The sequence below is a fragment of the Schistocerca americana genome, chromosome 2 (genome assembly GCF_021461395.2).
Source record: "Schistocerca americana isolate TAMUIC-IGC-003095 chromosome 2, iqSchAmer2.1, whole genome shotgun sequence".
NCBI classification, from domain to species: Eukaryota; Metazoa; Arthropoda; class Insecta; order Orthoptera; family Acrididae; genus Schistocerca; species Schistocerca americana.
In genome coordinates this window covers 1128322294-1128394382 of record NC_060120.1, presented here as the reverse complement: position 1 = coordinate 1128394382, position 72089 = coordinate 1128322294, and positions in this window count along the sequence as shown.

The following is a 72089-nucleotide window of genomic DNA, read 5'->3' as shown; positions in this document are numbered from 1 at the left end:
TTCCTGTGACACTATTTATAGATTCCGATGCTTCACTTCAGGTTTACTATATCCCTTGGACCTTCTTATTGACGATGAAACACAGAATTTGCATCGGAATTAAATAAAAAAGGCACCATGCCGACTTAAGTACATGAAGACCGACACTTCTTACTGACTATGTTTTGAACCATTCCTGTGACACGAGTTATAGACTCCGATGCTTCACTTCAGGTTCACTGTATCCCTTGGACCTTCTTATTGACGATGAAACACTGAAATTGCATCGAAAATTAAACACAAAGGGCACAATGCCGACTTAAGGACAAGAAGACTGACTCTTCTTACTGACCATTCCTGTGACACTAGTTATAGATTCCGATGCTTCGCTTCAGGTTTACTGTATCCCTTGGACCATCTTATTGACGATGAAACACAGAAATTGCATCGTAATTAAATACAAAATTCACAATGCCGACTTAAGTACATGAAGACCGACACTTCTAACTGACTATGTTTTGAACCATTCCTGTAACACTAGTTATAGATTCCGATGCTTCACTTCAGGTTTACTGTATCCCTTGGACCTTCTTATTAACGATGAAACACAGAAATGGCATCGGAATTAAATACAAAAGGCACAATGCCGACTTAAGGACAAGAAGACTGACTCTTCATACTGACCATTCCTGTGACACTAGTTATAGATTCCGATGCTTCACGTCAGGTTTACTGTATCCCTTGGACCTTCTTATTGACGATGAAACACAGAAATTGCATCGGAATTAAATACAAAAGGCACAATGCAGACCTAAGTACATGAAGACCGACACTTCTTATTGACTATGTTTTGAACCATTCCTGTGACTCTAGTTATAGATTCCGATGCTTCACTCCAGGTTCACTGTATCCCTTGGACCTTCTTATTGACGATGAAACACAGAAATTGCATCGGAAATAAATACAAAAGGCACAATGCTGACTTAAGTACATGAAGACCGACACTTCTCACTGACTATGTTTTGAACCATTCCTGTGACACTGGTTATAGATTCCGATGCTTCACTTCAGGTTTACTGTATAACTTGGACCTTCTTATTGACGATGAAACACTGAAATTGCTTCGGAATTAAATACAAAAGGCACAATGCCGATTTAAGGACAAGAAGTCTGACTCTTCCCACTGACCATTCCTATGACACCAGTTACTGACTATGTTTTGAACCACTCCTGTGACACTAGTTATAGATTCCGATGCTTCACTTCAGGTTCACTGTATCCCTTGGACCTTCTTATTGCCGATGAAACACGGAAATTGCATAGGAAGTAAATACAAAAGGCACAATGCCGACTTAAGTACATGAAGACCGAAACTTCTTACTATGTTTTGAAACATTCCTGTAACACTAGTTATAGATTCCGATGCTTCACATCAGGTTTACTGTATCCCTTGGACCTTCTTATTGACGATGAAACACAGAAGTTGCATGGGAATTAAATACAAAAGGCACAATGCCGACTTAAGGACAAGAAGACTGACTCTTCCTACTGACCATTCCTGTGACACTATTTTTGGATTCCGATGCTTCACTTCAGGTTTACTATATCCCTTGGACCTTCTTATTGACGATGAAACACAGAAATTGCATCGGAATTAAATACAAAAGGCACCATGCCGACTTAAGTACATGGAGACCGACACTTCTTACTGACTATGTTTTGAACCATTCCTGTGACACTAGTTATAGATCCCGATGATTCACTTCAGGTTTACTGTATCCCTTGGACCTTCTTATTGACGATGAAACACAGAAATTGCATCGGAATTAAATACAAAAATCACAATGCCGACTTAAGTACATGAAGACCAACACTTCAAACTGACTATGTTTTGAACCATTCCTGCAACACTAGTTATAGATTCCGATGCTTCACTTCAGGTTTACTGTAACCCTTGGACCTTCTTATTGACGATGAAACACAGAAAATGCATCGGAATTAAATACAAAAGGCACAATGCCGACTTAAGGACAAGAAGACTGACTCTACATACTGACCATTCCTGTGACACTAGTTATAGATTCCGATGCTTCACTTCAGGTTTACTGTATCCCTTGGACCTTCTTATTGACGATGAAACACAGAAATTGCATCGGAATTAAATACAAAAGGCACAATGCCGACTAAAGGACAAGAACACTGACTCTTCCTACTAAACATTCCTATGACACTAGTTATAGATTCCGATGCTTCACTCCTGGTTTACTGTACCCCTTGGACCTTCTTATTGACGATGAAGCACAGAAATTGCATCGGAATTAAATACAAAAGGCACAATGCCGACTTAAGTACATGAAGACCGACACTTCTTATTGACTATGTTTTGAACCATTCCTGTGACTCTAGTTATAGATTCCGATGCTTCACTCCAGGTTCACTGTATCCCTTGGACCTTCTTATTGACGATGAAACACAGAAATTGCATCGGAATTAAATACAAAAGGCACAATGCTGACTTAAGTACATGAAGACCGACACTTCTTACTGACTATGTTTTGAACCATTCCTGTGACACTAGTTATAGATTCCGATGCTTCACGTAAGGTTTACTGTATAACTTGGACCTTCTTATTGACGATGAAACACTGAAATTGCTTCGGAATTAAATACAAAAGGCACAATGCCGACTTAAGTACATGAAGACCGACACTTCCTACTGACTATGTTTTGAACCATTCCTGTGACACTAGTTACAGATTCCGATGTTTCACTTCAGTTTTACTGTATCCCTTGGACCTTCTTGTTGACGATGAAACACAGAAATTGCATCGGAATTACATACCAATGGCACAATGCCGACTTAAGTACATGAAGACCGACACTTCTTACTGACTAAGTTTTGAACCATTCCTGCAACACTAGTTATAGATTCCGATGCTTCACTTCAGGTTTACTGTATCCCTTGGACTTTCTTATTGACGATGAAACACAGAAATTGCATCGGAATTAAATACGAAAGGCACAATGCCGACTTAAGGACAAGAAGACTGACTCTTCGTACTGACCATTCCTGTGACACTAGTTATAGATTCCGATGCTTCACTTCAGGTTAACTGTATCCCTTGGACCTTCTTATTGACGATGAAACACAGAAATTGCATCGGAATTAAATACAAAAGGCACAATACTGATTAAAGTACAAGAACACTGACTCTTCCTACTGACCATTCGTGTGACACTAGTTATAGATTCCGAAGCTTCACTCCAGGTTTACTGTACCCCTTGGACCTTCTTATTGACGATGAAACACAGAAATTGCATCGGAATTAAATACAAAAGGCACAATGCCCACTTAAGTACATGAAGACCGACACTTCTTACTGACTATGTTTAGAACCATTCCTGAGACACTAGTTATAGATTCCGATGCTTCACTTCAGGTTTACTGTATCCATTGGACGTTCTTATTGACGATGAAACACAGAAATTGCATCGGAATTAAATACAAAAGGCACAATGCCGACTTAAGGACAAGAAGACTGACTCTTTCTACTGACCATTCCTGTGCCACTAGTTATAGATTCCTACGCTTCACTTCAGGTTTGCTGTATCCCTCGGACCTTCCTATTGACGATGAAACACAGAAATTGCATCGGAATTAAATACAAAACGCGCAATGCCGAGTTAAGTACAAGAACACTGACTCTTCCTACTATCTAAGTTTTGAACCATTCCTGTGACACTAGTTATGGATTCCCATGCTTCACTCCATGTTTACTGTATCCCTTGGACCATCATTTTGACGATGAAACACAGAAATTGCATCGGAATTAAATACGAAACGCACAATACCGACTTAAGGACAAGAAGACTGACTCTTCCTACTGTCTCAGTTTTGAACCATTCCTCTGACACTAGTTATAGATTCCGATGATTCACTTCAGGTTTACTGTAACCCTTGGACCTTCTTATTGACGATGAAACACAGAAATTGAATCGGAATTGAATACAAAAGGCTCAATGACGACTTAAGTACATGAACACTGACACTTCTTACTGACTATGTTTGACCCACTCCTGTGACACTAGTTATAGATTTCCATGCTTCACTCCAGGTTTACTGTATCCCTTGGACCTTCTTATTGACGATGAAGCACAGAAACTGTATCGGAATGAAATACAAAAGGCACAATGCCGACCTAAGGGCAAGAAGACTGACTCTTCCTACTGATCATTCCTGTGACACTAGTTATAGATTCCGATGCTTCACTTCGGGTTTACTGTATCCCTTGGACCTTCTTATTGACGATGAAACACAGAAATTGCATCGGAATTAAATACAAAAGGAGCAATGTCGACGTAAGTACATGAAGAACGACACTTCTTACTGACTATGTTTTGATACATTCCTGTGTCACTAGTTATAGATTCCGATGTTTCACTCCAGGTTTACTGTGTCCCTTGGACCTTCTTATTGCCGATGAAACACGGAAATTGCATCGGAATTAAATACAAAAGGCACAATGCCGACCTAAGTACATGAAGACCGACACTTCTTACTGACTATGTTTTGAATGATTCCTGTAACACTAGTTGTAGATTCCGATGCTTCACTTCAGGTTTACTGTATCCCTTGGACCTTCTTATTGACGATGAAACACAGAAGTTGCATGGGAATTAAATACAAAAGGCACAATGCCGACTTAAGGACAAGAAGACTGACTCTTCCTACTGACCATTCCTGTGACACTATTTATAGATTCCGATGCTACACTTCAGGTTTACTATATCCCTTGGACCTTCTTATTGACGATGAAACACAGAATTTGCATCGGAATTAAATAAAAAAGGCACCATGCCGACTTAAGTACATGAAGACCGACACTTCTTACTGACTATGTTTTGAACCATTCCTGTGACACGAGTTATAGATTCCGATGCTTCACTTCAGGTTCAACGTATCCCTTGGACCTTCTTATTGACGATGAAACACTGAAATTGCATCGTAAATTAAACACAAAGGGCACAATGCCGACTTAAGGACAAGAAGACTGACTCTTCCTACTGACCATTCCTGTGACACTAGTTATAGATTCCGATGCTTCACTTCAGGTTTACTGTATCCCTTGGACCATCTTATTGACGATGAAACACAGAAATTGCATCGTAATTAAATACAAAATGCACAATGCCGACTTAAGTACATGAAGACCGACACTTCTAACTGGCTATGTTTCGAACCATTCCTGTAACACTAGTTATAGATTCCGACGCTTCACTGCAGGTTTACTGTATCCCTTGGACCTTCTTATTGACGATGAAAAACAGAAATGGCATCGGAATTAAATACAAAAGGCACAATGCCGACTTAAGGACAAGAAGACTGACTCTTCATACTGACCATTCCTGTGACACTAGTTATAGATTCCGATGCTTCACTTCAGGTTTACTGTATCCCTTGGACCTTCTTATTGACGATGAAACACAGAAAATGCATCGGAATTAAATACAAAAGACACAATGCAGACCTAAGTACATGAAGACCGACACTTCTTACTGACTATGTTTTGAACCATTCCTGTAACTCTAGTTATAGATTCCGATGCTTCACTCCAGGTTCACTGTATCCCTTGGACCTTCTTATTGACGATGAAACACAGAAATTGCATCGGAATTAAATACAAAAGGCACAATGCTGACTTAAGTACATGAAGACCGACACTTCTCACTGACTATGTTTTGAACCATTCCTGTGACACTGGTTATAGATTCCGATGCTTCACTTCAGGTTTACTGTATAACTTGCACCTTCTTATTGACGATGAAAAACTGAAATTGCTTCGGAATTAAATACAAAAGGCACAATGCCGATTTAAGGACAAGAAGTCTGACTCTTCCCACTGACCATTCCTATGACACCAGTTACTGACTATGTTTTGAACCACTCCTGTGACACTAGTTATAGATTCCGATGCTTCACTTCAGGTTCACTGTATCCCTTGGACCTTCTTATTGACGATGAAACACAGAAATTGCATCGGAATTAAATACAAAAGGCACAATTCCGACATAAGGACAAGAAGACTGACTCTTCCTACTGACCATTCGTGTGACACTAGTTATAGATTCCGATGCTTCACTTCAGGTTTACTGTATCCCTTGGACCTTCTTATTGTCGATGAAACACAGAAAATGCATCGGAATTAAATACAAAAGGCACAATGCCGACTTACGGACAAGAAGACTGTCTCTTCCTACTGACCATTCCTGTGACACTAGTTATAGATTCCGATGCTTCACTTCAGGTTTACTGTATCCCTTGGACCATCTTATTGACGATGAAACACAGAAATTGCATCGTAATTAAATACAAAATGCACAATGCCGACTTAAGTACATGAAGACCGACACTTCTTACTGACTATGTTTTGAACCATTCCTGTGACACTAGTTATAGATTCCGATGCTTCACTTCAGGTTTACTATATCCCTTGGACCTTCTTATTGACGACGAAACACAGAAATTGCATCGGAATTAAATACAAAAGGCACCATGCCGACTTAAGTACATGAAGACCGACACTTCTTACTGACTATGTTTTGAACCATTCCTGTGACACTAGTTATAGATTCCGATGCTTCACTTCAGGTTAACTATATCCCTTGGACCTTCTTATTGACGATGAAAAACAGAAATTGCATCGGAATTAAATACAAAAGGCACCATGCCGACTTAAGTACATGAAGACCGACACTTCTTACTGACTATGTTTTGAACCATTCCTGTGACACTAGTTATAGATTCCGATGCTTCACTTCAGGTTCACTGTATCCCTTGGACCTTCTTATAGACGATGAAACACAGAAATTGCATTGGAATTAAATACAAAACTCACAATGCCGACTTAAGGACAAGAAGACTGACTCCTCCTACTGACCATTCCTGTGACACTAGTTATAGATTCCGATGCTTCACTCCAGGTTTGCAGTATCCCTTGGACCTTCTTATTGACGATGAAACACAGAAATTGCATCGTAATTAAATACAAAAGGCACAATGCCGACTTAAGTACATGAAGACCGACACTTCTAACTGACTATGTTCTGAACCATTCCTGCAACACTAGTTATAGATTCCGATGCTTCACTTCAGGTTTACTGTATCCCTTGGACCCTCTTATTGACGATGAAACACAGAAATTGCATCGGAATTAAATACAAAAGGCACAATGCCGTTTTAAGTACATGAAGACTGACTCTTCCTACTGACCATTCCAGTGACACTAGTTATAGATTCCGATGCTTCACTTCAGGTTTACTGTATCCTTTGGAACTTCTTATTGACGATGTGACACAGAAATTGCGTCGGCATTAAATGCAAAAGGCACAATGTCGATTTAAGTACATGAAGACCGACACTTCTTACTGACTATGTTTTGAACCACTCCTGTGACACTAGTTATAGATTCCGATGCTTCACTTCAGCTTCACTGTATCCCTTGGACCTTCTTATTGACGATGTAACACATAAATTGCATCGGAAATAAATACAAAACGCACAATGCCGACTTAAGGACAAGAAGACTGACTCTTGCTACTGACCATTCCTGTGACACTAGTTATAGATTCCGATACTTCACTTCAGGTTTACTGTATCCCTTGGACCTTCTTATTGACGATGAAACACAGAAATTGCATCGTAATTAAATACAAAAGGCACAATGCCGACTTAAGTACATGAAGTTAGACACTTCTTACTGACTATGTTTTGAACCATTCCTGTGACACTAGTTATAGATTCCGATGCTTCACTTCAGGGTTACTGTATAACTTGGACCTACTTATTGACGATGAAGCACATAAATTGCATCGGAATTAAATACAAAAGGCATAATGCCGACTTAAGGACAAGAAGACTGACTCTTCCTACTGACCATTCCTGTGACACTAGTTATAGTTTCCGATGCTTCACTTCAGGTTTACTGTATCCCTTGGACCTTCTTATTGACGATGAAACACAGAAATTGCATCGGAATTAAATACAAAAGGCACAATGCCGACTTAAGGACAAGAAGACTGACTCTTCCTACTGACCATTCCTGTGACACTAGTTATAGATTCCGATGCTTCACTTCAGGTTTACTGTATCCCTTGGACCATCTTATTGACGATGAAACACAGAAATTGCATCGTAATTAAATACAAAATGCACAATGCCGACTTAAGTACATGAAGACCGACACTTCTTACTGACTATGTTTTGAACCATTCCTGTGACACTAGTTATAGATTCCGATGCTTCACTTCAGGTTTACTATATCCCTTGGACCTTCTTATTGACGTTGAAACACAGAAATTGCATCGGAATTAAAAACAAAAGGCACCATGCCGACTTAAGTACATGAAGACCGACACTTCTTACTGACTATGTTTTGAACCATTCCTGTGACACTAGTTATAGATTCCGATGCTTCACTTCAGGATCACTGTATCCCTTGGACCTTCTTATTGACGATGAAACACAGAAATTGCATTGGAATTAAATACAAAACTCACAATGCCGACTCAGGGACAAGAAGACTGACTGTTCCTACTGACCATTCCTGTTACACTAGTTATAGATTCCGATGCTTCACTTCAGGTTTACTGTATCCCTTGGACCATCTTATTGACGATGAAACACAGAAATTGCTTCGGAATTAAATACAAAATTCACAATGCCGACCTAAGTACAAGAAGACCGACACTTCTTACTGACTATGTTTTGAACCATTCCTGTGACACTAGTTATAGATTCCGATGCTTCACTCCAGGTTTACTGTATACCTTGGACCTACTTATTGACGATGAAACACAGAAATTGCATCGGAATTAAATACAAAAGGCACAATGCCGATTTAAGGACAAGAAGTCTGACTCTTCCCACTGACCATTCCTATGACACCAGTTATAGATTCCGATGCTTCTTTTCAGGTTTACTGTATCCCTTGGACCTTCTTATTGACGATGAAACACAGAAATTGCATCCTAATTAAATACAAAAGGCATAATGCCGACTTAAGGACAAGAAGACTGACTCTTCCTACTGACCATTCCTGTGACACTAGTTATAGATTCCGATGTTTCACTCCAGGTTTACTGTATGCATGGACCTTCTTATTGACGATGAAACACAGAAATTGCATCGGAATTAAATACAAAAGGCACAATGCCGACTGAAGTACATGAAGACCGACACTTCTAACTGACTATGTTCTGAACCATTCCTGCAACACTAGTTATAGATTCCGATGCTTCACTTCAGGTTTACTGTATCTCTTGGACCTTGTTATTGACGATGAAACACAGAAATTGCATCGGAATTAAATACAAAAGGCACAATGCCGTTTTAAGGACAAGAAGACTGACTCTTCCAACTGACCTTTCCTGTGACACTAGTTATAGATTCCGATGCTTCACTTCAGGTTTACTGTATCCCTTGGACCTTCTTATTGACGATGAAACACAGAAATTGCATCGTAATTAAATACAAAAGGCACAATGCGGACTTAAGTACATGAAGTTAGACACTTCTTATTGACTATGTTTTGAACCATTCCTGTGACACTAGTCATAGATTCCGATGCTTCACTTCAGGGTTACTGTATAACTTGGACCTACTTATTGACGATGAAGCACAGAAAATGAATCGGAATTAAATGCAAAAGGCACAATGCCGACTTAAGGACAAGAAGACTGACTCCTCCTACTGACCATTCCTGTGACACTAGTTATAGATTCCGATGCTTCACTTCAGGTTTACTGTATCCCTTGGAACTTCTTATTGACGATGAAATACATAAATTGCATCGGAATTAAAAACAAAAGTCACAATGCCGACTTATGTACATGAAGAGCGACACTTCTTACTGACTATGTTTTGAACCATTCCTGTGACACTAGTTATAGATTCCGATGCTTCACTCCAGGTTTACTGTATCCCTTAAACCTTCTTATTGACGATGAAACACAGAAATTACATCGGAATTAAATACTAAAGGCACAATCCCGTCTTAAGTACATGAAGACCGACACTTCTCAGTGACTATGTTTTGAACCATTCCTGCAACACTAGTTATAGATTCCGATGCTTCACTTCAGGTTTACAGTATCCCTTGGACCTTCTTATTGACGATGAAACACAGAAATTGCATCGGAATTAAAAACAAAAGGCACAATGCCGTTTTAAGGACAATAATACTGACTCTTCCTACTGACCATTCCTGTGACACTAGTTATAGATTCCGATGCTTCACTTCAGGTTTACCGTATCCCTTGGACCTTCTTATTGACGATGAAACACAGAAATTGCATCGGAATTGAATACAAAAGGCACAATGCCGACTTAAGTACATGAAGACAGACACTTCTTACTGACTATGTTTTGAACCATTCCTGTGCCACTAGTTATAGATTCCGAAGCTTCACTTCACGTTTACTGTATCCCTTGGACCTTCTTATTGACAATGAAACACAGAAATTGCATCGGAATTAAATACAAAAGGCACAATGCCGACTTAAGGACAAGAAGACTGACTCTTCCTACTGACCATTCCTGTGACAGTAGTTATATATTCCGATGCTTCACTTCAGGTTTACTGTATCCCTCGGACCTTCTTATTGACGATGAAACACAGAAATTGCATCGCTATTAAATACAAAGAGCGCAATGCCGACTTAAGTACAAGAGAACTGACTATTCTTACTGTCTATGTTTTGAACCATTCCTGTGACAGTAGTTATAGATTACGATGCTTCACTTCTGGTCTACTGTATCCCTCTGACTTTCTCATTGACGATGAAACACAGAAATTGCATCGGTATTAAATATGAAAGGCACAATGCCGACGTAAGTACAAGAAAACTGGCTCTCCTTACTGTCTATGATTTGAACCATTCCTGTGACACTAGTTATAGATTCCGATGCTTCTTTTCAGGTTTACTGTATCCCTCTGACTTTCTTATTGACGATGAAACACAGAAATTGCATCGGAATTAAATACAAAAAGCACAATGCCGACTTAATTATAAGAAAACTGACACTTCTTACTGTTTATGCTTTGAACCGTTTCTGTGACATTAGTTATAGATTCCGATGCTTCACTTCAGGTTTACTGTATCCCTCTGACCTTCTTATTGACGATGAAACACAGGAATTGCATCGGAATTAAATACAAAAATCACAATGACGACTCAAGTACAAGGAGACTGGCTCTTGTTACTGTCTATGCTTTGAACCTTTCCTGTGGCACTAGTTATAGGTTCCGATAATTCACTTCAGGTTTACTGTATCCCTTGGACAATCTTATTGACGATGAGTCACAGAAATTGCATCGGAATTAAATACAAAAGGTACAATGCCGACTTAAGTACAAGAAGACTGACTCTTCTACTGTCTAAGTTTGAACCATTCCTGTGACACTAGTTGTAGATTCCGATGCTTCACCTCATGTTTACTGTATCCCTTGGACCTTCTTATTGACGATGAAACACAGAAATTGCACGGAATTAAATACAAAAGGCACAATGCCGACTTAAGTACAAGAAGACCGACTCTTCCTACTATCTTAGTTAAGAAAAATTCCTGTGACACTAGTTATAGGTTGCGATGCTTTACTTCAGGTTTTCTGTATCCCTTGGACCTTCTTATTGACGATGAAACACAGAAATTGCATCGGAATTATAAATAAAAAGCACAATGCAGACTTAAGGACAAGATGACTGACTCATCCTACTGACCATTCCTGCGACACTAGTTATAGATTCCGATTCTTCACACCAGGTTTACTGCATCTCTTGGACCTTCTTATTGACGATGAAACACAGAAATTGCACGGAATTAAATACAAAAGGCACAATGCCGACTTAAGTACAAGAAGACCGACTCTTCCTACTATCTTAGTTTTGAAAAATTCGTGTGACACTAGTTATAGGTTGCGATGCTTTACTTCAGGTTTTCTGTATCCCTTGGACCTTCTTATTGACGATGAAACACAGAAATTGCATCGGAATTAAATACAAAAGGCACAATGCCGACTTGAGTACGTGAAGACCGACACTTCTTACTGACCATGTTTTGACCCATTCCTGTGACACTAGTTATAGATTTCCATGCTTCACTCCAGGTTTACTGTGTCCCTTGGACCTTCTTATTGACGATGAAACACACAAATTGCATCGGAATTAAATACAAAAGGCACAATGCAGACTTAAGGACAAGAAGACTGACTCTTCCTACTGACCATTCCTGCGATACTAGTTATAGATTCCGATTCTTCAAACGAGGTTTACTGCATCTCTTGGACCTTCTTATTGACGATGAAACACAGAAATTGCATCGGAATTAAATACAAATGGCACAATGCCAACTTAAGTACAAGAAGACTGACTCTTCCTACTGACCATTCCTGTGACACTAGTTATAGATTCTGCTGCTTCACTTCAGGTTTACTGTATCCCTTGGACCTTCTTATTGACGATGAAACACAGAAATTGCATCGGAATTAAATACTAAAATCACAATGCCGACTTAAGTACATGAAGAAGGACACTTCTTACTGACTATGTCTTGAACCATTCCTGTAACACTAGTTATGGATTCCGATGCTTCTCTTCAGGTTTACTGTATCCCTTGGACCTTCTTATTGACGATGAAACACAGAAATTGCATCCTAATTAAATACAAAAGGCATAATGCCGACTTAAGGACAAGAAGACTGACTCTTCCTACTGACCATTCCTGTGACACTAGTTATAGATTCCGATGCTTTACTTCAGGTTCACTGTATCCCTTGGACCTTCATATTGACGATGAAACACAGAAATTGCATCGGAATTAAATACAAAAGGCACAATGTCGACTTAAGTACATGAAGACCGACACTTCTTACTGACTATGTTTTGAACCATTCCTGTGACACTAGTTATAGATTCCGATGCTTCACTCCAGGTTTACTGTATCCCTTGGACCTTCTTATTGACGATGAAACACAGAAATTGCATCGGAATTAAATACAAAAGGCACAATGCCGTTTCAAGGACAAGAAGACTGACTCTTCCTACTGACCATTCCTGTGACACTAGTTATAGATTCCAATGCTTCACTTCAGGTTTACTGTATCCCTTGGACCTTCTTATTGACGATGAAACACAGAAATTGCATCGTAATTAAATACAAAAGGCACAATGCCGACTTAAGTACATGAAGTTAGACACTTCTTACTGACTATGTCTAGAACCATTCCTGTGACACTAGTTATAGATTCCGATGCTTCACTTCAGGGTTACTGTATAACTTGGACCTACTTATTGACGATGAAGCACAGAAAATGCATCGGAATTAAATAGAAAAGGCACAATGCCGACTTAAGGACAAGAAGACTGACTCCTCCTACTGACCATTCCTGTGACACTAGTTATAGATTCCGATGCTTCACTTCAGGTTTACTGTATCCCTTGGAACTTCTTATTGACGATGAATCACATAAATTGCATCGGAATTAAAAACAAAAGTCACAATGCCGACTTATGTACATGAAGACCGACACTTCTTACTGACTATGTTTAGAACCATTCCTGTGACACTAGTTATAGATTCCGATGCTTCACTCTAGGTTTACTGTATCCCTTGGACCTTCTTATTGACGATGAAACACAGAAATTACATCGGAATTAAATACAAAAGGCACAATGCCGACTTAAGTACATGAAGACCGACACTTCTCGCTGACTATGTTTGAACCATTCCTGCAACACTTGTTATAGATTCCGATGCTTCACTTCAGGTTTACTGTATCCCTTGGACCTTCGTATTGACGATGAAACACAGAAATTGCATCGGAATTAAAAACAAAAGGCACAATGCCGTTTTAAGGACAAGAAGACTGACTCTTCCTACTGACCATTCCTGTGACACTAGTTATAGATTCCGATGCTTCACTTCAGGTATACCGTATCCCTTGGACCTTATTATTGACGATGAAACACAGAAATTGCATCGGAATTGAATACAAAAGGCACAATGCCGACTTAAGTACATGAAGACTGACACTTCTTACTGACTATGTTTTGAACCATTCCTGTGACACTAGTTATAGATGCCGAAGCTTCACTTCACGTTTACTGTATCCCTTGGACCTTCTTATTGACAATGAAACATAGAAATTGCATCGGAATTAAATACAAAAGGCACAATGCCGAATTAAGGACAAGAAGACTGACTCTTCCTACTGACCATTCCTGTGACAGTAGTTATAGATTCCGATGCTTCACTCCAGGTTTACTGTATCCCTTGGACCTTCTTATTGGCGATGAAACACAGAAATTGCTTCGGAATTAAATATAAAAGGCACAATGCCGACTTAAGTACATGAAGACCGACACTTCTTACTGACTATGTTTTGAACCATTCCTGTGACACTAGTTATAGATTCCGAAGCTTCACTTCACGTTAACTGTATCCCTTGGACCTTCTTATTGACAATGATACACAGAAATTGCGTCGGAATTAAATACAAAAGGCACAATGCCGACTTAAGGACAAGAAGACTGACTCTTCCTACTGACCATTCCTGTGACAGTAGTTATAGATTCCGATGCTTCACTTCAGGTTTACTGTATCACTCGGACCTTTATATTGACGATGAAACACAGAAATTGCATCGGTATTAAATACAAAGAGCACAATGCCAACTTAAGTACAAGAGGACTGACTCTTCTTACTGTCTATGTTTTGAACCATTCCTGTGACAGTAGTTATAGATTACGATGCTTCACTTCTGGTCTACTGTATCCCTCTGACTTTCTCATTGACGATGAAACACAGAAATTGCATCGGTATTAAATATGAAAGGCACAATGCCGACGTAAGTACAAGAAAACTGGCTCTCCTTACTGTCTATGATTTGAACCATTCCTGTGACACTAGTTATAGATTCCGATGCTTCTTTTCAGGTTTACTGTATCCCTCTGACTTTCTTATTGACGATGAAACACAGAAATTGCATCGGAATTAAATACAAAAGGCACAATGCCGACTTAATTATAAGAAAACTGACACTTCTTACTGTATATGCATTGAACCATTCCTGTGACATTAGTTATAGAAACCGATGCTTCACTTCAGGTTTACTGTATCCCTCTGACCTTCTTATTGACGATGAAACACTGGAATTGCATCGGAATTAAATACAAAAGGCACAATGACGACTCAAGTACAAGGAGACTGGCTCTTCTTACTGTCTATGTTTTGCACCTTTCCTGTGGCACTAGTTATAGATTCCGATACTTCACTCCAGGTTTACTTTGTCCCTTGGACCTTCTTATTGACGATGAAACACAGAAATTGCATCGGAATTAAATACAAAAGGCACAATGCAGACTTAAGGACAAGAAGACTGACTCTTCCTACTGACCATTCCTGCGACACTAGTTATAGATTCCGATTCTTCAAACCAGGTTTACTGCATCTCTTGGACCTTCTTATTGACGATGAAACACAGAAATTGCATCGGAATTAAATACAAATGGCACAATGCCAACTTAAGTACAAGAAGACTGACTCTTCCTACTGACCATTCCTGTGACACTAGTTATAGATTCCGCTGCTTCACTTCAGGTTTACTGTATCCATTGGACCTTCTTATTGACGATGAAACACAGAAATTGCATCGGAATTAAATACAAAAGGCACAATGCCAACTTAAGTACATGAAGAAGGACACTTCTTACTGACTATGTCTTGAACCATTCCTGTAACACTAGTTATAGATTCCGATGCTTCACTTCAGGTTTACTGTATCCCTTGGACCGTCTTATTGACGATGAAACACAGAAATTGCATCCTAATTAAATACAAAAGGCATAATGCCGACTTAAGGACAAGAAGACTGAAACTTCCTACTGACCATTCCTGTGACACTAGTTATAGATTCCGATGCTTCACTCCAGGTTTACTGTATCCCTCGGACCTTCTTATTGACGATGAAACACAGAAATTGCATCGGAATTAAATACAAAAGGCACAATGCCGACTGAAGTACATGAAGACCGACACTTCTATCTGACTATGTTCTGAACCATTCCTGCAACACTAGTTATAGATTCCGATGCTTCACTTCAGGTTTACTGTATCCCTTAGACCTTCTTATTGACGATGAAACACAGAAATTGCATCGGAATAAAATACAAAAGGCACAATGCCGTTTTAAGGACAAGAAGACTGACTCTTCCTACTGACCATTCCTGTGACACTAGTTATAGATTCCGATGCTTCACTTCAGGTTTACTGTATCCCTTGGACCTTCTTATTGACGATGAAACGCAGAAATTGCATCGTAATTAAATACAAAAGGCTCAATGCCGACTTAAGTACATGAAGTTAGACACTTCTTACTGACTATGTTTTGAACCATTCCTGTGACACTAGTTATGGATTCCGATGCTTCACTTCAGGGTTACTGTATAACTTGGACCTACTTATTGACGATGAAGCACAGAAAATGCATCGGAATTAAATACAAAAGGCACAATGCCGACTTAAGGACAAGAAGTCTGACCCTTCCTACTGACCATTCCTGTGACACTAGTTATAGATTCCGATGCTTCACTTCAGGTTTACTGTATCCCTTGGAACTTCTTATTGACGATGAAAACCTAAATTGCATCGGAATTAAAAACAAAAGTCACAATGCCGACTTATGTACATGAAGACCGACACTTCTTACTGACTATGTTTTGAACCATTCCTGTGACACTAGTTATAGATTCCGATGCTTCACTCCAGGTTTACTGTATCCCTTGGACCTTATTATTGACGATGAAACATAGAAATTACATCGGAATTAAATACAAAAGGCACATTGCCGACTTAAGTACATGAAGACCGACACATCTCACTGACTATGTTTTGAACCATTCCTGCAACACTAGTTATAGATTCCGATGGTTCACTTCAGGTTTACTGTATCCCTTGGAGCTTCTTATTGACGATGAAACACAGAAATTGCATCGGAATTAAAAACAAAAGGCACAATGCCGATTTAAGGACAAGAAGACTGACTCTTCCTACTGACCATTCCTGTGACACTAGTTATAGATTCCGATGCTTCACTTCAGGTTTACCGTATCCCTTGGACCTTCTTATTGTCGATGAAACACAGAAATTGCATCGGAATTGAATACAAAAGGCACAATGCCGACTTCAGTACATGAAGACTGACACTTCTTACTGACTATGTTTTGAACCATTCCTGTGACACTAGTTATAGATTCCGAAGCTTCACTTCACGTTTACTGTATCCCTTGGACCTTCGTATTGACAATGAAACACAGAAATTGCATCGGAATTAAATACAAAAGGCTCAATGCCGAATTAAGGACAAGAAGACTGACTCTTCCTACTGACCATTCCTGTGACAGTAGTTATAGATTCCGATGCTTCACTCCAGGTTTACTGTATCCCTTGGACCTTCTTATTGACGATGAAACACAGAAATTGCATCGGAATTAAATATAAAAGGCACAATGCCGACTTAAGTACATGAAGACCGACACTTCTTACTGACTATGTTTTGAACCATTCCTGTGACACTAGTTATAGATTCCGAAGCTTCACTTCACGATTACTTTATCCCTTGGAGCTTCTTATTGACAATGAAACACAGAAATTGCATCGGAATTAAATACAAAAGGCACAATGCCGACTTAAGGACAAGAAGACTGACTCTTCCTACTGACCATTCCTGTGACAGTAGTTATAGATTCCGATGCTTCACTTCAGGTTTACTGTATCCCTCTGACTTTCTTATTGACGATGAAACACAGAAATTGCATCGGAATTAAATACAAAAGGCACAATGCCGACTTAGTTATAAGAAAACTGACACTTCTTACTGTTTATGCTTTGAACCATTCCTGTGACATTAGTTATAGAAACCGATGCTTCACTTCAGGTTTACTGTATCCCTCGGACCTTCTTATTGACGATGAAACACAGAATTTGCATCGGTATTAAATACAAAGAGCACAATGCCGACTTAAGTACAAGAGAACTGAATCTTCTTACTGCCTATGTTTTGAACCATTGCTGTGACAGTAGTTATAGATTACGATGCTTCACTTCTGGTCTACTGTATCCCTCTGACTTTCTCATTGACGATGAGACACAGAAATTGCATCGGTATTAAATATGAAAGGCACAATGCCGACGTAAGTACAAGAAAACTGGCTTTCCTTACTGTCTATGATTTGAACCTTTCCTGTGGCACTAGTTATAGATTCCGATACTTCACTTCAGGTTTACTGTATCCCTTGGACAATCTTATTCAAGATGAAATACAGAAATTGCATAGGAATTAAATACAAAAGGTACAATGCCGACTTAAGTACAAGAAGACTGACTCTTCTACTGTCTAAGTTTGAACCATTCCTGTGACACTAGTTATAGATTCCGATGCTTCACCTCATGTTTACTGTATCCCTTGGACCTTCTTATTGACGATGAAACACAGAAATTGCATCGGAATTAAATACAAAAGGCACAATGCCGACTTAAGTACAAGAAGACCGACTCTTCCTACTATCTTAGTTTTGAAAAATTCCTGTGACACTAGTTATAGATTCCGATGCTTCACTTCAGGTTTACTGTATCCCTTGGACCTTCTTATTGACGATCAAACTCAGAAATTGCATCGGAATTAAATACAAAAAGCTCAATGCCGACTTAAGTACATGAAGAACGACAGTTCTTACTGACTATGTTTTGAAACATTCCTGTGACACTACTTATAGATTCCTATGCTTCACTTCAAGTTTTCTGTATCCTTGGACCTTCTTCTTAACGATGAAACACAGAAATTGCATTGGAATGAAATACAAAAGGCACAATGCCGACTTAAGTACATGAAGACCGACACTTCTTACTGACTATGTTTTGAACCATTCCTGCAACACTAGTTATAGATTCTGATGCTTCACTTCAGGTTTACTGTATCCCTTGGACCTTCTTATTGACGATGAAACACAGAAATTGCATCGGAATTAAAAAAAAAAAAGCACAATGCAGACTTAAGGACAAGAAGACTGAATCATCCTACTGACCATTCCTGCGACACTAGTTATGGATTCCGATTCTTCACACCAGGTTTACTGCATCACTTGGACCTTCTTATTGACGATGAAACACAGAAATTGCATCGGAATTAAATACAAAAGGCACAATGCCGACTTAAGTACAAGATGACTGACTCTTCCTACTGTCTAAGATTTGAACCATTCCTCTGACACTAGTTATAGATTCCGATGATTCACTTCAGGTTTACTGTATCCCTTGGACCTTCTTATTGACGATGAAACACAGAAATTGCATCGGAATTAAATACAAAAGCCACAATGCCGACTTAAGTACGTGAAGACCGACACTTCTTACTGACAATGTTTTGACCCATTCCTGTGACACTAGTTATAGATTTCCATGCTTCACTCCAGGTTTACTGTGTCCCTTGGACCTTCTTATTGACGATGAAACACAGAAATTGCATCAGAATTAAATACAAAAGGCACAATGCTGATTTAAGGACAAGAAGACTGACTCTTCCTACTGACCATTCCTGTGACACTAGTTATAGATTCCGCTGCTTCACTTCAGGTTTACTGTATCCCTTGGACCTTCTTATTGACGATGAAACACAGAAATTGCATCGGAATTAAACACAAAAGGCACAATGCCGACTTAAGTACATGAAGAAGGACACTTCTTACTGACTATGTCTTGAACCATTCCTGTAACACTAGTTATAGATTCCGATGCTTCACTTCAGGTTTACTGTATCCCTTGGACCTTCTTATTGACGATGAAACACAGAAACTGCATCGGAATTAAATTCAAAGGCACAATGCCGACTTAAGTACATGAAGACCGACACTTCTTGCTAACTATGTTTTGATCCATTCCTGTGACACTAGTTATTGATTTCCATGTTTCACTCCAGATTTACTGTATCCCTTGGACCTACTTATTGACGATGAAACACAGAAATGGCATCGGAATTAAATACAGAAGGCACAATGCCGACTTAAGTACATGAAGACCGACACTTCTTACTGACTATGTTTTGAACCATTCCTGTAGCACTAGTTATAGATTCCGATGCTTCACTTCAGGTTTACTGTATCCCTTGGACCTTCATATTGACGATGAAACACAGAAATTGCATCTAAATTAAATACAAAAGGCACAATGCCGACATAAGGACAAGAAGACTGACTCTTCCTACTGATCATTCCTGTGACACTAGTTATAGATTCCGATGCTTCACTTCAGGTTTACTGTATCCCTTGGACCTTCTTATTGACGATGAAACACAGAAATTGCATCGGAATTAAATACATAATGCACAATGCCGACTTAAGTACATGAAGAGCGACACTTCTTACTGACTATGTTTTGAACCATTCCTGTGACACTAGTTATGTATTCCGATGCATCACTTCAGGTTTACTGTCTCCCTTGGACCTTCTTATGGACGATGAAACTCAGAAATTGCATCGGAAATAAATACAAAAGGCACAATGCCGACTTAAGGACAAGAAGACTGACTGTTCTTACTGTCTATGTTTTGAACCACTCCTGTGGCACTAGATATAGATTCCGATGCTTCACTTCAGGCTTACTGTATCCCTCTGACATTCTTATTGACGATGAAACACAGAAATTGCATAGGAATTAAATAGAAAAGGCACAATGCCGACTTATGTACTAGGAAACTGACTCTTCTTACTGTCTATGTTTTGAACCATTTCTGTGACACTAGTTATAGATTCCGATTCTTCACTTCAGGTTTACTGTATCCCTCGGACCTTCTTATTGACGATGAAACACAAAAATTGCATCGGTATTAAATACAATGAGCACAATGCCGACTTCAGTACAAGAGAACTGACTCTTCTTACTGTCTATGTTTTGAACCATTCCTGTGACAGTAGTTATAGATTACGATGCTTCACTTCTGGTCTACTGTATCCCTCTGACTTTCTCATTGACGATGAAACACAGAAATTGCATCGGAATTAGATACGAAAAGCACAATGCCGACGTAAGTACAAGAAAACTGGCTCTCCTTACTGTCTATGATTTGAACCATTCCTGTGACACTAGTTATAGATTCCGAAGCTTCTTTTCAGGTTTACTGTATCCCTCTGACTTTCTAATTGACGATGAAAGACAGAAAGTGCATCGGAATTAAATACAAAAGGCACAATGCCGACTTAATTATAAGAAAACTAACACTTCTTACTGTTTATGCTTTGAACCATTCCTGTGACATTAGTTATAGATTCCGATGCTTCACTTCAGGTTTACTGTATCCCTCTGACCTTCTTATTGACGATGAAACACAGGAATTGCATCGGAATTAAATACAAAAGGCACAATGACGACTCAAGTACAAGGAGACTGGCTCTTCTTACAGTCTATTTTTTGAACCTTTCCTGTGACACTAGTTATAGATTCCGATACTTCACTTCAGGTTTACTGTATCCCTTGGACAAGCTTATTGACGATGAAACACAGAAATTGCATCGGAATTAAATACAAAAGGTACAATGCCGACTTAAGTACAAGAAGACTGACTCTTCCTACTGTCTAAGTTTGAACCATTCCTGTGACACTAGTTATAGATTCCGATGCTTCACCTCAGGTTTACTGTACCCCTTGGACCTTCCTATTGACGATGAAACACAGAAATTGCATCGGAATGAAATACAAAAGGCACAATGCCGACTTAAGTACAAGAAGACTGACTCTTCCTACTGTCTAAGTTTTGAACCATTCCTCTGACACTAGTTATAGATTCCGATGCTTCACTTCAGGTTTACTGTATCCCTGGGACCTTCTTATTGACGATGAAACACAGAAATTGCATCGGAATTAAAAACAAAAGGCACAATGCCGTTTTAAGGACAAGAAGACTGACTCTTCCTACTGACCATTCCTGTGACACTAGTTATAGATTCCGATGCTTCACTTCAGGTTTACCGTATCCCTTGGACCTTCTTATTGTCGATGAAACACAGAAATTGCATCGGAATTGAATACAAAAGGCACAATGCCGACTTAAGTACATGAAGACTGACACTTCTTACTGACCATGTTTTGAACCATTCCTGTGACACTAGTTATAGATTCCGAAGCTTCACTTCACGTTTACTGTATCCCTTGGACCTTCTTATTGACAATGAAACACAGAAATTGCATCGGAATTAAATACAAAAGGCACAATGCCGAATTAAGGACAAGAAGACTGACTCTTCCTACTGACCATTCCTGTGACAGTAGTTATAGATTCCGATGCTTCACTCCAGGTTTACTGTATCCCTTGGACCTTCTTATTGACGATGAAACACAGAAATTGCATCGGAATTAAATATAAAAGGCACAATGCCGACTTAAGTACATGAAGACCGACACTTCTTACTGACTATGTTTTGAACCCTTCCTGTGACACTAGTTATAGATTCCGAAGCTTCACTTCACGATTACTTTATCCCTTGGAGCTTCTTATTGACAATGAAACACAGAAATTGCATTGGAATTAAATACAAAAGGCACAATGCCGACTTAAGGACAAGAAGACTGAATCATCCTACTGACCATTCCTGCGACACTAGTTATGGATTCCGACTCTTCACACCAGGTCTACTGCATCTCTTGGACCTTCTTATTGACGATGAAACACAGAAATTGCATCGGAATTAAATACAAAAGGCACAATGCCGACTTAAGTACAAGATGACTGACTCTTCCTACTGTCTAAGATTTGAACCATTCCTCTGACACTAGTTATAGATTCCGATGATTCACTTCAGGTTTACTGTATCCCTTGCACCTTCTTATTGACGATGAAACACAGAAATTGCATCGGAATTAAATACAAAAGCCACAATGCCGACTTAAGTACGTGAAGACTGACACTTCTTACTGACAATGTTTTGACCCATTCCTGTGACACTAGTTATAGATTTCCATGCTTCACTCCAGGTTTACTGTGTCCCTTGGACCTTCTTATTGACGATGAAACACAGAAATTGCATCAGAATTAAATACAAAAGGCACAATGCAGATTTAAGGACAAGAAGATTGACTCTTCCTACTGACCATTCCTGTGACACTAGTTATAGATTCCGCTGCTTCACTTCAGGTTTACTGTATCCCTTGGACCTTCTTATTGACGATGAAACACAGAAATTGCATCGGAATTAAACACAAAAGGCACAATGCCGACTTAAGTACATGAAGAAGGACACTTCTTACTGACTATGTCTTGAACCATTCCTGTAACACTAGTTATAGATTCCGATGCTTCACTTCAGGGTTACTGTATCCCTTGGACCTTCTTATTGACGATGAAACACAGAAACTGCATCGGAATTAATTTCAAAAGGTACAATGCCGACTTAAGTACATGAAGACCGACACTTCTTGCTAACTATGCTTTGATCCATTCCTGTGACACTAGTTATTGATTTCCATGTTTCACTCTAGATTTACTGTATCCCTTGGACCTACTTATTGACGATGAAACACAGAAATGGCATCGGAATTAAATACAAAAGGCACAATGCCGACTTAAGTACATGAAGACCGACACTTCTTACTGACTATGTTTTGAACCATTCCTGTAGCACTAGTTATAGATTCCGATGCTTCACTTCAGGTTTACTGTATCCCTTGGACCTTCTTATTGACGATGAAATACAGAAATTGCATCTAAATTAAATACAAAAGGCACAATGCCGACTTAAGGGCAAGAAGACTGACTCTTCCTACTGATCATTCCTGTGACACTAGTTATAGATTCCGATGCTTCACTTCAGGTTTACTGTATCCCTTGGACCTTCTTATGGACGATGAAACTCAGAAATTGCATCGGAAATAAATACAAAAGGCACAATGCCGACTTAAGGACAAGAAGACTGACTGTTCTTACTGTCTATGTTTTGAACCACTCCTGTGACACTAGATATAGATTCCGATGCTTCACTTCAGGTTTACTGTATCCCTCTGACATTCTTATTGACGATGAAACACAGAAATTGCATCGGAATTAAATAGAAAAGGCACAATGCCGACTTATGTACAAGGAAACTGACTCTTCTTACTGTCTATGTTTTGAACCATTTCTGTGACACTAGTTACAGATTCCAATTCTTCACTTCAGGTTTACTGTATCCCTCGGACCTTCTTATTGACGATGAAACACAAAAATTGCATCGGTATTAAATACAAAGAGCACAATGCCGACTTCAGTACAAGAGAACTGACTCTTCTTACTGTCTATGTTTTGAACCATTCCTGTGACAGTAGTTATAGATTACGATGGTTCACTTCTGGTCTACTGTATCCTCTGACTTTCTCATTGACGATGAAACACAGAAATTGCATCGGAATTAAATACGAAAAGCACAATGCCGACGTAAGTACAAGAAAACTGGCTCTCCTTACTGTCTATGATTTGAACCATTCCTGTGACACTAGTTATAGATTCCGATGCTTCTTTTCAGGTTTACTGTATCCCTATGAATTTCTTATTGACGATGAAAGACAGAAAGTGCATCGGAATTAAATACAAAAGGCACAATGCCGACTTAATTATAAGAAAACTGACACTTCTTACTGTTTATGCTTTGAACCATTCCTGTGACATTAGTTATAGATTCCGATGCTTCACTTCAGGTTTACTGTATCCCTCTGACCTTCTTATTGACGATGAAACACAGGAATTGCATCGGAATTAAATACAAAAGGCACAATGACGACTCAAGTACAAGGAGACTGGCTCTTCTTACAGTCTATTTTTTGAACCTTTCCTGTGACACTAGTTATAGATTCCGATACTTCACTTCAGGTTTTCTGTATCCCTTGGACAAGCTTATTGACGATGAAACACAGAAATTGCATCGGAATTAAATACAAAAGGTACAATGCCGACTTAAGTACAAGAAGACTGACTCTTCCTACTGTCTAAGTTTGAACCATTCCTGTGACACTAGTTATAGATTCCGATGCTTCACCTCAGGTTTACTGTACCCCTTGGACCTTCCTATTGACGATGAAACACGGAAATTGCATCGGAATGAAATAAAAAAGGCACAATGCCGACTTAAGTACAAGAAGACTGACTCTTCCTACTGTCTAAGTTTTGAACCATTCCTCTGACACTAGTTATAGATTCCGATGCTTCACTTCAGGTTTACTGTATCCCTTGGACCTTCTTATTGACGATGAAACACAGAAATTGCATCGGAATTAAAAACAAAAGGCACAATGCCGTTTTAAGGACAAGAAGACTGACTCTTCCTACTGACCATTCCTGTGACACTAGTTATAGATTCCGATGCTTCACTTCAGGTTTACCGTATCCCTTGGACCTTCTTATTGTCGATGAAACACAGAAATTGCATCGGAATTGAATACAAAAGGCACAATGCCGACTTAAGTACATGAAGACTGACACTTCTTACTGACCATGTTTTGAACCATTCCTGTGACACTAGTTATAGATTCCGAAGCTTCACTTCACGTTTACTGTATCCCTTGGACCTTTTTATTGACAATGAAACACAGAGATTGCATCGGAATTAAATACAAGAGGCACAATGCCGAATTAAGGACAAGAAGACTGACTCTTCCTACTGACCATTCCTGTGACAGTAGTTATAGATTCCGATGCTTCACTCCAGGTTTACTGTATCCCTTGGACCTTCTTATTGACGATGAAACACAGAAATTGCATCGGAAATAAATATAAAAGGCACAATGCCGACTTAAGTACATTAAGACCGACACTTCTTACTGACTATGTTTTGAACCCTTCCTGTGACACTAGTTATAGATTCCGAAGCTTCACTTCACAATTACTTTATCCCTTGGAGCTTCTTATTGACAATGAAACACAGAAATTGCATCGGAATTAAATACAAAAGGCACAATGCCGACTTAAGGACAAGAAGACTGACTCTTCCTACTGACCATTCCTGTGACAGTAGTTATAGATTCCGATGCTTCACTTCAGGTTTACTGTATCCCTCGGACCTTCTTATTGACGATGAAACACAGAAATTGCATCGGTATTAAATACAAAGAGCACAATGCCGACTTAAGTACAAGAGAACTGACTCTTCTTACTGTCTATGTTTTGAACCATTCCTGTGACAGTAGTTATAGATTACGATGCTTCACTTCTGGTCTACTGTATCCCTCTGACTTTCTCATTGACGATGAAACACAGAAATTGCATCGGTATTAAATATGAAAGGCACAATGCCGACTTAATTATAAGAAAACTGACACTACTTACTGTTTATGCTTTGAACCATTCCTGTGACATTAGTTATAGAAACCGATGCTTCACTTCAGGTTTACTGTATCCCTCGGACCTTCTTATTGACGATGAAACACAGAATTTGCATCGGTATTAAATACAAAGAGCACAATGCCGACTTAAGTACAAGAGAACTGACTCTTCTAGCTGTCTATGTTTTGAACCATTCCTGTGACAGTAGTTATAGATTACGATGCTTCACTTCTGGTCTACTGTATCCCTCTGACTTTCTCATTGACGATGAAACACAGAAATTGCATCGGAATTAGATACGAAAAGCACAATGCCGACGTAAGTACAAGAAAACTGGCTCTCCTTACTGTCTATGATTTGAACCATTCCTGTGACACTAGTTATAGATTCCGAAGCTTCTTTTCAGGTTTACTGAATCCCTCTGACTTTCTAATTGACGATGAAAGACAGAAAGTGCATCGGAATTAAATACAAAAGGCACAATGCCGACTTAATTATAAGAAAACTAACACTTCTTACTGTTTATGCTTTGAACCATTCCTGTGACATTAGTTATAGATTCCGATGCTTCACTTCAGGTTTACTGTATCCCTCTGACCTTCTTATTGACGATGAAACACAGGAATTGCATCGGAATTAAATACAAAAGGCACAATGACGACTCAAGTACAAGGAGACTGGCTCTTCTTACAGTCTATTTTTTGAACCTTTCCTGTGACACTAGTTATAGATTCCGATACTTCACTTCAGGTTTACTGTATCCCTTGGACAAGCTTATTGACGATGAAACACAGAAATTGCATCGGAATTAAATACAAAAGGTACAATGCCGACTTAAGTACAAGAAGACTGACTCTTCCTACTGTCTAAGTTTGAACCATTCCTGTGACACTAGTTATAGATTCCGATGCTTCACCTCAGGTTTACTGTACCCCTTGGACCTTCCTATTGACGATGAAACACAGAAATTGCATCGGAATGAAATACAAAAGGCACAATGCCGACTTAAGTACAAGAAGACTGACTCTTCCTACTGTCTAAGTTTTGAACCATTCCTCTGACACTAGTTATAGATTCCGATGCTTCACTTCAGGTTTACTGTATCCCTGGGACCTTCTTATTGACGATGAAACACAGAAATTGCATCGGAATTAAAAACAAAAGGCACAATGCCGTTTTAAGGACAAGAAGACTGACTCTTCCTACTGACCATTCCTGTGACACTAGTTATAGATTCCGATGCTTCACTTCAGGTTTACCGTATCCCTTGGACCTTCTTATTGTCGATGAAACACAGAAATTGCATCGGAATTGAATACAAAAGGCACAATGCCGACTTAAGTACATGAAGACTGACACTTCTTACTGACCATGTTTTGAACCATTCCTGTGACACTAGTTATAGATTCCGAAGCTTCACTTCACGTTTACTGTATCCCTTGGACCTTCTTATTGACAATGAAACACAGAAATTGCATCGGAATTAAATACAAAAGGCACAATGCCGAATTAAGGACAAGAAGACTGACTCTTCCTACTGACCATTCCTGTGACAGTAGTTATAGATTCCGATGCTTCACTCCAGGTTTACTGTATCCCTTGGACCTTCTTATTGACGATGAAACACAGAAATTGCATCGGAATTAAATATAAAAGGCACAATGCCGACTTAAGTACATGAAGACCGACACTTCTTACTGACTATGTTTTGAACCCTTCCTGTGACACTAGTTATAGATTCCGAAGCTTCACTTCACGATTACTTTATCCCTTGGAGCTTCTTATTGACAATGAAACACAGAAATTGCATTGGAATTAAATACAAAAGGCACAATGCCGACTTAAGGACAAGAAGACTGAATCATCCTACTGACCATTCCTGCGACACTAGTTATGGATTCCGATTCTTCACACCAGGTCTACTGCATCTCTTGGACCTTCTTATTGACGATGAAACACAGAAATTGCATCGGAATTAAATACAAAAGGCACAATGCCGACTTAAGTACAAGATGACTGACTCTTCCTACTGTCTAAGATTTGAACCATTCCTCTGACACTAGTTATAGATTCCGATGATTCACTTCAGGTTTACTGTATCCCTTGCACCTTCTTATTGACGATGAAACACAGAAATTGCATCGGAATTAAATACAAAAGCCACAATGCCGACTTAAGTACGTGAAGACCGACACTTCTTACTGACAATGTTTTGACCCATTCCTGTGACACTAGTTATAGATTTCCATGCTTCACTCCAGGTTTACTGTGTCCCTTGGACCTTCTTATTGACGATGAAACACAGAAATTGCATCAGAATTAAATACAAAAGGCACAATGCAGATTTAAGGACAAGAAGATTGACTCTTCCTACTGACCATTCCTGTGACACTAGTTATAGATTCCGCTGCTTCACTTCAGGTTTACTGTATCCCTTGGACCTTCTTATTGACGATGAAACACAGAAATTGCATCGGAATTAAACACAAAAGGCACAATGCCGACTTAAGTACATGAAGAAGGACACTTCTTACTGACTATGTCTTGAACCATTCCTGTAACACTAGTTATAGATTCCGATGCTTCACTTCAGGGTTACTGTATCCCTTGGACCTTCTTATTGACGATGAAACACAGAAACTGCATCGGAATTAATTTCAAAAGGTACAATGCCGACTTAAGTACATGAAGACCGACACTTCTTGCTAACTATGCTTTGATCCATTCCTGTGACACTAGTTATTGATTTCCATGTTTCACTCTAGATTTACTGTATCCCTTGGACCTACTTATTGACGATGAAACACAGAAATGGCATCGGAATTAAATACAAAAGGCACAATGCCGACTTAAGTACATGAAGACCGACACTTCTTACTGACTATGTTTTGAACCATTCCTGTAGCACTAGTTATAGATTCCGATGCTTCACTTCAGGTTTACTGTATCCCTTGGACCTTCTTATTGACGATGAAACACAGAAATTGCATCTAAATTAAATACAAAAGGCACAATGCCGACTTAAGGGCAAGAAGACTGACTCTTCCTACTGATCATTCCTGTGACACTAGTTATAGATTCCGATGCTTCACTTCAGGTTTACTGTATCCCTTGGACCTTCTTATGGACGATGAAACTCAGAAATTGCATCGGAAATAAATACAAAAGGCACAATGCCGACTTAAGGACAAGAAGACTGACTGTTCTTACTGTCTATGTTTTGAACCACTCCTGTGACACTAGATATAGATTCCGATGCTTCACTTCAGGTTTACTGTATCCCTCTGACATTCTTATTGACGATGAAACACAGAAATTGCATCGGAATTAAATAGAAAAGGCACAATGCCGACTTATGTACAAGGAAACTGACTCTTCTTACTGTCTATGTTTTGAACCATTTCTGTGACACTAGTTACAGATTCCAATTCTTCACTTCAGGTTTACTGTATCCCTCGGACCTTCTTATTGACGATGAAACACAAAAATTGCATCGGTATTAAATACAAAGAGCACAATGCCGACTTCAGTACAAGAGAACTGACTCTTCTTACTGTCTATGTTTTGAACCATTCCTGTGACAGTAGTTATAGATTACGATGGTTCACTTCTGGTCTACTGTATCCTCTGACTTTCTCATTGACGATGAAACACAGAAATTGCATCGGAATTAAATACGAAAAGCACAATGCCGACGTAAGTACAAGAAAACTGGCTCTCCTTACTGTCTATGATTTGAACCATTCCTGTGACACTAGTTATAGATTCCGATGCTTCTTTTCAGGTTTACTGTATCCCTATGAATTTCTTATTGACGATGAAAGACAGAAAGTGCATCGGAATTAAATACAAAAGGCACAATGCCGACTTAATTATAAGAAAACTGACACTTCTTACTGTTTATGCTTTGAACCATTCCTGTGACATTAGTTATAGATTACGATGCTTCACTTCAGGTTTACTGTATCCCTCTGACCTTCTTATTGACGATGAAACACAGGAATTGCATCGGAATTAAATACAAAAGGCACAATGACGACTCAAGTACAAGGAGACTGGCTCTTCTTACAGTCTATTTTTTGAACCTTTCCTGTGACACTAGTTATAGATTCCGATACTTCACTTCAGGTTTTCTGTATCCCTTGGACAAGCTTATTGACGATGAAACACAGAAATTGCATCGGAATTAAATACAAAAGGTACAATGCCGACTTAAGTACAAGAAGACTGACTCTTCCTACTGTCTAAGTTTGAACCATTCCTGTGACACTAGTTATAGATTCCGATGCTTCACCTCAGGTTTACTGTACCCCTTGGACCTTCCTATTGACGATGAAACACGGAAATTGCATCGGAATGAAATAAAAAAGGCACAATGCCGACTTAAGTACAAGAAGACTGACTCTTCCTACTGTCTAAGTTTTGAACCATTCCTCTGACACTAGTTATAGATTCCGATGCTTCACTTCAGGTTTACTGTATCCCTTGGACCTTCTTATTGACGATGAAACACAGAAATTGCATCGGAATTAAAAACAAAAGGCACAATGCCGTTTTAAGGACAAGAAGACTGACTCTTCCTACTGACCATTCCTGTGACACTAGTTATAGATTCCGATGCTTCACTTCAGGTTTACCGTATCCCTTGGACCTTCTTATTGTCGATGAAACACAGAAATTGCATCGGAATTGAATACAAAAGGCACAATGCCGACTTAAGTACATGAAGACTGACACTTCTTACTGACCATGTTTTGAACCATTCCTGTGACACTAGTTATAGATTCCGAAGCTTCACTTCACGTTTACTGTATCCCTTGGACCTTTTTATTGACAATGAAACACAGAGATTGCATCGGAATTAAATACAAGAGGCACAATGCCGAATTAAGGACAAGAAGACTGACTCTTCCTACTGACCATTCCTGTGACAGTAGTTATAGATTCCGATGCTTCACTCCAGGTTTACTGTATCCCTTGGACCTTCTTATTGACGATGAAACACAGAAATTGCATCGGAAATAAATATAAAAGGCACAATGCCGACTTAAGTACATTAAGACCGACACTTCTTACTGACTATGTTTTGAACCCTTCCTGTGACACTAGTTATAGATTCCGAAGCTTCACTTCACAATTACTTTATCCCTTGGAGCTTCTTATTGACAATGAAACACAGAAATTGCATCGGAATTAAATACATAAGGCACAATGCCGACTTAAGGACAAGAAGACTGACTCTTCCTACTGACCATTCCTGTGACAGTAGTTATAGATTCCGATGCTTCACTTCAGGTTTACTGTATCCCTCGGACCTTCTTATTGACGATGAAACACAGAAATTGCATCGGTATTAAATACAAAGAGCACAATGCCGACTTAAGTACAAGAGAACTGACTCTTCTTACTGTCTATGTTTTGAACCATTCCTGTGACAGTAGTTATAGATTACGATGCTTCACTTCTGGTCTACTGTATCCCTCTGACTTTCTCATTGACGATGAAACACAGAAATTGCATCGGTATTAAATATGAAAGGCACAATGCCGACTTAATTATAAGAAAACTGACACTACTTACTGTTTATGCTTTGAACCATTCCTGTGACATTAGTTATAGAAACCGATGCTTCACTTCAGGTTTACTGTATCCCTCGGACCTTCTTATTGACGATGAAGCACAGAATTTGCATCGGTATTAAATACAAAGAGCACAATGCCGACTTAAGTACAAGAGAACTGACTCTTCTAGCTGTCTATGTTTTGAACCATTCCTGTGACAGTAGTTATAGATTACGATGCTTCACTTCTGGTCTACTGTATCCCTCTGACTTTCTCATTGACGATGAAACACAGAAATTGCATCGGTATTAAATATGAAAGGCACAATGCCGACGTATGTACAAGAAAACTGGCTTTCCTTACTGTCTATGATTTGAACCTTTCCTGTGGCACTAGTTATAGATTCCGATACTTCACTTCAGGTTTACTGTATCCCTTGGACAATCTTATTCACGATGAAATACAGAAATTGCATCGGAATTAAATACAAAAGGTACAATGCCGACTTAAGTACAAGAAGACTGACTCTTCTACTGTCTAAGTTTGAACCATTCCTGTGACACTAGTTATAGATTCCGATGCTTCACCTCATGTTTACTGTATCCCTTGGACCTTCTTATTGACGATGAGACACAGAAATTGCATCGGAATTGAATACAAAAGGCACAATGCCGACTTAAGTACATGAAGACTGACACTTCTTACTGACCATGTTTTGAACCATTCCTGTGACACTAGTTATAGATTCCGAAGCTTCACTTCACGTTTACTGTATCCCTTGGACCTTCTTATTGACAATGAAACACAGAAATTGCATCGGAATTAAATACAAAAGGCACAATGCCGAATTAAGGACAAGAAGACTGACTCTTCCTACTGACCATTCCTGTGACAGTAGTTATAGATTCCGATGCTTCACTCCAGGTTTACTGTATCCCTTGGACCTTCTTATTGACGATGAAACAAAGAAATTGCATCGGAATTAAATATAAAAGGCACAATGCCGACTTAAGTACATGAAGACCGACACTTCTTACTGACTATGTTTTGAACCCTTCCTGTGACACTAGTTATAGATTCCGAAGCTTCACTACACGATTACTTTATCCCTTGGAGCTTCTTATTGACAATGAAACACAGAAATTGCATCGGAATTAAATACAAAAGGCACAATGCCGACTTAAGGACAAGAAGACTGAATCATCCTACTGACCATTCCTGCGACACTAGTTATGGATTCCGATTCTTCACACCAGGTTTACTGCATCTCTTGGACCTTCTTATTGACGATGAAACACAGAAATTGCATCGGAATTAAATACAAAAGGCACAATGCCGACTTAAGTACAAGATGACTGACTCTTCCTACTGTCTAAGATTTGAACCATTCCTCTGACACTAGTTATAGATTCCGATGCTTCACTTCAGGTTTACTGTATCCCTTGGACCTTCTTATTGACGATGAAACACAGAAATTGCATCGGAATTAAAAACAAAAGGCACAATGCCGTTTTAAGGACAAGAAGACTGACTCTTCCTACTGACCATTCCTGTGACACTAGTTATGGATTCCGATGCTTCACTTCAGGTTTACCGTATCCCTTGGACCTTCTTATTGTCGATGAAACACAGAAATTGCATCGGAATTGAATACAAAAGGCACAATGCCGACTTAAGTACATGAAGACTGACACTTCTTACTGACCATGTTTTGAACCATTCCTGTGACACTAGTTATAGATTCCGAAGCTTCACTTCACGTTTACTGTATCCCTTGGACCTTCGTATTGACAATGAAACACAGAGATTGCATCGGAATTAAATACAAGAGGCACAATGCCGAATTAAGGACAAGAAGACTGACTCTTCCTACTGACCATTCCTGTGACAGTAGTTATAGATTCCGATGCTTCACTCCAGGTTTACTGTATCCCTTGGACCTTCTTATTGACGATGAAACACAGAAATTGCATCGGAATTAAATATAAAAGGCACAATGCCGACTTAAGTACATTAAGACCGACACTTCTTACTGACTATGTTTTGAACCCTTCCTGTGACACTACTTATAGATTCCGAAGCTTCACTTCACAATTACTTTATCCCTTGGAGCTTCTTATTGACAATGAAACACAGAAATTGCATCGGAATTAAATACAAAAGGCACAATGCCGACTTAAGGACAAGAAGACTGACTCTTCCTACTGACCATTCCTGTGACAGTAGTTATAGATTCCGATGCTTCGCTTCAGGTTTACTGTATCCCTCGGACCTTCTTATTGACGATGAAACACAGAAATTGCATCGGTATTAAATACAAAGAGCACAATGCCGATTTAAGTACAAGAGAACTGACTCTTCTTACTGTCTATGTTTTGAACCATTCCTGTGACAGTAGTTATAGATTACGATGCTTCACTTCTGGTCTACTGTATCCCTCTGACTTTCTCATTGACGATGAAACACAGAAATTGCATCGGTATTAAATATGAAAGGCACAATGCCGACTTAATTATAAGAAAACTGACACTACTTACTGTTTACGCTTTGAACCATTCCTGTGACATTAGTTATAGAAACCGATGCTTCACTTCAGGTTTACTGTATCCCTCGGACCTTCTTATTGACGATGAAACACAGAATTTGCATCGGTATTAAATACAAAGAGCACAATGCCGACTTAAGTACAAGAGAACTGACTCTTCTAGCTGTCTATATTTTGAACCATTCCTGTGACAGTAGTTATAGATTACGATGCTTCACTTCTGGTCTACTGTATCCCTCTGACTTTCTCATTGACGATGAAACACAGAAATTGCATCGGTATTAAATATGAAAGGCACAATGCCGACGTAAGTACAAGAAAACTGGCTTTCCTTACTGTCTATGATTTGAACCTTTCCTGTGGCACTAGTTATAGATTCCGATACTTCACTTCAGGTTTACTGTATCCCTTGGACAATCTTATTCACGATGAAATACAGAAATTGCATCGGAATTAAATACAAAAGGTACAATGCCGACTTAAGTACAAGAAGACTGACTCTTCTACTGTCTAAGTTTGAACCATTCCTGTGACACTAGTTATAGATTCCGATGCTTCACCTCATGTTTACTGTATCCCTTGGACCTTCTTATTGACGATGAGACACAGAAATTGCATCGGAATTGAATACAAAAGGCACAATGCCGACTTAAGTACATGAAGACTGACACTTCTTACTGACCATGTTTTGAACCATTCCTGTGACACTAGTTATAGATTCCGAAGCTTCACTTCACGTTTACTGTATCCCTTGGACCTTCTTATTGACAATGAAACACAGAAATTGCATCGGAATTAAATACAAAAGGCACAATGCCGAATTAAGGACAAGAAGACTGACTCTTCCTACTGACCATTCCTGTGACAGTAGTTATAGATTCCGATGCTTCACTCCAGGTTTACTGTATCCCTTGGACCTTCTTATTGACGATGAAACACAGAAATTGCATCGGAATTAAATATAAAAGGCACAATGCCGACTTAAGTACATGAAGACCGACACTTCTTACTGACTATGTTTTGAACCCTTCCTGTGACACTAGTTATAGATTCCGAAGCTTCACTACACGATTACTTTATCCCTTGGAGCTTCTTATTGACAATGAAACACAGAAATTGCATCGGAATTAAATACAAAAGGCACAATGCCGACTTAAGGACAAGAAGACTGAATCATCCTACTGACCATTCCTGCGACACTAGTTATGGATTCCGATTCTTCACACCAGGTTTACTGCATCTCTTGGACCTTCTTATTGACGATGAAACACAGAAATTGCATCGGAATTAAATACAAAAGGCACAATGCCGACTTAAGTACAAGATGACTGACTCTTCCTACTGTCTAAGATTTGAACCATTCCTCTGACACTAGTTATAGATTCCGATGCTTCACTTCAGGTTTACTGTATCCCTTGGACCTTCTTATTGACGATGAAACACAGAAATTGCATCGGAATTAAAAACAAAAGGCACAATGCCGTTTTAAGGACAAGAAGACTGACTCTTCCTACTGACCATTCCTGTGACACTAGTTATAGATTCCGATGCTTCACTTCAGGTTTACCGTATCCCTTGGACCTTCTTATTGTCGATGAAACACAGATATTGCATCGGAATTGAATACAAAAGGCACAATGCCGACTTAAGTACATGAAGACTGACACTTCTTACTGACCATGTTTTGAACCATTCCTGTGACACTAGTTATAGATTCCGAAGCTTCACTTCACGTTTACTGTATCCCTTGGACCTTCTTATTGACAATGAAACACAGAGATTGCATCGGAATTAAATACAAGAGGCACAATGCCGAATTAAGGACAAGAAGACTCACTCTTCCTACTGACCATTCCTGTGACAGTAGTTATAGATTCCGATGCTTCACTCCAGGTTTACTGTATCCCTTGGACCTTCTTATTGACGATGAAACACAGAAATTGCATCGGAATTAAATATAAAAGGCACAATGCCGACTTAAGTACATTAAGACCGACACTTCTTACTGACTATGTTTTGAACCCTTCCTGTGACACTAGTTATAGATTCCGAAGCTTCACTTCACAATTACTTTATCCCTTGGAGCTTCTTATTGACAATGAAACACAGAAATTGCATCGGAATTAAATACAAAAGGCACAATGCCGACTTAAGGACAAGAAGACTGACTCTTCCTACTGACCATTCCTGTGACAGTAGTTATAGATTCCGATGCTTCACTTCAGGTTTACTGTATCCCTCGGACCTTCTTATTGACGATGAAACACAGAAATTGCATCGGTATTAAATACAAAGAGCACAATGCCGACTTAAGTACAAGAGAACTGACTCTTCTTACTGTCTATGTTTTGAACCATTCCTGTGACAGTAGTTATAGATTACGATGCTTCACTTCTGGTCTACTGTATCCCTCTGACTTTCTCATTGACGATGAAACACAGAAATTGCATCGGTATTAAATATGAAAGGCACAATGCCGACTTAATTATAAGAAAACTGACACTACTTACTGTTTATGCTTTGAACCATTCCTGTGACATTAGTTATAGAAACCGATGCTTCACTTCAGGTTTACTGTATCCCTCGGACCTTCTTATTGACGATGAAACACAGAATTTGCATCGGTATTAAATACAAAGAGCACAATGCCGACTTAAGTACAAGAGAACTGACTCTTCTAGCTGTCTATGTTTTGAACCATTCCTGTGACAGTAGTTATAGATTACGATGCTTCACTTCTGGTCTACTGTATCCCTCTGACTTTCTCATTGACGATGAAACACAGAAATTGCATCGGTATTAAATATGAAAGGCACAATGCCGACGTAAGTACAAGAAAACTGGCTTTCCTTACTGTCTATGATTTGAACCTTTCCTGTGGCACTAGTTATAGATTCCGATACTTCACTTCAGGTTTACTGTATCCCTTGGACAATCTTATTCACGATGAAATACAGAAATTGCATCGGAATTAAATACAAAAGGTACAATGCCGACCTAAGTACAAGAAGACTGACTCTTCTACTGTCTAAGTTTGAACCATTCCTGTGACACTAGTTATAGATTCCGATGCTTCACCTCATGTTTACTGTATCCCTTGGACCTTCTTATTGACGATGAGACACTGAAATTGCATCGGAATTGAATACAAAAGGCACAATGCCGACTTAAGTGCATGAAGACTGACACTTCTTACTGACCATGTTTTGAACCATTCCTGTGACACTAGTTATAGATTCCGAAGCTTCACTTCACGTTTACTGTATCCCTTGGACCTTCTTATTGACAATGAAACACAGAAATTGCATCGGAATTAAATACAAAAGGCACAATGCCGAATTAAGGACAAGAAGACTGACTCTTCCTACTGACCATTCCTGTGACAGTAGTTATAGATTTCGATGCTTCACTCCAGGTTTACTGTATCCCTTGGACCTTCTTATTGACGATGAAACACAGAAATTGCATCGGAATTAAATATAAAAGGCACAATGCCGACTTAAGTACATGAAGACCGACACTTCTTACTGACTATGTTTTGAACCCTTCCTGTGACACTAGTTATAGATTCCGAAGCTTCACTTCACGATTACTTTATCCCTTGGAGCTTCTTATTGACAATGAAACACAGAAATTGCATCGGAATTAAATACAAAAGGCACAATGCCGACTTAAGGACAAGAAGACTGAATCATCCTACTGACCATTCCTGCGACACTAGTTATGGATTCCGATTCTTCACACCAGGTTTACTGCATCTCTTGGACCTTCTTATTGACGATGAAACACAGAAATTGCATCGGAATTAAATACAAAAGGCACAATGCCGACTTAAGTACAAGATGACTGACTCTTCCTACTGTCTAAGATTTGAACCATTCCTCTGACACTAGTTATAGATTCCGATGACTCACTTCAGGTTTACTGTATCCCTTGCACCTTCTTATTGACGATGAAACACAGAAATTGCATCGGAATTAAATACAAAAGCCACAATGCCGACTTAAGTACGTGAAGACCGACACTTCTTACTGACAATGTTTTGACCCATTCCTGTGACACTAGTTATAGATTTCCATGCTTCACTCCAGGTTTACTGTGTCCCTTGGACCTTCTTATTGACGATGAAACACAGAAATTGCATCAGAATTAAATACAAAAGGCACAATGCAGATTTAAGGACAAGAAGATTGACTATTCCTACTGACCATTCCTGTGACACTAGTTATAGATTCCGCTGCTTCACTTCAGGTTTACTGTATCCCTTGGACCTTCTTATTGACGATGAAACACAGAAATTGCATCGGAATTAAACACAAAAGGCACAATGCCGACTTAAGTACATGAAGAAGGACACTTCTTACTGACTATGTCTTAAACCATTCCTGTAACACTAGTTATAGATTCCGATGCTTCACTTCAGGTTTACTGTATCCCTTGGACTTTCTTATTGACGATGAAACACAGAAACTGCATCGGAATTAATTTCAAAAGGCACAATGCCGACTTAAGTACATGAAGACCGACACTTCTTGCTAACTATGTTTTGATCCATTCCTGTGACACTAGTTATTGATTTCCATGTTTCACTCTAGATTTACTGTATCCCTTGGACCTACTTATTGACGATGAAACACAGAAATGGCATCGGAATTAAATACAAAAGGCACAATGCCGACTTAAGTACATGAAGATCGACACTTCTTACTGACTATGTTTTGAACCATTCCTGTAGCACTAGTTATAGATTCCGATGCTTCACTTCAGGTTTACTGTATCCCTTGGACCTTCTTATTGACGATGAAACACAGAAATTGCATCTAAATTAAATACAAAACGCACAATGCCGACTTAAGGGCAAGAAGACTGACTCTTCCTACTGATCATTCCTGTGACACTAGTTATAGATTCCGATGCTTCACTTCAGGTTTACTGTATCCCTTGGACCTTCTTATTGACGATGAAACACAGAAATTGCATCGGAATTAAATACATAATGCACAATGCCGACTTAAGTACATGAAGAGCGACACTTCTTACTGACTATGTTTTGAACCATTCCTGTGACACTAGTTATGTATTCCGATGCATCACTTCAGGTTTACTGTCTCCCTTGGACCTTCTTATGGACGATGAAACTCAGAAATTGCATCGGAAATAAATACAAAAGGCACAATGACGACTTAAGGACAAGAAGACTGACTGTTCTTACTGTCTATGTTTTGAACCACTTCTGTGACACTAGATATAGATTCCGATGCTTCACTTCAGGTTTACTGTATCCCTCTGACATTCTTATTGACGATGAAACACAGAAATTGCATCGGAATTAAATAGAAAAGGCACAATGCCGACATATGTACAAGGAAACTGACTCTTCTTACTGTCTATGTTTTGAACCATTTCTGTGACACTAGTTATAGATTCCGATTCTTCACTTCAGGTTTACTGTATCCCTCGGACCTTCTTATTGACGATGAAACACAAAAATTGCATCGGTATTAAATACAAAGAGCACAATGCCGACTTCAGTACAAGAGAACTGACTCTTCTTACTGTCTATGTTTTGAACCATTCCTGTGACAGTAGTTATAGATTACGATGGTTCACTTCTGGTCTACTGTATCCTCTGACTTTCTCATTGACGATGAAACACAGAAATTGCATCGGAATTAAATACGAAAAGCACAATGCCGACGTAAGTACAAGAAAACTGGCTCTCCTTACTGTCTATGATTTGAACCATTCCTGTGACACTAGTTATAGATTCCGATGCTTCTTTTCAGGTTTACTGTATCCCTCTGACTTTCTTATTGACGATGAAAGACAGAAAGTGCATCGGAATTAAATACAAAAGGCACAATGCCGACTTAATTATAAGAAAACTGACACTTCATACTGTTTATGCTTTGAACCATTCCTGTGACATTAGTTATAGATTCCGATGCTTCACTTCAGGTTTACTGTATCCCTCTGACCTTCTTATTGTCGATGAAACACAGGAATTGCATCGGAATTAAATACAAAAGGCACAATGACGACACAAGTACAAGGAGACTGGCCCTCCTTACAGTCTATTTTTTGAACCTTTCCTGTGACACTAGTTATAGATTCCGATACTTCACTTCAGGTTTACTGTATCCCATGGACAAGCTTATTGACGATGAAACACAGAAATTGCATCGGAGTTACATACAAAAGGTACAATGCCGACTTAAGTACAAGAAGACTGACTCTTCCTACTGTCTAAGTTTGAACCATTCCTGTGACGCTAGTTATAGATTCCGATGCTTCACCTCAGGTTTACTGTACCCCTTGGACCTTCCTATTGACGATGAAACACGGAAATTGCATCGGAATGAAATACAAAAGGCACAATGCCGACTTAAGTACAAGAAGACTGACTCTTCCTACTGTCTAAGTTTTGAACCATTCCTCTGACACTAGTTATAGATTCCGATGCTTCACTTCAGGTTTACTGTATCCCTTGGACCTTCTTATTGACGATGAAACACAGAAATTGCATCGGAATTAAAAACAAAAGGCACAATGCCATTTTAAGGACAAGAAGACTGACTCTTCCTACTGACCATTCCTGTGTCACTAGTTATAGATTCCGATGCTTCACTTCAGGTTTACCATATCCCTTGGACCTTCTTATTGTCGATGAAACACAGAAATTGCATCGGAATTGAATACAAAAGGCACAATGCCGACTTAAGTACATGAAGACTGACACTTCATACTGACCATGTTTTGAACCATTCCTGTGACACTAGTTATAGATTCCGAAGCTTCACTTCACGTTTACTGTATCCCTTGGACCTTCTTATTGACAATGAAACACAGAGATTGCATCGGAATTAAATACAAAAGGCACAATGCCGAATTAAGGACAAGAAGACTGACTCTTCCTACTGACCATTCCTGTGACAGTAGTTATAGATTCCGATGCTTCACTCCAGGTTTACTGTATCCCTTGGACCTTCTTATTGACGATGAAACACAGAAATTGCATCGGAATTAAATATAAAAGGCACAATGCCGACTTAAGTACATGAAGACCGACACTTCTTACTGACTATGTTTTGAACCCTTCCTGTGACACTAGTTATAGATTCCGAAGCTTCACTTCACAATTACTTTATCCCTTGGAGCTTCTTATTGACAATGAAACACAGAAATTGCATCGGAATTAAATACAAAAGGCACAATGCCGACTTAAGGACAAGAAGACTGACTCTTCCTACTGACCATTCCTGTGACAGTAGTTATAGATTCCGATGCTTCACTTCAGGTTTACTGTATCCCTCGGACCTTCTTATTGACGATGAAACACAGAAATTGCATCGGTATTAAATACAAAGAGCACAATGCCGACTTAAGTACAAGAGAACTGACTCTTCTTACTGTCTATGTTTTGAACCATTCCTGTGACAGTAGTTATAGATTACGATGCTTCACTTCTGGTCTACTGTATCCTTCTGACTTTCTCATTGACGATGAAACACAGAAATTGCATCGGTATTAAATATGAAAGGCACAATGCCGACGTAAGTACAAGAAAACTGGCTTTCCTTACTGTCCATGATTTGAACCATTCCTGTGACACTAGTTATAGATTCCGATGCTTCTTTTCAGGTTTACTGTATCCCTCTGACTTTCTTATTGACGATGAAACACAGAAATTGCATCGGAATTAAATACAAAAGGCACAATGCCGACTTAATTATAAGAAAACTGACACTACTTACTGTTTATGCTTTGAACCATTCCTGTGACATTAGTTATAGAAACCGATGCTTCACTTCAGGTTTACTGTATCCCTCGGACCTTCTTATTGACGATGAAACACAGAATTTGCATCGGTATTAAATACAAAGAGCACAATGCCGACTTAAGTACAAGAGAACTGACTCTTCTTGCTGTCTATGTTTTGAACCATTCCTGTGACAGTAGTTATAGATTACGATGCTTCACTTCTGGTCTACTGTATCCCTCTGACTTTCTCATTGACGATGAAACACAGAAATTGCATCGGTATTAAATACAAAAGGCACAATGCCGACTTAAGGACAAGAAGACTGACTCTTCCTACTGACCATTCCTGTGACAGTAGTTATAGATTCCGATGCTTCACTTCAGGTTTACTGTATCCCTCGGACCTTCTTATTGACGATGAAACACAGAAATTGCATCGGTATTAAATACAAAGAGCACAATGCCGACTTAAGTACAAGAGAACTGACTCTTCTTACTGTCTATGTTTTGAACCATTCCTGTGACAGTAGTTATAGATTACGATGCTTCACTTCTGGTCTACTGTATCCCTCTGACTTTCTCATTGACGATGAAACACAGAAATTGCATCGGTATTAAATATGAAAGGCACAATGCCGACGTAAGTACAAGAAAACTGGCTTTCCTTACTGTCCATGATTTGAACCATTCCTGTGACACTAGTTATAGATTCCGATGCTTCTTTTCAGGTTTACTGTATCCCTCTGACTTTCTTATTGACGATGAAACACAGAAATTGCATCGGAATTAAAAAAAAAAGCACAATGCAGACTTAAGGACAAGAAAACTGACTCATCCTACTGACCATTCCTGCGACACTAGTTATGGATTCCGATTCTCCACACCAGGTTTACTGCATCTCTTGGACCCTCTTATTGACGATGAAACACAGAAATTGCATCGGAATTAAATACAAAAGGCACAATGCTGACTTAAGTACAAGATGACTGACTCTTCCTACTGTCTAAGATTTGAACCATTCCTCTGACACTAGTTATAGATTCCGATGATTCACTTCCGGTTTACTGTATCCCTTGGACCTTCTTATTGACGATGAAACACAGAAATTGCATCGGAATTAAATACAAAAGCCACAATGCCCACTTAAGTACGTGAAGACCGATACTTCTTACTGACAATGTTTTGACCCATTCCTGTGACACTAGTTATAGATTTCCATGCTTCACTCCAGGTTTACTGTGTCCCTTGGACCTTCTTATTGACGATGAAACACAGATATTGCATCGGAATTAAATACAAAAGGCACAATGCAGATTTAAGGACAAGAAGACTGACTCTTCCTACTGACCATTCCTGTGACACTAGTTATAGATTCCGCTGCTTCACTTCAGGTTTACTGTATCCCTTGGACCTTCTTATTGACGATGAAACACAGAAATTGCATCGGAATTAAATACAAAAGGCACAATGCCGACTTAAGTACATGAAGAAGGACACTTCTTACTGACTATGTCTTGAACCATTCCTGTAACACTAGTTATAGATTCCGATGCTTCACTTCAGGTTTACTGTATCCCTTGGACCTTCTTATTGACGATGAAACACAGAAACTGCATCGGAATTAAATTCAAAAGGCACAATGCCGACTTAAGTACATGAAGACCGACACTTCTTACTGACTATGTTTTGAACCATTCCTGTAGCACTAGTTATAGATTCCGATGCTTCACTTCAGGTTTACTGTATCTCTTGGACCTTCTTATTGACGATGAAACACAGAAATTGCATCGGAATTAAATACAAAAGGCACAATGCCGACTTAAGTACATAAAGACCGACACTTCTTACTGACTACGTTTTGAACCATTCCTGTGACACTAGTTATAGATTCCGATGCTTCACTTCAGGTTTACTGTATCCCTTGGACCTTCTTATTGACGATGAAACACAGAAATTGCATCGGAATTAAATACAAAAGGCACAATGCCGACTTAAGTACATAAAGACCGACACTTCTTACTGACTATGTTTTGAACCATTCCTGTAACACTTGTTATAGATTCCGATGCTTCACTTCAGGTTTACTGTATCCCTTGGACCTTCTTATTGACGATGAAACACAGAAATTTCATCGGAATTAAATACAAAAGGCACAATGCCGATTTAAGTACATAAAGACCGACACTTCTTACTGACTATGTTTTGAACCATTCCTGTAACAGTTGTTATAGATTCCGATGCTTCACTTCAGGTTTACTGTATCCCTTGGACCTTCTTATTGACGATGAAACACAGAAATTGCTTCGGAATTAAATGCAAAAGCACAATGCCGACTTAAGTACATGAAGACAGACTCTTCTTACTGACTATGTTTTGAACCATTCATGTGATACTAGTTATAGATTCCGAAGCTTCACTTCACGTTTACTGAATCCCTTGGACCTTCTTATTGACAATGAAACACAGAAATTGCATCGGAATTAAATACAAAAGGCACAATGCCGACTTAAGGACAAGAAGACTGTCTCTTCCTACTGACCATTCCTGTGACAGTAGTTATAGATTCCGATGCTTCACTCCAGGTTTACTGTATCCCTTGGACCTGCTTATTGACGATGAAACACAGAAATTGCATCGGAATTAAATACAAAATGCACAATGCCGACTTAAGTACATGAAGAGCGACACTTCTTACTGACTATGTTTTGAACCATTCCTGTGACACTAGTTATGTATTCCGATGCATCACTTCAGGTTTACTGTCTCCCTTGGACCTTCTTATTGACGATGAAACTCAGAAACTGCATCGGAAATAAATACAAAAGGCACAATGCCGACTTAAGGACAAGAAGACTGACTGTTCTTACTGTCTATGTTTGAACCACTCCTGTGACACTAGATATAGATTCCGATGCTTCACTTCAGGTTTACTGTATCCCTCTGACATTCTTATTGACGATGAAACACAGAAATTGCATCGGAATTAAATAGAAAAGGCACAATGCCGACTTATGTACAAGAAAACTGACTCTTCTTACTGTCTATGTTTTGAACCATTCCTGTGACAGTAGTTATAGATTACGATGCTTCACTTCTGGTCTACTGTATCCCTCTGACTTTCTCATTGACGATGAAACACAGAAATTGCATCGGTATTAAATACAAAGAGCACAATGCCGACTTATGTACATGAAGAACGACAGTTCTTACTGACTATGTTTTGAACCATTCCTGTGACACTACTTATAGATTCCTATGCTTCACTTCAAGTTTTCTGTATCCTTGGACCTTCTTCTTAACGATGAAACACAGAAATTGCATTGGAATGAAATACAAAAGGCACAATGCCGACTTAAGTACATGAAGACCGACACTTCTTACTGACTATGTTTTGAACCATTCCTGCAACACTAGTTATAGATTCCGATGCTTCACTTCAGGTTTACTGTATCCCTTGGACCTTCTTATTGACGATGAAACACAGAAATTGCATCGGAATTAAAAAAAAAAAAAGCACAATGCAGACTTAAGGACAAGAAGACTGACTCATCCTACTGACCATTCCTGCGACACTAGTTATGGATTCCGATTCTTCACACCAGGTTTACTGCATCTCTTGGACCTTCTTTATGACGATGAAACACAGAAATTGCATCGGAATTAAATACAAAAGGCACAATGCCGACTTAAGTACAAGATGACTGACTCTTCCTACTGTCTAAGATTTGAACCATTCCTCTGACACTAGTTATAGATTCCGATGATTCACTTCAGGTTTACTGTATCCCTTGGACCTTCTTATTGACGGTGAAACACAGAAATTGCATCGGAATTAAATACAAAAGGCACAATGCCGACATAAGTACGTGAAGACCGACACTTCTTACTGACAATGTTTTGACCCATTCCTGTGACACTAGTTATAGATTTCCATGCTTCACTCCAGGTTTACTGTGTCCCTTGGACCTTCTTATTGACGATAAAACACAGAAATTGCATCGGAATTAAATACAAAAGGCACAATGCAGATTTAAGGACAAGAAGACTGACTCTTACTACTGACCATTCCTGTGACACTAGTTATAGATTCCGCTGCTTCACTTCAGGTTTACTGTATCCCTTGGCCCTTCTTATTGACGACGAAACACAGAAATTGCATCGGAATTAAATACAAAAGGCACAATGCCGACTTAAGTACATGAAGAAGGACACTTCTTACTGACTATGTCTTGAACCATTCCTGTAACACTAGTTATAGATTCCGATGCTTCACTTCAGGTTTACTGTATCCCTTGGACCTTCTTATTGACGATGAAACACAGAAACTGCATCGGAATTAAATTCAAAAGGCACAATGCCGACCTAAGTACATGAAGACCGACACTCCTTGCTAACTATGTATTGATCCATTCCTGTGACACTAGTTACTGATTTCCATCTTTCACTCCAGATTTACTGTATCCCTTTTACCTACTTATTGACGATGAAACACAGAAATGGCATCGGAATTAAATACAAAAGGCACAATGCCGACTTAAATACATGAAGACCGACATTTCTTACTGACTATGATTTGAACCATTCCTGTAGCACTAGTTATAGATTCCGATGCTTCACTTCAGGTTTACTGTATCCCTTGGACCTTCTTATTGACGATGAAACACAGAAATTGCCTCTAAATTAAATACAAAAGGCTCAATGCCGACTTAAGGGCAAGAAGACTGACTCTTCCTACTGATCATTCCTGTGACACTAGTTATAGATTCCGATGCTTCACTTCAGGTTTACTGTATCCCTTGGACCTTCTTATTGACGATGAAACACAGTAATTGCATCGAAATTAAATACAAAAGGCACAATGCCGACTTAAGTACATGAAGAACGACACTTCTTACTGACTATGTTTTGAACCATTCCTGTGACACTAGTTATAGATTCCGATGCTTCACTTCAGGTTTACTGTCTCCCTTGGACCTTCTTATTGACGATGAAACTCAGAAATTGCATCGGAAATAAATACAAAAGGCACAATCCCGACTTAAGGACAAGAAGACTGACTGTTCTTACTGTCTATGTTTTGAACCACTCCTGTGACACTAGATATAGATTCCGATGCTTCACTTCAGTTTTACTGTATCCCTCTGACATTCTTATTGAATGAAACTCAGAAATTGCATCGGAATTAAATACAAAAGGCACAATCCCGACTTATGGACAAGAAGACTGACTGTTCTTACTGTCTATGTTTTGAACCATTCCTGTGACAATAGTTATAGATTCCGATGCTTCACTTCAGGTTAACTGTGTCCCTCGAACCTAATTATTGACGATGAAACACAAACATTGCATCGGTATTAAATACAAAGAGCACAATGCCGACTTAAGTACAAGAGAACTGACTCTTCTTACTGTCTATGTTTTGAACCATTCCTGTGACAGTAGTTATAGATTACGATGTTTCACTTCTGGTCTACTGTATCCCTCTGACTTTCTCATTGACGATGAAACACAGAAATTGCATCGGTATTAAATACGAAAAGCACAATGCCGACGTAAGTACAAGAAAACTGGCTCTCCTTACTGTCTACGATTTGAACCATTCCTGTGACACTATTTATAGATTCCGATGCTTCTTTTCAGGTTTACTGTATCCCTCTGACTTTCTTATTGACGATGAAACTCAGAAAGTGCATCGGAATTAAATACAAAAGGCACAATGCCGACTTAATTATAAGAAAACTGACACTTCTTACTGTTTATGCTTTGAACCATTCCTGTGACATTAGTTATAGATTCCGATGCTTCACTTCAGGTTTACTGTATCCCTCTGACCTTCTTATTGACGATGAAACACAGGAATTGCATCGGAATTAAATACAAAAGGCACAATGACGACTCAAGTACAAGAAGATTGGCTCTTCTTACAGTCTATGTTTTGAACCTATCCTGTGACACTAGTTATAGATTCCGATACTTCACTTCAGGTTTACTGTATCCCTTGGACAATGTTATTGACGGTGAAACACAGAAATTGCATCGGAATTAAATACAAAAGGTACAATGCCGACTTAAGTACAAGAAGACTGACTCTTCCTACTGTCTAAGTTTGAACCATTCCTGTGACACTAGTTATAGATTCCGATGCTTCACCTCAGGTTTACTGTACCCCTTGGACCTTCCTATTGACGATGAAACACAGAAATTGCATCGGAATGAAATACAAAAGGCACAATGCCGACTTAAGTACAAGAAGACTGACTCTTCCTACTGTCTAAGTTTTGAACCATTCCTCTGACACTAGTTATAGATTCGGATGATTCACTTCAGGTTTACCTTATCCCTTGGACCTTCTTATTGACGATGAAACTCAGAAAATGCATCGGAATTAAATACAAAAGGCACAATGCCGACTCAAGTACATGAAGACCGACACTTCTTACTACCGGTGCTTTGACCCATTCCTGTGACACTAGTTATAGATTTACATGCTTCCCTCCAGGTTTACTGTGTCCCTTGGACCTTCTTATTGACGATGAAACACAGAAATTGCATCGGAATTAAATACAAAAGGCACAATTCCGACTTAAGTACATGAAGACCGATACTTCTCACTGACTATGTTTTGAACCATTCCTGTAGCACTAGTTATAGATTCCGATGCTTCACTTCAGGTTTACTGTATCCCTTGGACCTTCTTATTGACGATGAAACACAGAAATTGCATCGGAATTATATACAAAAGGCACAATGCAGACTTAAGGAGAAGAAGACTGACTCTTCCTACTGACCATTCCTGCGACACTAGTTATAGATTCCGATTCTTCCCTTCAGGTTTACTGTGTCCCTCGGACCTACTTATTGACGATGAAACACAAAAATTGCATCGGTATTAAATACAAAGAGCACAATGCCGACTTAAGTACAAGAGAACTGACTCTTCTTACTGTCTATGTTTTGAACCATTCCTCTGACACTAGTTATAGATTCGGATGATTCACTTCAGGTTTACTGTATCCCTTGGACCTTCTTATTGACGATTAAACTCAGAAATTGCATCGGAATTAAATACAAAAGGCACAATTCCGACTCATGTAAATGAAGACCGACACTTCTTACTGACCATATTTTGACCCATTCCAGTGACACTAGTTATAGATTTCCATGCTTCACTCCAAGTTTACTGTGTCCCTTGGACCTTCTTATTGACGATGAAACACAGAAATTGCATCGGAATTAAATACAAAAGGCACAATTCCGACTTAAGTACATGAAGACCGATACTTCTCACTGACTATGTTTTGGACCATTCCTGTAACACTAGTTACAGATTCCGATGCTTCACTTCAGGTTTACTGTATCCCTTGGACCTTCTTATTGACGATGAAACACAGAAATTGCATCGGAATTATGTACAAAAGGCACAATGCAGACTTAAGGACAAGAAGACTGAGTCTTCCTACTGACCATTCCTGCGACACTAGTTATAGATTCCGGTTCTTCACTTCAGGTTTACTGTATCCCTTGGACCTTCCTATTGACGATGAAACACAGAAATTGCATCGGAATTAAATACAAATGGCACAATGCCAACTTAAGTACAAGAAGACTGACTCTTCCTACTGACCATTCCTGTGACACCAGTTATAGATTCCGTTGCTTCACTTCAGGTTTACTGTATCCCTTGGACCTTCTTATTGACGATAAAACACAGAAATTGCATCGGAATTAAATACAAAAGGCACAATGCCGACGTAAGTACATGAAGAAGGACACTTCTTACTGACTATGTCTTGAACCATTCCTGTAACACTAGTTATGGATTCCGATGCTTCACTTCACGTTTACTGTATCCCTTGGACCTTCTTATTGACGATGAAACACAGAAACTGCATCGGAATTAAATACAAAAGGCACAATGCCGACTTAAGTACATGAAGACCGACACTTCTTACTGACTATGTTTTGAACCATTCCTGTAACACTAGTTATAGATTCCGATGCTTCACTTCAGGTTTACTGTATACCTTGGACCTTCTTACTGACGATGAAACACAGAAATTGCATCGAAATTAAATACAAAGGGCACAATGCCGACTTAAGTGCAAGAAGACTGACTCTTCCTACTGATCATTCCTGTGACACTAGTTATAGATTCCGATGCTTCACTTCAGGTTTACTGCATCCCTTGGACCTTCTTATTGACAATGAAACACAGAAATTGCATCGAAATTAAATACAAAAGGCACAATGCCGACTTAAGGACAAGAAGACTGACTCTTCCTACTGACCATTCCTTTGACAGCAGTTATAGATTCCGATGCTTCACTCCAGGTTTACTGTATCTTTTGGACCTTCTTATTGACGATGAAACAGAGAAATTGCATCGGAATTAAATACAAAAGACACAATGCCGACTTAAGTACATGAAGACCGACATTTCTTACTGATTATGTTTTGAACCATTCCTGTGACACTAGTTATGTATTCCGATGCCTCACTTCAGGTTTACTGTCTCCCTTGGACCTTCTTATTGACGATGAAACTCAGAAATTGCATCGGAATTAAATACAAAAGGCACAATCCCGACTTATGGACAAGAAGACTGACTGTTCTTACTGTCTATGTTTTGAACCATTCCTGTGACACTAGTTATAGATTCCGATTCTTCACTTCAGGTTTACTGTGTCCCTCGGACCTAATTGTTGACGATGAAACACAAACATTGCATCGGTATTAAATACAAAGAGCACAATGCCGACTTAAGTACAAGAGAACTGACTCTTCTTACTGTCTATGTTTTGAACCATTCCTGTGACAGTAGTTATAGATTACGATGCTTCACTTCTGGTCTACTGTATCCCTCTGACTTTCTCATTGACGATGAAACACAGAAATTGCATCGGTATTAAATACGAAAAGCACAATGCCGACGTAAGTACAAGAAAACTGGCTCTCCTTACTGTCTATGATTTGAACCATTCCTGTGACACTATTTATAGATTCCGATGCTTCTTTTCAGGTTTACTGTATCCCTCTGACTTTCTTATTGACGATGAAACACAGAAAGTGCATCGGAATTAAATACAAAAGGCACAATGCCGACTTAATTATAAGAAAACTGACACTTCTTACTGTTTATGCTTTGAACCATTCCTGTGACATTAGTTATAGATTCCGATGCTTCACTTGAGGTTTACTGTATCCCTCTGACCTTCTTATTGACGATGAAACACAGGAATTGCTTCGGAATTAAATACAAAAGCCACAATGACGACTCAAGTACAAGGAGATTGGCTCTTCTTACAGTCTATGTTTTGAACCTTTCCTGTGACACTAGTTATAGATTCCGATACTTCACTTCAGGTTTACTGTATCCCTTGGACAATCTTATTGACGATGAAACACAGAAATTGCATCGGAATTAAATACAAAAGGTACAATGCCGACTTAAGTACAAGAAGACTGACTCTTCCTACTGTCTAAGTTTGAACCATTCCTGTGACACTAGTTATAGATTCCGATGCTTCACCTCAGGTTTACTGTACCCCTTGGACCTTCCTATTGACGATGAAACACAGAAATTGCATCGGAATGAAATACAAAAGGCACAATGCCGACTCAAGTACATGAAGACCGACACTTCTTACTGACCATGTTTTGACCCATTCCTGTGACACTAGTTATAGATTTCCATGTTTCCCTCCAGGTTTACTGTGTCCCTTGGACCTTCTTATTGACGATGAAACACAGAAATTGCATCGGAATTAAATACAAAAGGCACAATTCCGACTTAAGTACATGAAGACCGATACTTCTCACTGACTATGTTTTGAACCATTCCTGTAACACTAGTTATAGATTCCGATGCTTCACTTCAGGGTTACTGTATCCCTTGGACCTTCTTATTGACGATGAAACACAGAAATTGCATCGGAATTATATACAAAAGGCACAATGCAGACTTAAGGAGAAGAAGACTGACTCTTCCTACTGACCTTTCCTGCGACACTAGTTATAGATTCCGATTCTTCACTTCAGGTTTACTGTATCCCTTGGACCTTCCTATTGACGATGAAACACAGAAATTGCATCGGAATTAAATACAAATGGCACAATGCCAACTTAAGTACGAGAAGACTGACTCTTCCTACTGACCATTCCTGTGACACTAGTTATAGATTCCGATGCTTCACTTCAGGTTTACTGTATCCCTTGGACCTTCTTATTGACGATGAAACACAGAAATTGCATCGGAATTAAATACAAAAGGCACAATGCCGACTTAAGTACATGAAGAAGGACACTTCTTACTGACTATGTCTTGAACCATTCCTGTAACACTTGTTATGGATTCCGATGCTTCACTTCAGGTTTACTGTATCCCTTGGACCTTCTTATTGACGATGAAACACAGAAACTGCATCGGAATTAAATACAAAAGGCACAATGCCGACTTAAGTACATGAAGACCGACACTTCTTACTAACTATGTTTTTATCCATTCCTGTGACACTAGTTATTGATTTCCATGTTTCACTCCAGGTTTACTGTATCCCTTGGACCTACTTATTGACGATGAAACACAGAAATGGCATCGGAATTAAATACAAAAGGCACAATGCCGACTTAAGTACATGAAGACCGACACTTCTTACTGACTATGTTTTGAACCATTCCTGTAACACTAGTTATAGATTCCGATGCTTCACTTCAGGTTTACTGTATCCTTTGGACCTTCTTATTGACGATGAAACACAGAAATTGCATCGAAATTAAATACAAAAGGCACAATGCCGACTTAAGGGCAAGAAGACTGACTCTTCCTACTGATCATTCCTGTGACACTAGTTATAGATTCCGATGCTTCACTTCAGGTTTACTGCATCCCTTGGACCTTCTTATTGACGATGAAACACAGTAATTGCATCGGAATTAAATACAAAAGGCACAATGCCGACTTAAGTACATGAAGAACGACAATTCTTACTGACTATGTTTTGAACCATTCCTGTGACACTAGTTATAGATTCCGAAGCTTCACTTCGCGTTTACTGTATCCCTTGGACCTTCTTATTGACAATGAAACACAGAAATTGCATCGGAATTAAATACAAAAGGCAGAATGCCGACTTATGGACAAGCAGACTGACTGTTCTTACTGTCTATGTTTGAACCACTCCTGTGACACTAGATATAGATTCCGATGCTTCACTTCAGGTTTACTGTCTCCCTTGGACCTTCTTATTGACGATGAAACTCAGTAATTGTATCGGAATTAAATACAAAAGGCACAATGCCGACTTATGGACAAGAAGACTGACTGTTCTTACTGTCTATGTTTGAACCACTCCTGTGACACTAGATATAGATTCCGATGCTTCACTTCAGGTTTACTGTATCCCTCTGACATTCTTATTGACGATGAAACACAGAAATTGCATCGGAATTAAATAGAAAAGGCACAATGCCGACTTATGTACAAGAAAACTGACTCTTCTTACTGTCTATGTTTTGAACCATTCCTGTGACACTAGTTATAGATTCCGATTCTTCCCTTCAGGTTTACTGTGTCCCTCGTACCTACTTATTGACGATGAAACACAAAAATTGCATCGGTATTAAATACAAAGAGCACAATGCCGACTTAAGTACAAGAGAACTGACTCTTCTTACTGTCTATGTTTTGAACCATTCCTCTGACACTAGTTATAGATTCGGATGATTCGCTTCAGGTTTACTGTATCCCTTGGACCTTCTTATTGACGATTAAACTCAGAAATTGCATCGGAATTAAATACAAAAGGCACAATTCCGACTCATGTAAATGAAGACCGACACTTCTTACTGACCATATTTTGACCCATTCCAGTGACACTAGTTATAGATTTCCATGCTTCACTCCAGGTTTACTGTGTCCCTTGGACCTTCTTATTGACGATGAAACACAGAAATTGCATCGGAATTAAATACAAAAGGCACAATTCCGACTTAAGTACATGAAGACCGATACTTCTCACTGACTATGTTTTGGACCATTCCTGTAACACTAGTTATAGATTCCGATGCTTCACTTCAGGTTTACTGTATCCCTTGGACCTTCTTATTGACGATGAAACACAGAAATTGCATCGGAATTATATACAAAAGGCACAATGCAGACTTAAGGACAAGAAGACTGACTCTTCCTACTGACCATTCCTGCGACACTAGTTATAGATTCCGATTCTTCACTTCAGGTTTACTGTATCCCTTGGACCTTCCTATTGACGATGAAACACAGAAATTGCATCGGAATTAAATACAAATGGCACAGTGCCAACTTAAGTACCAGAAGACTGACTCTTCCTACTGACCATTCCTGTGACACTAGTTATAGATTCCGTTGCTTCACTTCAGGTTTACTGTATCCCTTGGACCTTCTTATTGACGATAAAACACAGAAATTGCATCGGAATTAAATACAAAAGGCACAATGCCGACGTAAGTACATGAAGAAGGACACTTCTTACTGACTATGTCTTGAACCATTCCTGTAACACTAGTTATGGATTCCGATGCTTCACTTCAGGTTTACTGTATCCCTTGGACCTTCTTATTGACGATGAAACACAGAAACTTCATCGGAATTAAATACAAAAGGCACAATGCCGACAAAAGTACATGAAGGCCGACACTTCTTACTAACTATGTTTTGATCCATTCCTGTGACACTAGTTATTGATTTCCATGTTTCACTCCAGGTTTACTGTATCCCTTGGACCTACTTATTGACGATGAAACACAGAAATTGCATCGAAATTAAATACAAAAGGCACAATGCCGACTTAAGGACAAGAAGACTGACTCTTCCTACTGACCATTCCTGTGACAGTAGTTATAGATTCCGATGCTTCACTCCAGGTTTACTGTATCCCTTGGACCTTCTTATTGACGATGAAACAGAGAAATTGCATCGGAATTAAATACAAAAGACACAATGCCGACTTAAGTACATGAAGACCGACACTTCTTACTGACTATGTTTTGAACCATTCCTGTGACACTAGTTATGTATTCCGATGCCTCACCTCAGGTTTACTGTCTCCCTTGGACCTTCTTATTGACGATGAAACTCAGAAATTGCATCGGAATTAAATACAAAAGGCACAATCCCGACTTATGGACAAGAAGACTGACTGTTCTTACTGTCTATGTTTTGAACCATTCCTGTGACACTAGTTATAGATTCCGATTCTTCACTTCAGGTTTACTGTGTCCCTCGGACCTAATTATTGACGATGAAACACAAACATTGCATCGGTATTAAATACAAAGAGCACAATGCCGACTTAAGTACAAGAGAACTGACTCTTCTTACTGTCTATGTTTTGAACCATTCCTGTGACAGTAGTTATAGATTACGATGCTTCACTTCTGGTCTACTGTATCCCTCTGACTTTCTCATTGACGACGAAACACAGAAATTGCATCGGTATTAAATACGAAAAGCACAATGCCGACGTAAGTACAAGAAAACTGGCTCTCCTTACTGTCTGTGATTTGAACCATTCCTGTGACACTATTTATAGATTCCGATGCTTCTTTTCAGGTTTACTGTATCCCTCTGACTTTCTTATTGACGATGAAACACAGAGAGTGCATCGGAATTAAATACAAAAGGCACAATGCCGACTTAATTATAAGAAAACTGACACTTCTTACTGTTTATGTTTTGAACCATTCCTGTGACATTAGTTATAGATTCCGATGATTCACTTCAGGTTTACTGCATCCCTCTGACCTACTTATTGACGATGAAACACAGGAATTGCATCGGAATTAAATACAAAAGGCACAATGACGACTCAAGTACAAGGAGATTGGCTCTTCTTACAGTCTATGTTTTGAACCTTTCCTGTGACACTAGTTATAGATTCCGATACTTCACTTCAGGTTTACTGTATCCCTTGGACAATCTTATTGACGATGAAACACAGAAATTGCATCGGAATTAAATACAAAAGGTACAATGCCGACTTAAGTACAAGAAGACTGACTCTTCCTACTGTCTAAGTTTGAACCATTCCTGTGACACTAGTTATAGATTCCGATGCTTCACCTCAGGTTTACTGTATCCCTTGGACCTTCTTATTGACGATGAAACACAGAAATTTGCATCGGAATTAAATACAAAAGGCACAATGCCTCCTTAAGTACAAGAAACCGACTCTTCCTACTATCTTAGTTTTGAACCATACCTGTGACACTAGTTATAGATTCCGATGCTTCACTTCAGGTTTACTCTATCCCTTGGACCTTCTAATTGACGATGAAACACAGAAATTGCTCGGAATTAAATGCAAAAGGCACAATGCCGACTTAAGGGCAAGAAGACTGACTCTTCCTACTGACCATTCCTGTGACACTAGTTATAGATTCCGATGCTTCACTTCAGGTTTACTGTATCCCTTGGACCTTCTCATTGACGATGAAACTCAGAAATTGCATCGGAATTAAATACAAAAAGCACAATGCCGACTTAAGTACATGATAAACGACACTTCTTACTGACTATGTTTTGAACCAATCCTGTGACACTACTTATAGACTCCGATGCTTCACTACAGGTTTTCTGTATCCTTGGACCTTCTTCTTCACGATGAAACACAGAAATTGCATCGGAATTAAATACAAAAGGCATAATGCCGACTTAAGTACACGAAGACCGACACTTCTTACTGACTATGCTTTGAGCCATTCCTGAGACACTAGTTATAGATTCCGATGCATCACTCCAGGTTTACTGTATCCCTTGGACCTTCTTATTGACGATGAAACACAGAAATTGCATCGGAATTAAACACAAAAGTCACAATGCCGACTTAAGTACATGAAGACCGACACTTCTTACTGACTATGTTTTGAACCATTCCTGTAACACTAGTTATACATTCCGATGCTTCACTTCAGGTTTACTGTATCCCTTGGACCTTCTTATTGACGATGAAACACAGAAATTGCATCGGAATTAAATGCAAAAGGCACAATGCCGACGTAAGTACATGAAGACCGACACTTCTTATTGACTATGATTTGAACTATTCCTGTGCCACTAGTTACAGATTCCGATGCTTCACTAGAGGTTTACTGTATCCCTTGGACCTTCTTATTGACGATGAAACACAGAAATTGCATCGGAAGTAAATACAAAAGGCACAATGCCGACTTAAGTACATGAAGACCGACACTTCTTACTGACTATGTTTTGAACCATTCCTGTAACACTAGTTATAGATTCCGGTGCTTCACTTTAGGTTTACTGTATCCCTTGGACCTTCTTATTGACGATTAAACACAGAATTTGCATGGGAATTAAATACAAAAGGCACTATGCCGACCTAAGGACAAGAAGAATGACTCTTCCTACTGACCACTCCAGTGACACTAGTTATAGGTTCCGATGCTTCACTTCATTTTTACTGTATCCCTTGGACCTTCTTATTGACGATGAAACACAGAAATTGCATCGGAATTAAATACAAAAGCACAATGCCGACTTAAGGACAAGAAGACTGAATCTTCCTACTGACTATGTTTTGAACCAGTCCTGTGACACTAGTTATAGATTCCGATGCTTCACTCCAGGTTTACTGTGTCCCTTGCACCTTCTTATTGACGATGAAACACAGAAATTGCATCGGAATTAAACACAAAAGGCACAATGCCGACTTAAGTACATGAAGACCGACACTTCTTACTGACTATGTTTTGAACCATTCCTGCAACACTAGTTATGGATTCCGATGCTTCACTTCAGGTTTACTGTATCCCTTGGACCTTCTTATTGACGATGAAACACAGAAATTGCATCGGAATTAAATACAAGAGGCACAATGCCGACATAAGGACAAGAACACTGACTCTTCCTACTGAACATTCCTGTGACACTAGTTACAGATTCCGATGCTTCACTCCAGGTTTACTGTATCCCTTGGACCTTCTTAATGACGATGAAACACAGAAATTGCATCGGAATTAAATACAAAAGGCACAATGCCGACTTAAGGACAAGAAGACTGACTCTTAATAATGCCTAAGTTTTGAACCATTCCTGTGACACTAGTTATAGATTCCGATGCTTCACTTCAGGTTTACTGTTTCCCTTGGACCTTCTTATTGACGATGAAACACAGAAATTGCATCGGAAATAAATACAAAAGGCACAATGCCGACTTAAGTACATGAAGACCGACACGTCCTTCTGACTATGCTTTGAAAAATTCCTGTGACACTAGTTATAGATTCCGATGCTTCACTTCAGGTTTACTGTATCCCTTGGACCACCTTATTGACGATGAAACACAGAAATTGCATCGGAATTAAATACAAAAGGCACAATGCCGACTTAAGGACAAGAAGAATGACTCTTCCTACTGACCATTCCTGTGACACTAGTTATAGATTCCGATTCTTCACACCAGGTTTACTGTATCCCTTGGACCTTCTTATTGACGATGAAACACAGAAATTGCATCGGAATTAAATACAAAAGGCACAATGCCGACTTGAGGGCAAGAAGACTGACTCTTCCTACTGACCATTCCTGTGACACTAGTTATAGATTCCGATGCTTCACTTCAGGTTTACTGTATCCCTTTGACCTTCTTAATGACGATGAAACACAGAAATTGCATCGGAATTAAATACAAAAGGCACAATGCCGACTTAAGGACAAGAAGACTGATTCTTCCTACTTTCCATTCCTGTGACACTAGTTATAGATTCCTATGCTTCACTTCAGGTTTACTGTGTACCTAGGACCTTCTTATTGACGATGAAACACAGAAATTGCATCGGAATTAAATACAAAAGGCACAATGCCGACTTCAGTACATGAAGAAGGACACTTCTGACTGACTATGTTTTGAACCATTCCTGTGACACTAGTTATAGATTCCGATGCTTCACTTCAGGATTACTGTATCCCTTGGACCTTCTTATTGACGATGAAACACAGAAATTGCATCGGAATTAAATACAAAAGGCACAATGCCGACTTAAGTACATGAAGATTGACACTTCTTACTGACTATGTTTTGACCCATTCCTGTGACGCTAGTTATAGATTTCCATGCTTCACTCCAGGTTTACCGTATCCCTTTGACCTACTTATTGACGATGAAACACAGAAATTGCATCGGAATTAAATACAAAAGGCACAATGCCGACTTAAGTACATGAAGACCAACACTTCTTACTGACCATGTTTTGAACCATTCCTGCAACACTAGTTATGGATTCCGATGCTTCACTTCAGGTTTACTGTATCCCTTGGACCTTCTTATTAACGATGAAGCACAGAAAATGCATCGGAATTAAATACAAAAGGCACAATACCGATTTAGGGACAAGAAGGCTGACACTTCCTACTGACCATTCCTGTGACACTAGTTATAGATTCCGATGCTTCACTTCAGGTTTATTGTATCCCTTAAACCTCCTTATTGACGATGAAACACAGAAATTGCATCGGAATTAAATACAAAAGGCACAATGCCGATTTAAGGACAAGAACACTGACTCTTCCTACTGACCATTCTTGTGACACCAGTTATAGAATCCTATCTTTCACTTCAGGTTTACTGTATCCCTTGGACCTTCTTATTGACGATGAAACACAGAAATTGCATCGGAATTAAATACAAAAGGCACAATGCCGACTTAAGTACATGAAGACCGACACTTCTTACTGACTATGTTTTGAACCATTCCTGTGACACTGGTTATAGATTTCGATGCTTCACTTCAGGTTTACTGTATAACTTGGACTTTCTTATTGACGATGAGACACAGAAATTGCATCGGTATTAAATACAAAAGGCACAATGCCGACTTAAGTACATGAAGACAGACATTTCCTTCTGAAAATGTTTTGAACCATTCCTGTGACACTAGTTATAGATTCCGATGCTTCACTTCAGGTTTACTGTATCCTTTCGACCTTCTTATTGACGATGAAACACAGAAATTGCATCGGAATTAAATACAAAAGGCACAATGCCGACTTGAGGACAAGAACACTGACTCTTCCTACTGACCATTCCTGTGACACTAGTTATAGATTCCGATGCTTCACTCCAGGTTTACTGTATCCCTTGGACCTTCTTATTGACGATGAAACACAGAAATTGCATCGGAATTAAATACCAAAGGCACAATGCCGACTTAAGTACATGAAGACCGACACTTCTTACTGACTATGTTTTGAACCATTCCTGCAACACTAGTTATGGATTTCGATGCTTCACTTCTGGTTTACTGTATCCCTTAGACCTTCTTATTGACGATGAAACACAGAAAATGCATCGGAATTAAATACAAAAGGCACAATACCGACTTAGGGACAAGAAGACTGACTCTTCCTACTGCCATTCCTGTGACACTAGTTATAGATTCCGATGCTTCACTCCAGGTTCACTGTATCCCTTGGACCTTCTTATTGACGATGAAACACAGAAATTGCATCGGAATTAAATACAAAAGGCACAATGCCGCCTTAAGAACAAGAAGACCGACTCTTCCAACTGACCATTCCTGTGACACTAGTTATAGATTCCGATGCTTCACTTCAGGTTTACTGTATAACTTGTCCTTCTTATTGACGATGAAACACAGAAATTGCATCGGAATTAAATACAAAAGGCACAATGCCGACTTAAGTACATGAAGACCGACACTTCCTTCTGACTATGATTTGAAAAATACCTGTGACACTAGTTATAGATTCCGATGCTTCACTTCAGTTTTACTGTATCCCTTGGACCTTCTTATTGACGATGAAACACAGAAATTGCATCGGAATTAAATACAAAAGGCACAATGCCGACTTAAGGACAAGAAGAATGACTCTTCCTACTGACCATTCCTGTGACACTAGTTATAGATTCCGATGCTTCACTCCAGGTTCACTGTATCCCTTGGACCTTCTTATTGACGATGAAACACAGAAATTGCATCTGAATTAAATACAAAAGCACAATGCCGACTTAAGGACAAGAACACTTTCTTCCTACTGACCAATCCTGTAACACTAGTTATAGATTCCGATGCTTCACTCCAGGTTTACTGTATCCCTTGGACCTTCTTATTGACGATGAAAGACAGAAATTGCATCGGAATTGAATACAAAAGGCACAATGCCGACTTAAGTACATGAAGACCGACACTTCTTACTGACTATGTTTTGACCCATTCCAGTGACACTAGTTATAGATTTCCATGCTTCACTCCAGGTTTACTGTATCTCTTGGACCTTCTTATTGACGATGAAACACACAAATGGCATCGGAATTAAATACACAAGGCACAATGCCGACATAAGTACATGAAGACCGACACTTCTTACTGACTATGTTTTGAACCATTACTGTAACACTAGTTATAGATTCCGATGCTTCACTTCAGGTTCACTGTATCCCTTGGACCTTCTTATTGACGATGAAAGACAGAAATTGCATCGGAATTAAATACAAAAAGCACAATGCCGACGTAAGGGCAAGAAGACTGGCTCTTCCTACTTTCCATTCCTGTGACAGTAGTTATAGATTCCTATGCTTCACTTCAGGTTTACTGTATCTCTAGGACCTTCTTATTGACGACGAAACACAGAAATTGCATCGGAATTAAATACAACGGGCACAATGCCGACTTAAGTACATGAGGACCGACACTTCTTACTGACTATGTTTTGAACCATTCCTGTAACACTAGTTATAGATTCCGATGCTTCACTTCAGGTTTACTGTATCCTTTGGACCTTCTTATTGACGATGAAACACAGAAATTGCATCGGAATTAAATACAAAAGGCACAATGCCGACTTGAGGACAAGAAGAATGACTCTTCCTACTGACCATTCCTGTGACACTAGTTATAGATTCCGATGCTTCACTTCAGGTTTATTGTATCCCTTGGACCTTCTTATTGACGATGAAACACAGAAATTGCATCTGAATTAAATACAAAAGCACAATGCCGACTTAAGGACAAGAACACTGACTCTTCCTACTGACCATTCCTGTGACACTAGTTATAGATTCCGATGCTTCACTCCAGGTTTACTGTATCCCTTGGACCTTCTTATTGACGATAAAACACAGAAATTGCATCGGAATTAAATACAAAAGGCACAATGCCGACTTAAGTACATGAAGACCGACACTTCTTACTGACTATGTTTTGAACCATTCCTGCAACACTAGTTATGGATTTCGATGCTTCACTTCAGGTTTACTGTATCCCTTAGACCTTCTTATTGACGATGAAACACAGAAAATGCATCGGAATTAAATACAAAAGGCACAATACCGACTTAGGGACAAGAAGACTGACTCTTCCTACTGACCATTCCTGTGACACTAGTTGTAGATTCCGATGCTTCACTCCAGGTTTACTGTATCCCTTGGACCTTCTTATTGACGATGAAACACAGAAATTGCATCGGAATTAAATACAAAAGGCACAATGCCGCCTTAAGAACAAGAAGACCGACTCTTCCAACTGACCATTCCTGTGACACTAGTTATAGATTCCGATGCTTCACTTCAGGTTTACTGTATAACTTGGACCTTCGTATTGACGATGAAACACAGAAATTGCATCGGAATTAAATACAAAAGGCACAATGCCGACTTAAGTACATGAAGACCGACACTTCCTTCTGACTATGATTTGAAAAATTCCTGTGACACTAGTTATAGATTCCGATGCTTCACTTCAGGTTTACTGTATCCCTTGGACCTTCTTATTGACGATGAAACACAGAAATTGCATCGGAATTAAATACAAAAGGCACAATGCCGACTTAAGGACAAGAAGAATGACTCTTCCTACTGACCATTCCTGTGACACTAGTTATAGATTCCGATGCTTCACTTCAGGTTTACTGTATCCCTTGGAGCTTCTTATTGACGATGAAACACAGAAATTGCATCTGAATTAAATACAAAAGCACAATGCCGACTTAAGGACAAGAACACTGACTCTTCCTACTGACCATTCCTGTAACACTAGTTATAGATTCCGATGCTTCACTTCAGGTTTACTGTATCCCTTGGACCTTCTTATTGACGATGAAAGACAGAAATTGCATCGGAATTAAATACAAAAAGCACAATGCCGACGTAAGGGCAAGAAGACTGGCTCTTCCTACTTTCCATTCCTGTGACAGTAGTTATAGATTCCTATGCTTCACTTCAGGTTTACTGTATCTCTAGGACCTTCTTGTTGACGACGAAACACAGAAATTGCATCGGAATTAAATACAAAGGGCACAATGCCGACTTAAGTACATGAGGACCGACACTTCTTACTGACTATGTTTTGAACCATTCCTGTAACACTAGTTATAGATTCCGATGCTTCACTTCAGGTTTACTGTATCCCTTGGACCTTCTTATTGACGATGAAACACAGAAATTGTATCGGAATTAAATACAAAAGGCACAATGCCGACTTAAGGACAAGAAGACTGACTCTTCCTACTGTCTAAGATTTGAACCATTCCTCTGACACTAGTTATAGATTCCGATGCTTCACTTCAGGTTTACTGTATCCCTTGGACCTTCTTATTGACGATAAAACACAGAAATTGCATTGGAATTAAATACAAAAGGCACAATGCTGACTTAAGTACATGAAGACCGACACATCCTACTGACTATGATTTGAACCATTCTTGTGCCACTAGTTATAGATTCCGATGCTTCACATCAGGTTTACTGTATTCCTTGGACCTTCTTATTGACGATGAAGCAGAGAAATTGCATCGGAATTAAATACAAATGGCTCAATGCCAACTTAAGTACAAGAAGACTGACTCTTCCTACTGACCATTCCTGTGACACTAGTTATAGATTCCGATGCTGCACTTCAGGTTTACTGTATCCCTTGGACCTTCTTATTGACGATGAAACATAGAAATTGCATCGGAATTAAATACAAAAGGCACAATGCCGACTTAAGTACATGAAGAAGGACACTTCTTACTGACTATGTTTTGAACCACTCCTGTGACACTAGTTATAGATTCCGATGCTTCACTTCAGGTTTACTGTATCCCTTGGACCTACTTATTGACGATGAAGCACAGAAATTGCATCTGAATTAAATACAAAAGGCACAATGTCGACTGATGTGCATGAAGACCGACACTTCTTACTGACTATGTTTTGACCCATTCCTGTGACACTAGTTATAGATTTCCATGCTTCACTCCAGGTTTACTGTATCCCTTGGACCTTCTTATTGTCGATGAAACAAAGAAATTGCATCGAAATTAAATACAAAAGGCACAATGGCGACTTAAGAGCAAGAAGACTGACTCTTCCTACTGATCATTCCTGTGACACTAGTTATAGATTCCGATGCTTCACTTCAGGTTTACTGTATCCCTTGGACCTTCTTATTGACGATGAAACACAGAAATTGCATCGGAATTAAATACAAAAGGCACAATGCCCACTTAAGTACAAGAAGACCGACACTTCTTACTGACTATGTTTTGAACCATTCCTGTGACACTAGTTATGGATTCCGATGCTTCACTCAAGGTTTACTGTATCCCTTGGACCTTCTTATTGACGATGAAACACAGAAATTGCATCGGACTTAAATACAAAAGGCACAATGCCGACTTAAGTACAAGAAGACTGACTCATCCTACTGACCATTCCTGTCACACTAGTTATAGATTCGGATTTTTTACACCAGGTTTACTGTATCCCTTGGACCTTCTTATTGACGACGAAACACAGAAATTGCATCGGAATTAAATACAAAAGACACAATGCCGACATAAGTACATGAAGACCGACACTTCTTACTGACTATGTTTTGTCATATTCCTGTGACACTAGTTATAGATTTCCATGCTTCACTCCAGGTTTACTGTATCCCTTGGACCTTCTTATTGACGATGAAACACAGAAATGGCATCGGAATTAAATACAAAATTCACAATGCAGACTACAGTACATGAAGATCGACACTTCTTACTGACTATGTTTTGACCCATTCCTGTGACACTAGTTATAGATTTCCATGCTTCACTACAGGTTTACTGTATCCCTTGGACCTTCTTATTGACGATGAAACACAGAAATGGCATCGGAATTAAATACAAAATTCACAATGCCGACTTAAGTACATGAAGAACGACACTTCTTACTGACTATGTTTTGAACCATTACTGTAACACTAGTTATAGAATCCGATGCTTCACTTCAGGTTTACTGTATCCCTTGGACCTTCTTATTGACGATGAAACACATAAATTGCATCGGAATTAAATACAAAAGGCACAATGCCGACTTAAGTACAAGAAGACTGACTCTTCCTACTGTCTAAGTTTTAAACCATTCCTCTGACACTAGTTACAGATTCCGATGCTTCACTTCAGGTTTACTGTATCCCTTGGACCTTCTTATTGACGATTAAACACAGATATTGCATCGGAATTAAATACAAAAGGCACAATGCCGACATAAGTACATGAAGACCGACACTTCTTACTGACTATGTTTTAACCCATTCCTGTGACACTAGTTATAGATTCCGATGCTTCACTTCAGGTTTACTGTATCCCTTGGACCTTCTTATTGACGATGAAACACAGAAATTGCATCGGAATTAAATACAAAAGGCACAATGCCCACTTAAGTACATGAAGACCGACACTTCTTACTGACTATGTTTTGAACCATTCCTGAGACACTAGTTATGGATTCCGATGCTTCACTCAAGGTTTACTGTATCCCTTGGACCTTCTTATTGACGATGAAACACAGAAATTGCATCGGACTTAAATACAAAAGGCACAATGCCGACTTAAGTACAAGAAGACTGACTCTTCCTACTGACCATTCCTGTGACACTAGTTATAGATTCGGATTTTTTACACCAGGTTTACTGTATCCCTTGGACCTTCTTATTGACGACGAAACACAGAAATTGCATCGGAATTAAATACAAAAGACACAATGCCGACTTAAGTACATGAAGACCGACACTTCCTACTGACTATGTTTTGACCCATTCCGGTGACACTAGTTATAGATTTCCATGCTTCACTCCAGGTTTACTGTATCCCTTGGACCTTCTTATTGACGATGAAACACAGAAATAGCATCGGAATTAAATACAAAATTCACAATGCCGACTTCAGTACATGAAGACCGACACTTCGTACTGACTATGTTTTGACCCATTCCTGTGACACTAGTTATAGATTTCCATGCTTCACTCCAGGTTTACTGTATCCCTTGGACCTTCTTATTGACGATGAAACACAGAAATGGCATCGGAATTAAATACAAAATTTACGAGGGTCAGTCAAAAAGTAATGCCTCCTATTTTTTTTTCTACGTTTAATTGTCAGGAAATTTAAATGCAATTACGTAGGTTGAAAACCACAACATTGAGGATCATTTTGTCATTTTTCAATGTAATCTCCGCCCATCTCTACAGTTTTGGTCCATCTTTGAACAAGGGCATGTATCCCAGCACGGTAAAAATCACAGCTCTGCTTCCTAAGCCATTGACGCACGGATGTTTTGACGGCCTCCTCATCTTCAAAATGAATCCCATGATGAGCTTCTTTTAGTGGCCCGAACAGATGGAAGTCTGAAGGTGCCAGGTCAGGGCTGTATGGGGGATGAGGCAAAACTTCCCATCAAATTTTGACAATCTCGTCAGAGGTGTGACGACTGGTGTGTGGTCTTGCATTGTCATGCAAAAGAAGAACATCTGCCATTGATTTTGTTGGGCGAACTCGCTGAAGACGTGCTTTAAGTTTGTTGAGGGTTGTGACGTATTGAACAGAATTTATTGTGGATCCCTGCTCCAAAAAATCAACCAGAATCACACCCTCTGTATCCCAGAAAACTGTTGCCATAACTTTCCCTGCCGATCGCACAGTTTTGAATTTTTTCTTCCTCGGCGAGCTTGTGTGACGCCACTCCATTGACTGCCTCTTTGATTCGGGTTCAAAAAAATGCACCCATGTTTCGTCCCCGGTCACAATTTTTTTCAGAAACTCATCTCCCTCCAAACGGAAGCGCTGCAAGTGTTGGGAGGCTATTGTTTTCCTTGCCTCGTTATTCTGATCGGTTAACATTCTTGGAACCCACCGTGCACAAACTTTTGAGTACCCCAATTGTTTAATAATCGTGATCACACTGCCTTTACTAAGAGAAATAATGCGACACACTTCATCTGCAGTCACCCGACGGTCACCACGAATGATGTCATCAACTTGCTGAATGTTATGTGGAGTCACTGCACTCACCGGCCTGCCGCTCCGCTTTTCGTCAGTCAACAGTGTTTGCCCTTCAGCTTCCTTACAACGACGAACCCATCGTCTAACAGTGCTGACATCCACTGTCACAACACCATACACCTTCTTCAGTCTTTCATGAATGCGTATGGGCGTTTCACCTTCTGCATTCAAGAATTCAATCACACAACGCTGTCTCAAACGAACATCGATGTCGGCCATCTTACAAACTTCTGCTGTGCTGCCACCTGTTGACACAGAAAGTTACTACTGCAGTGGATTGCAGAAGAAGGTTTGAGGAATGGCGCCAAATTCAAATTTTTCACTTAACTTAATTTCTTTAAGTAGAAAAAAAATGGGAGGCATTACTTTTTGACCGACCCTCGTACAATGCCGACTTAAGTACATGAGGAACGACACTTCTTACTGACCATTCCTGTGACACTAGTTATAGATTCCGATGCTTCACTCCAGGTTTACTGTATCCCTTGGACCTTCTTATTGTCGATGAAACACAGAAATTGCATCGGAATTAAATACAAAAGGCACAATGCCGACTTAAGTACATGAAGACCGACACTTCTTACTGACTATGTTTTGAACCATTTCTGCAACACTAGTTATGGATTTCGATGCTTCACTTCAGGTTTACTGTATCCCTTAGACCTTCTTATTGGCGATGAAACACAGAAAATGCATCGGAATTAAATACAAAAGGCACAATACCGACTTAGGGACAAGAAGACTGACTCTTCCTACTGACCATTCCTGTGACACTAGTTATAGATTCCGATGCTTCACTCCAGGTTTACTGTATCCCTTGGACCTTCGTATTGACGATGAAACACAGAAATTGCATCGGAATTAAATACAAAAGGCACAATGCCGCCTTAAGAACAAGAAGACTGACTCTTCCAACTGACCATTCCTGTGACACTAGTTATAGATTCCGATGCTTCACTTCAGGTTTACTGTATAACTTGGACCTTCTTATTGACGATGAAACACAGAATTTGCATCGGAATTAAATACAAAAGGCACAATGCCGACTTAAGTACATGAAGACCGACACTTCCTTCTGACTATGATTTGAAAAATTCCTGTGACACTAGTTATAGATTCCGATGCTTCACTTCAGGTTTACTGTATCCCTTGGACCTTCTTATTGACGATGAAACACAGAAATAGCATCGGAATTAAATACAAAAGGCACAATGCCGACTAAAGGACAAGAAGAATGACTCTTCCTACTGACCATTCCTGTGACACTAGTTATAGATTCCGATGCTTCACTTCAGTTTTACTGTATCCCTTGGACCTTCTTATTGACGATGAAACACAGAAATTGCATCTGAATTAAATACAAAAGCACAATGCCGACTTAAGGACAAGAACACTGACTCTTCCTACTGACCATTCCTGTAACACTAGTTATAGATTCCGATGCTTCACTCCAGGTTTACTGTATCCCTTGGACCTTCTTATTGACGATGAAACACAGAAATTGCATCGGAATTAAATACAAAACGCGCAATGCCGTGTTAAGTACAAGAAGACTGACTCTTCCAACTATCTAAGCTTTGAACCATTCCTGTGACACTAGTTATAGATTCCGATGCTTCACTCCAGGTTTACTGTATCCCTTGGACCTTCTTTTTGACGATGAAACACAGAAATTGCATCGGAATTAAATACAAAAGGCACAAAGCCGACTTAAGGACAAGAATACTGACTCTTCCTAATGTCTAAGTTTCGAACCATTCCTGTGACACTAGTAATAGATTCCGATTCTTCACTTCAGGTTTACTGTATCCCTTGGACCTTCTTATTGACGATGAAACACAGAAATTGCATCGGAATTAAATGCAAAAGGCACAATGCCGACTTAAGTATATGAAGATCGACACTTCTTACTGACTATGTTTTGAACCATTCCTGTAACACTAGTTATAGATTCCGATGCTTCACTTCAGGTTTACTGTATCCCTTGGACCTTCTTAATGGCGATGAAGCACAGAAATTCCATCGGAATTAAATACAAATGGCACAATGGCGACTTAAGTGCAAGAAGCCTGACTCTTCCTACTGACCATTCCTGTGACACTAGTTATAGTTTCCGATTCTTCACACCAGGTTTACTGTATCCCGTCGACCTACTTATTGACGATGACACACAGAAATTGCATCGGAATTAAATACAAAAGGCACAATGCCGACTTAAGTACAAGAAGACTGACTCTTTCTACTGTCTAGGTTTTGAACCATTCCTATGACACTAGATATAGATTCCGATGCTTCATTCAGGTTTACTGTATCCCTTGGACCTTCTTATAGACGATGAAACACAGAAATTGCATCGGAATTGAATACAAAAGGCACAATGCCGACTTAAGTACATGAAGACCGACACTCCTTACTGACTATGTTTTGAACCATTCCAGTGACACTAGTTATAGATTTCCATGCTTCACTCCAGGTTTACTGTATCCCTTGGACCTTCTTATTGACGATGAAACACACAAATGGCATCGGAATTAAATACACAAGGCACAATGCCGACATAAGTACATGAAGACCGACACTTCTTACTGACTATGTTTTGAACCATTCCTGTAACACTAGTTATAGATTCCGATGCTTCACTTCAGGTTTACTGTATCCCTTGGACCTTCTTATTGACGATGAAACACAGAAATTGCATCGGAATTAAATACAAAAGGCACAATGCCGACTTAAGGACAAGAAGACTGATTCTTCCTACTGTCTAAGTTTTGAACCATTCCTCTGACACTAGTTATAGATTCCGATGCTTCACTTCAGGTTTACTGTATCCCTTGGACCTTCTTATTGACGATAAAACACAGAAATTGCATCGGATTTAAATACAAAAGGCACAATGCTGACTTAAGTACATGAAGACCGACACTTCCTACTGACTATGTTTTGAACCATTCTTGTGCCACTAGTTATAGATTCCGATGCTTCACATCAGGTTTACTGTATTCCTTGGACCTTCTTATTGACGATGAAGCAGAGAAATTGCATCGGAATTAAATACAAATGGCTCAATGCCAACTTAAGTACAATAAGACTGACTCTTCCGACTGACCATTCCTCTGACACTAGTTATAGATTCCGATGCTGCACTTCAGGTTTACTGTATCCCTTGGACCTTCTTATTGACGATGAAACATAGAAATTGCATCGGAATTAAGTACAAAAGGCACAATGCCGACTTAAGTACATGAAGAAGGACACTTCTTACTGACTATGTTTTGAACCAATCCTGTGACACTAGTTATAGATTCCGATGCTTCACTTCAGGTTTACTGTATCCCTTGGACCTACTTATTGACGATGAAACACAGAAATTGCATCTGAATTAAATACAAAAGGCACAATGTCGACTGATGTACATGAAGACCGACACTTCTTACTGACTATGTTTTGACCCATTCCTGTGACACTAGTTATAGATTTCCATGCTTCACTCCAGGTTTACTGTATACCTTGGACCTACATATTGACGATGAAACTCAGAAATGGCATCAGAATTAAATACAAAAGGCACAATGCCGACTTAAGTACGTGAAGACCGTCACTTCTTACTGACTATGTTTTAAACCATTCCTGTAACACTAGTTATAGATTCCGATGCTTCACTTCAGGTTTACTGTATCCCTTGGACCTTCTTATTGTCGATGAAACAAAGAAATTGCATCGAAATTAAATACAAAAGGCACAATGGCGACTTAAGGGCAAGAAGACTGACTCTTCCTACTGATCATTCCTGTGACACTAGTTATAGATTCCGATGCTTCACTTCAGGTTTACAGTATCCCTTGGACCTTCTTATTGTCGATGAAACAAAGAAATTGCATCGAAATTAAATACAAAAGGCACAATGGCGACTTAAGGGCAAGAAGACTGACTCTTCCTACTGATCATTCCTGTGACACTAGTTATAGATTTCGATGCTTCACTTCAGGTTTACTGTATCCCTTGGACCTTCTTATTGACGATGAAACACAGAAATTGCATCGGAATTAAATACAAAAGGCACAATGCCCACTTAAGTACAAGAAGACCGACTCTTCTTACTGACTATGTTTTGAACCATTCCTGAGACACTAGTTATGGATTCCGATGCTTCACTCAAGGTTTACTGTATCCCTTGGACCTTCTTATTGACGATGAAACACAGAAATTGCATCGGACTTAAATACAAAAGGCACAATGCCGACTTAAGTACAAGAAGACTGACTCTTCCTACTGACCATTCCTGTGACACTAGTTATAGAATTCCATGCTTCACTCCAGGTTTACTGTATACCTTGGACCTACATATTGACGATGAAACACAGAAATGGCATCAGAATTAAATACAAAAGGCACAATGCCGACTTAAGTACGTGAAGACCGTCACTTCTTACTGACTATATTTTGAACCATTCCTGTAACACTAGTTATAGATTCCGATGCTTCACTTCAGGTGTACTGTATCCCTTGGACCCTCTTATTGACGATGAAACACAGAAATT